Here is a 72,089-nt window from a genome sequence, read left to right on the forward strand (position 1 = left end):
GGATTCTCCCCCGCCACCCTCCCCCTGCTAAAGTAGATTTCACAGCAATGTATTTGCCACACAGAAAGGGCTATGTGGTATTTCATAATGCTGAAATGGCCAATCTACCAAGAGAACATGGTAATATTAAATGTGCATGCATCAAAACCAGAACTGAAAACTCCAAGAAAGCAAAATGGATAAGTTCACAATTGTTGTGTGAGTGTAGCACCTTTCTCTCAACAATAGGAAGAACAACTATAAAATAACCAGCTTAACAACACCATTTACCAACAGTACGTAACAAATACCTGTAGACTATTCATCCACAAAGAACAGAGTACATTCTCTCTAAATATGCACAGAACATACCTCCAAACACCATATCATGTGTTGTAAGACAAATCTCAAAAATTTATAATTGAAATAATACAGAGCAAGTTGTCAGACCCCAACAGAATCAAACTAGAATTTGATAACAGAGGAGAAAAATCACCAAATAGAAATTTTATGAGATATTTTTCATTAACGTATGGTCAAAGAAGTTTCAAGGTAAATAAAAAGTACCTTAAATTGAATTTTTGAAAAACACAGCATGTCATGTTGTACCCAAGCAAGGTGATACAGAGAAGCACCAAGCATTAATAAGATTTGAAAATCCTGGACCTGGTGTGATAGCCTAGTGGTTAAATCCTCATCTTGCATGCCCCAGGATCCCAAAAGAACACCAGTTTGTGTCTGGACTGTCCACTTCCCATCCAGCTCCTTGCCTGTGGCCTGGGAAAGCAGTAGAGGAAGGTCCCAAACCTAGGGACCCTTCACCCATTTGAGAGACCCAGAAGAAGCTCCTGCCTCCTGACTTGGGATCAGCTCAGCTCCTGCCATTGCAGCCACTTGGGGAGTGAACCAACAAACAGAAGATCTTTCTCTCTCCACTTGTCTCTGTAAATCTGCATTTCCAATAAAAATAAATAAATCTTAAAAAAAATTTAAATCCCTATTGCCAGTGGTGGATGGTGGGCTCATGCCTTAAAGACCACGATCCTGAATTACAGAACAGCTTCTTTATAAAAGCAGAAACCACAAACCAGGAGGGGTCCAGGGGACTGAGCTAACACACTGAGCTAATACAGAACCATCATCGTCACTGACTTTGAAAGCCTTTGTTGCTGTACCAGGTGAAACTCATTTTTCTCCTAGTCATTCTGGAACAGACTAGCCAAGGATTCGAGTGTTCTTGCCAAACAGGATGTGGTTTTCTCAGCAAGGTTACATTCTCATGGGTTGGTGGGGGCAGGGGTTATGTCACGTAAGATGGACCCCAACTCAACACGGGGTCCTTCATGTCAGGTCTATTATTTGAGTCACTATGTATGGCATACAGCTAAAATAATGCAGAGGTAGAATTCGGTAGCTATTACTTTTTTTCTACTAATAATTTACAAATTTATATGGTGAGAGTCAATAGAGTACTTACTGGTAATTGGAGTAATGAATAACAAATAATCCACTATAAGTAGCATAGAAATACCTATGATATAGCAATGAGTGGATATTTTCTGGCATTAAATTGATATCTTGGCTTTCAGTTAATACATATTAATTATCACTTGTAAATTTTCTTATAACTTTCTTTTGGTTTTTAAAATGCATTGATTTAGAAATACTAGGTGGAATTTTGAGGGTATGGTCTGTGTGTCTGTGCGTATTAGGCAAACACAATTGTCTTTCCATCATAATTTGACTTACATTCTGGTTTCATGTATTTTGTTTATCATAATATTTGTGAAAACAGTGATATCTGTATCTGTATATGATGTCTTTGTATCTCAAAAACTTACAAACACTAAAAGCCTGAACAAAGGAGTTGAGATTCACTCTGAGAACCATTTTAACAGTGAAACAGTGAAACTAAAGGTGGTTTTTGGTTCATTAAATGAAGGGATGAGTAATTTAGAAGCTAATCCAGTTTAGAAGCTATAACAACTTGATGAATATTGACAGCAGATAATGGACACAGAACACTTAGACCAAATACATCATTTGTCTTATGAATTCTGTCCTTCAAGGCCCGTTCCATGGGAGTCTTACTTTCTGTGCTGTTGATGTCAACTGGCCATGGACCCCGCTTTAGCCACTGGACTGTAAGCAGAAACATGGTGTTTCACTTCCCAGGAGTTCTGTAAATGCAGCCCTGTCTGTTTTCTTTAACCCGAGTCTTTGGATCCTAGGCAGGAATGATGCCTTCTGCCTGCATCTCAAAGAGTCACAGAGTAGAATTGCCGTCAACACTAAGAAATGCAGAAGTAGAACTTGACTTTCCAATGATGTTATGATTTGGGAGCATTTTTTTTTTGTACTGTAGCATAATGTGGATTCTGTTTACTGCTAAATGCTGATAACTCTTTGTGTTAACCCTTTGTTAGTTTTTGCTACTATTTCTTCTAAACTCAAGCCTTGCATGGAAACTGTGACATAACTGTACTGAGGAAATAGGCTTTAGATATTTGAAATTCAGAATACCTAGGAAATGCTGGCTACTTGTCATATTCACCTAGAGGGTATTGGTATATGTATATTTATAATATATTGATATTATTATTTATTACAACAAAAATATTCCCATGTGTATTTATGCAGATAAAAATAATATTTGTATCAAAGGGTTTCATTTATGCCATGTCTTAACAATTATTTTTAGCTACAATTATTTCCTCCCAGTGCTTGCAAGGTTCCCGTTCTTCCCTCCAAAATGAGCTAGTTCCTTATTTCAAAATATAAACATACGTATTTGGAGAGAGAAAAAAAGAAAAAAACAATCCTCTGAGGATTGTTCTAATCTTTCAAAATGCATTTATTATTTATTATGGTTTATTTATCTATTTGAAAGGCAGAGAGCGAGATCATGCACCTGCTCTTCAGTCCACAAACGACCCACACAGTTACAGCTGGGCCAGGCCACAGCCAGCAGCCAGTGTTAGGTATTCGTGCGTGTGGACCATCATCTGTTTCCTGTGTGAAACACAGGGAGCAGGACTGGAAGAAGAGCGGCTGGGACCAGAGCAGGGTCTCTGATACGGAATGTAGGCTCTCTGAGCTGCAGTGTAACCCACTGCACAACACTGCTCCCAGTGTTCACGATATTTACTCCTTAAACTCTGCAGTTGTCACAGATTTTTTTCAAGACTTGTCTACTTCTTATTTGAAAGTTAGAGCTACAGAGAGAGAGGTGGGGGGGATTTCCATCCACTGGTTCACTCCCCAAATAGCCACAACGGCTGGAGTTGGAATGATCCGAAGTCAGGAATGAGGAACTTCCTCCAGGTCTCCCACATGGTGCAGGTGTCCAAGGCTTTGGGTATCCTCCATTGCTTTATCCAGAGCATTATCAGAAAGCTGAATTGAGACTGGAACAAGCAGGACATGAACTGGCACCTTATGAAGTGCTGGTGTTTACCCACTATACTGTAATACCCTCTCTGACTGACATAATCTTAACTAAGCCAACCATTGTGCCAATATTGGGAAAACAGAGAAAGAAAATTATTTTCTATCCAAATAAGAAGCCTGACACTGATAATTAAAGACTTAAATTTCTTTTTTTCCTTTTAAGATTTATTTATTTTATTGCAAAGTCAGATATACATAGAGGAGGAGAGACAGAGAGGAAGATTTTCCGTCTGATGATTCACTCCCCAAGCAGGCACAATGGCCGGTGCTGCGCCAATCCGAAGCCAGGAAACAGGAACCTCTTCTGGGTCTCCCACGCGGGTGCAGGGTCCCAAGGCATTGGGCCGTCCTTGACTGCCTTCCCAGGCCACAAGCAGGGAGCTGGATGGGAAGTGGAACTGCCAGGATTAGAACCGGCACCCATATGGAATCCTGGGGCATTCAAGGTAAGGACTTTAGCCGCTAGGCCACGCCGCAGGACCCAAGACTAAGATTTCTAAAGCAATTACTCATATTAAACTCTTTCTCCCCAGTCTTTCCATTATATACATATATTTGTAGTTAAACATTAGTGAGTCTGCATATAGGAGCTAGGGAATTAAACAGAAAATAGGAAAGAATCTATCCCTCATAGTAGAATTACACTGGCTTAGATAGCACATATTCCTTTCTCATCTAAACAACACCTAACATTTTCAGCAAGTGTCAGTCTTCACTACTTGGAATATAGTATGGCTGGTTCCTAACTAAAGATCTGTGTGACACCACTGAGAAAGGAAGGCTGTTAGTCTTATTTTCCAGTGTGTGTTTAACAAAAGGAGACATCTCCTTTATGGACAGGATTATAAGCTATTTTCTGTGTCTTACTGAATTGAGGTGGTGGAAAAACCATTATTTAAGTGGAAGGCAAAGTTATATACTTGAGAAAATAGTAGGCTTGTAGAGACACAGCATGAGGGATCAGTGCAAGCCAGATAGCCAAGGGCAAGAAGCCCAGGGTTGAAGTTTCTGCATAGATACCAGCTCTGTTGTCTCATAAAATTAATAGGAGAATCAAATAAACTCAGACAATACACTCTACAAATAGCACTTACTCTACTTACCTTTATTGTTTTCTTTTGTTCTTACTTCTTGCGAGTCTTACTCCATGAAAAGAAATATAAATCCAGTCTGGCTCCTCCTAGAACACGCAATTACACTATAGCATTAGATCAGCCGTATAAATAGATATTAAGTGATATCATTATATTAACAAATGTAACATTCCATTAAGTTATATAAATAGGTATTAAGTAACATCAATCACTAATTTATTCATTCAGCAAGTATTTATTTAAACATGTGTTACAGTTAGTTCTCTGTACCCATGAGTCTGCAGATTTAACCAACAAAAGAATTGCATCTGTACTGAACATGTATAGACTTCTCATCTTGTCATTACTCTCTTAACCATAGAGTGTAACAACTATTTATACAGCATTTAAATTGTATTCAGTCCTGTAAATAAACTAGAGATGACTTAAAGTTTGTGGAAGGCTGAGCATACACTGTATGTACATATTGTGCAGTTGTAGATGAGGGGTTTGAGCATTTGCAGACCTTGGGACCCCCTGGAGGTCCTGAATTAATGCCCATGAATATCAAGGGACAATTGTTTCTTCGTGAACATATCAGGTACCTTAAATATAAAACAGTAAAAGGATACCTTTCACTTTGGCATTACAGGAAGTCAAACTTTAAGAATAAACCTCTAGGTGATAATTGTACATTACTGGAGTGATTTTGAGGAACATTTCATAGTTTTATAATAAACAAAAGTAGCAAAATAAACTGTTAGTCAAGAAAGATTTGGCTAATATACTAATATACTAACCTAACTTCTTGTTATGCAATCATAAATACAACTGAACAGTAGAGAGCAGACTATTTGAATGAAGAGAAGTTACTAAAAATAAATGTTGCCATGTCAAACTTCTGTATATCAATTCATGAGTCCATATGAAAACAATTGCCAAACTAGGACTATTATCATAGAGTTGAATAGATATGAATTTAACAGGCCTGATGTTCAACATTTCATAATCAAAGTTAACATGGAATATAGAAATGTAACTATAAAGGCTACTCAGGGTTAAATATGATGTGAGGATTAGGTTGTCACCTTAGCTCCGGCACTGGCAGCCAGCCACATGTCTCCTTGGCAGAGCCTGCTTCTGCCCTGCCGCCTCTCTGCTCTGTTTTCGTCACAGCCTTCTTCCATGGATCATGTTGGAGTGGCATCCCCTGAGCCAGGGCTGGCAGCAACCTTTGGCTCCAGCAAGTGTCCATGGGCCACACCTCAAAATACAATGTCCTGTTCTTTGGCTGAGCAAACAGTTGGCTAAAGAATTGAAGTTGGAAGAAGAAGCTGCTGCTTTTCCTGAAGTTGTTGCTGCTAATGGGAGATTTGTCTTTGGAGAAAATGTTGACACCTCCAGTGATCGAATGCTGGCCCAGATGCAACAGATGGAATTTGACAGAAAATATGACGCACAGCTGAGGCATGAAGAAAAGAAATTCAATGGAGACAGCAAAGTTTCTATTTCTTTTGAAAACTGTCGAAAAGTGCATCGTTATGAAGTGCAACCTCTGAAGACAAGATTTACTGGCAGGACACGCGTGATGATCCCTACAGACCAGCAAAATCAGTTCCCACTCCCAAAAGGGCTTTATTGGAAAAGCAAGACTTCACCACCAAACATGATGAGGTTGTGTGTGGGGGAAAGAACACAGTGAGAATAGTTCATAACCAGAACTCTGCCCTTGGCGGCCATCTTGTTGACCACAGTGACCTTGACTGTTAGTAGCCATCTCGTTGAATCAGTGACCCATTAGCCCTTGAGCCCCACATTGGCCAAGAGTACCATTGGAGCAAGGGAGGGAGAGATGAGTGAGAACACTAGGATTCTAGAGATGGACAAGGAATAGTTTAGAAAAAAAAGGTTAAATAGAATGGGATCAAATTTTACAGTCCAAGGCTAGATCAGATGAAGGAATTGGACTTTTCGTGAACTGACAATGGGAAATGAAGTGATGTTAGTTGGAAAGATAGAATGACATACTTACAGCACAATGGAATCAATTTTGCCTTACATGGAAGGCCTCACGTGACACCTAGCCATGCCTCACTTAGAATCACCATAAAGGCTACTCATTTTTGAGTCAACCTGAGTTTCTTACCAAGGTCTGGAAGGTAAGGGTCCAAAGAAAGGGGCGATTGTGCTTACCTAAGAACTGTATGTGAGCTTCAATGTGCAAACAACTTTGCAAGGCTGCTCACATTATGGGATGTAGCCAGAGGCAGGGGAGAAAAGGATGGGTTAAGAACCAGAGGCAAGAAGCTGGGATGAGGGGGATGATAGCTGGAAGGCCCTTGCCTTGCCCTGCTGTTCTGGCAAGAAATGCTGAGGTGTCTGAGAGATTCAAAATTTGAAAGTGGCCCTGTGAGTTTTTCTTCATGGTAGGAAAAATGAAGTTTCACAAAACACCAAAAGTGATTCTTGTGGCACAGCTAGTTAAGTTGCTTCTCAGACAGCTGCCTCTCTTATCAGACTGCTGGTTTGAGGTCCTGGTTACTCTGTACTTTTGGTGCAGCTTCTCAATGATGTGCCTTGGTGTCAGTGGATGATGACCAGAACTGTCTGGGGGGAGAACCAGATGGAGTCCCCGGATTCTGGCTTTTGCCTGGCCTAGGGCTGGTTTTCATGGACATTTAGATGGAAGATTCTCTCTCTCTGTCCCTTCCTCTCTCTGTGTCTCTCAGTTTTTCAAATTACAAGTAAATAAATCTTTTAAAATGACTGTACAGCTCAACTTATAAGCAGTAGGTATATAGGATTTATGACATGTAAGCCCCTGTTACTACCTTTATGGTTCTGAACCTTGCAAATGTTAATGTCAGGATGTGTACCTGGCCCCTTGCGGATAATCAATAAACTCCTGGTGAATTAATATGCAGCCACAGTCAATGTGACAATTGCAAATGAGACAAGGTTGCAGAAAGTGGATAAAACTGGTCAGAATTTAAGTGGTAAAAACTTCTGCGATGATTTTACTTTAAAACTCATTTATTTTAAAGACAGTTTAGAACCCACATTTCAGCTATATTTATAAGTACCTTTCACTGTATTTAGAAATGTAAGTTCTTAAGACATGCATACAGATAGCCTTTCTCTTCACTCTAAAAGCAGAGGTGTAAAGATTTATTTTCAGTTAACCACCGTTTATTCTTGGACAGCCCTAGGAACTTACCAGAAGCCCAGAAATGAATGCCCTTGAACTCATCTGTTCAGAATCACTGACTCATTGTTTGTGACCTGGGCAAGACATTTGACTTGCCCTTCAGCTTACTCTGCTGGAAACCTAGGGTGAACCAGCAATGTGCTGCAACCTGGTTCTTTATCTAAACAAGTTTCCACGGGGGATACACTATGGAAGAGTAAATAGCATTCAGATCTGTGTCAGTCCATTTGTAGCTCCTCTAACAGAATACTACACCCTGGGTAATGCATAATAGCAGGAGCTTATGCGGTTCACAGCCCTGGAAGGTGATAATTGAAGAGCAGGAGGCCAGAATTTTGTATTGGTCTTACTGAGTCCTTATCCCGTGGTGGAAGGGCAAGTCAGCAAATACGAGGCAGGAGAAAAACTGAGCAATGCACATCATCTTTATTAGGTGCTTTCTTCCTTGGCAACACACCCATTCTTATCACAAGCACTTTAATCCATCCTGGAACACTCATGAGCAAACCACCTCTGACAGGTCCTGTCTCTTGAGGTAGACATTCGGCACAGCAGTAAAGATACTCATTATCATGTCCATATCCTATACAGCAGGATCTGGCTTGAGTGTTGGTTTTGCTTCTGCCTTCAGCTTCCTGCTAATGTGCTTTATGGGATGATGCAGGGAACGGCTCCGCTGCCACCAGTGTGGGAGACCCTGACTGAGTTCCCATGTCTGAACTTCAGTTTGGCCTACCTCTGGCCTTGCAGGCATCTGGCAGAGGAGGCAGTGGACAGGAAATGTAATTCTCAAAAAAAAAATTAATAGTTCTCATACCTTTAATACTGTTACAATGGTAATGGAATTTTAACATTCGTCTTGTAGAAGATATTCAAAACTTCATGAACCCTTCTAGGCAGTATTTATCATTTACTGGAGAAGGAGAGCTAGAGGTAGAAGAAGTCATTTCTAACTACTGTGTTACTCCCCAAATGGCCAGCACCAGGCCAGCACTGGGAGCTGGGGAATCAGACCCAGGTACCACAAAGTGAATTGTAGGCACCTTAACCAGTGTCTTAATTACAAAACTAAACTCCCACCACAGGCGTGTTTTAAACAGATTTCAAGCCTTTTCAAATGTGAAGGTCCTATAACTCAGGTGGACTGGAGGAACATACACATAGCAAATTCTTCCTGAACTTTACACTACTCATGCTGAGTTTGTATTTCAAAGGGATTTTCAAATAGATATATTTGAAATATGTATTTCCTAAATTTTCATGAATATTAGACCAGTTTCCTTATGTTTTTTTTCAATTCTGAACATAGTCTACAAATGCATAGTAGCAAGAAGACTTCTAGAAAAGGTGGGGGGATTGTACATCTCTGTTGTAACCTAGGAGCAAGTCCTTGAAATAACAGCATTTATCATCTTCAAACTCAGTGTCTTCTACAATACTGATAATTATTAGTTAACAGTTACTTCATGACTACCAAAAATTTAAAATGGTAATTTTACTTGCTACAGAAACTTCCAAGGTAGGATATTATTTCCACTTTCATTTTCTATAGAGAGAAACTGAGGCTTAGCAAAGAACAAGAACATATGGTATATAACTGTTTGCGAGTACTGGGGGTGGAGCAGGAGGGAAGGACCCCAAGCACAAAGATCTAACCTAGATCTTTGACTTTTAGACTTCCTTTACCTGTGATAAGAAATCAATAATGTGCCAGGAGATTACATAAATCTCAAGACATACGATTATTACATAATTACAAAGGATAGTTTCATTTTTTTGTTATCAAAGCAGTGTTAAGGCAAAAATATAATTCTGAAGAGTCAAGTATAAAAAAGTTCAGAAATTCATTTTTTTTCAGCTACAAAAATTTCTTGAAGAAGTTGTTAATTTCAGCTAATAACCACACCAGACAAGCATATTCCCAGGACCACCACTAAAACTTCTGATGACGACTCAGAGCTGGGGCAGGAACATGGAGTCTGTATTATTTCTTCTTTATTAATTGAAATAGAGCAAAAGTTCCTGCCTGCTAGTTCTCTTCTCCGTGCCCACTACAAAGCTAGGATGCAGGAACTCTAACTGGGTGGTGGGGCCTAAGGACCTGAGCCATCACCCACTGCTTCCTACAGATTCTATTGACAGGAAGCTGGAGTTCTGAACAGAGCCAGGACTCATTTAACATAGAATTATATGAAATGACTATTCAGAAATCTATATTTTTTTCACAGTTTTTGGGAAGTAACGGTATTTTTTTTTCCACCTCTGATTCTTAAAGCCACCAGGTTTTCAGACCAAATGATGGAGCTACCTATTAAGGCAGATGACAGATTTGGGGTGAAAAACAGGAAGACATGTCTGCAAGATATGAATTAGAAACCAAATTAAGCAGGACACACTTCTCTGAAGCATGACACGCAGATGGAACAACTACACGCCAAGTTCTCAGACAGTGATTTGGGGTAAACTTTGAAACTTTAAGTCCTGGAAAGAAAATGCTATGGGAAAGAACATTTCTATAACTCGGGACTGTAGTTTCTTTAGTAAGTGTCACAATGCAAATTACCCTGCTAGGGCTGAGGATACGGAGGGTGTGACTGATGCTTGAAGTCACACCAAATGGTATGTCTACTACAGACAACTGCTACTTACCCTCAAGTGCTGTTGAAATACTATTCCTATTAACTGGAACTTGCAGCTAACAGTTCTCTACAATAAATGGGGGTGGGGGGGGCGACTCCACTTCACTTTCCTGTAATGGACCAGCCTCCCAGCTCCTATCTTCTCTGGTCTGCCACCAGAATTTGAGAGCAGACATTTTAACCTGAAAGTTTGGAGCAAATTCAAATGGCTAATAGACATATGAACAAATGCTCAGCATCCCTAGAAATTAGGTAAATGCAAATAAAAACCACTTTGAGGTCCCAGAAGAGTTCACATTCAGAAATCTACTAATAAAACCTTCTGGCATGGATATAGGGTAAAAGGTACCCTACTTCCTTGATGGTGGGATTGCAGATTTGTGCCACCACTGATAAAGTCAGGATGGGGAGTGCTTAGACAACTGAAAATTAATCTACCATATGGCCCAGCTACCCCACTTCTTTGAATATATTCAAAATGAATTAAAATTTGCATATGAGAAAAATGACCTGCATCTCTATATTGATAGCAGCACAATTGCCAAGATGTAACAACAACCCAAATGGCTACTGAAAGGGGACTGGAAAAAGAAACTGTGGTATATCTACTACAACGAATGCTACAGAGCCGTTAAAAAGAATGAAATTCTATTTGTAACAAAGTGGTCCTAAAATGGAGACCATTATGCTCAGTGAAGTAAGCCAGTTCCCAAAGGACAAACAGCATACACACTTGCTGATATAAGGCAACACTCATGCAAAGTATAAAACAAGTAGATATCCAAGTAAACTAGTGTGTACATATATTCTCATAAATGAACTGTATAATGGAGACTAGCATATTGGAACGTGAAGATACATTGCAGTATGCACCTCCTGAGTCAAAGGAGGACTCCCAATGACATTGTTAAATACACCCAGACAGTAGGAACCTGGATTTCCTACCAATGCCTATGCCTATAGTGTCATCATATACTTAAACAGCAGAACGCTGGGACCATTGCTGAAAGCCTATACTACTGTAATAATATGGGAGAAAATGGTGAGGGAGGAAAGAGGGGAAAGGAGAATGGGAGCGAGAAAACTTAGCATGGAGGGGCAAATTTCCATGCCTACCAAACTGTGTGATGGAAAATAATAATAACAATAAAAAATGAGTAAGATGGACAATGGCAGAGAGCCCAGCATCCTATTGTCAAGACATATATAACGGTTTCTTTGGGAGTTCATCTTTGATTTGGAAGTAGAGATACATACTTCATTGCATCTTCACAACTGGTTGTGATATGTTCTGTTACCCAGAGTCTATGAAACTGCATTATATAATAATATTGATTTTTAAAAAGAATAATATAGAATGCCACAGAATTTCCAAGGAATATTTTTAACTTGTTTCCTTATGGTATACTGACAAATCACAGCTGTATATAGTTATGAGTTACAAAGTGATGTTGTATTGTTTCTAACAGTGAGGCATGACCAACTCCAACCAACCTACATATCCATCAACTCAAATACTTGACATCTTACCTGAGATAAACATAGGAGATTCACCCTCCTGGTGACCCAGAGATATAAAGTATCAACTGACCTTACTGGCCATAGGGATGAGCACTACATTCCGTAGCTACTTGTTCTGTTTTAGGTGCAACATTATTAGCACTTTCATCTGGACAAACCAGGCATTTCAAAAAAATCCCTTTCCTTTACAATTAAGACCACCAAAATATAGAAGAAAAATTCAATTATGGACCTCCCTCTTGAGTGTCAAATCCCATTCTTGTGATTTATCAGATAAGTAAGTACAAAATTCTGTATGCAGATGTTGGCTACATGAAATCAACAACAATTTTACCTTTCCTGTGCTCTGCACCCAAAAATATGAGCAAATATGTCATTTAGACTATGTGAAACAGTCTAAACATGAAACACACATCAATCCGGAGATAATCCATAGCATCAAGACAATGCAGTAATTTGAAAGTAAATCTGCAAGCTTATCCAGTGACTTGAGGTAAATTTCCAAAATGTAAATTTTATTTTTGAAAATAAAAGGCTTACATTGAAAATTCAGTATTTTTTACAAAACGATTTATCTATTTTCATTTGAAAGGTAGAGTTTTATAGAGATAGAAGGAGATTCAAAGACCTCTCTCAGAGGTCTTTAATCCACTGGTTCACTTCCTTAATGGCTCCGATAGTCAAAACTAAGCCAATTAGAAGCCAGGAGTCAGAAGCTTTTCCCAAGTCCTTCACTGCTCTCCCAGGTCATGGGCAGGATGCTGGACTCAAAGTGGAGCAGCCAGGACTCAAACCAGTGCCCATATTGGATGCCAGCACTGCAGGCAGAGGATTTGCCAACTATGCCACTGTGCTGCCCTATTTGGTGATTTTTTAAAGCTAATTTCTTCATCTGTTGAAAAGGCCATTGAGATATGATTAGAAAGAACATCTAATGGCTCTTAAATTCTAGTGCTCTTCTCTTTCGTTTTTGTGATTCTTAAAGTTCAACTAATATACTACTTACATATGGTAAAATTATAAAAAACAATGATGAGAAACTTATCCTCCTATCAGTGAATCAATTAGGATTTGGTCTCTTCTTGGCTTTTGAAGGCGCCATCCATACCTTAGTTCTGGTTAGCCTCAGAAACATGGATATGCCTCCTTCGTCTTTTCCTCTGAATGCGTCGAGCTCCATAGAGGTAGAGTCTTGAAAGTAACACTGAAAGTGAAGTAGTTCAATTTCTGTGTGATGGCAGAAATTCATTTGCAACACCCAAACTGCAATTTAGAAAATTACATTTTCTAGGTCAATTCTTTTCTTGTTACAGGGTTCAGACTCTATCATTTGAGGTTCTAAAATATGTGTCTTAATTCCCTGAAGTACAGCCTTAGCATCATAGATAATAAGTTGAATCTCACATATAAATCGAAGATAATGCCTGTCAAACTCTCTGAATCCTGTGTGTCACATTATCCGTCTTATTTCTTATAGCCATGTTGAATATGACTAGGCTGTATGAAAGGAACTTCAAACCAGAACAGATGAAGGCTTACCAGAAATTCCTAGGCCAGTAGAAAAGAATTGTCATGGAACCTGTCAAGTAAGACTCTGGACTCTCTGCCATTGTCCATGTCCACAATGATGGACATATGACTGTATATGAATAACTATACTGTAGTAATGGTATAGGGGAACTCAGTGAGGGGGGAGGAAATTGGGGAGGGGATAAGGGAAATACCAGGGCCTATGGAAATGTATCATAAAAAGATAATAATTAACAAAAGTACAATTAAGACAAAAACACTTTACTTAAAAAAAAAAGACTCTAAAGGACTGGTTAATTCTTGCTGACTAACTGCAAGTCATAAAAATAAACTAACTGTATGCTTCCTAAAAGCTTAAGTTATGCAAATGTTCCCCCATATTGCTATTTCTCTAGGGAAGTGTATAATGAAGTAAGCATTTGCTGTGCTTATTGATCAAGCAGTTTGTAATTCCTGCCTGTTCCTGACTTCACCTGGACGTTCAAACTGTTCCAACTGACCATCCTCCTGTGGCTTGAATCAACCTCTTTGTTATTCTATCCTCAGTGTCTCAGGTCGACAATTGCTGTTGATCTTCCCCTTCTTATTTGTAGATTTCTTCTCACTATACAACAGTTTGTCTATATTTTGTATCAAACTAGAAACAACCGGAATTTGTACCACTGGGTGTCCTTGTTTAACATCAACTGGGGAGATGGGGCTGAGGCTTCCTTAATGCGGTCTCTGCTCGACTTCTTCAAGACTCAAAACCCCAGTGCTGTGATTCCTCCTTGCTTACCTCAAACCATCTCAGATCCATTTTTAAACAACAGGGTCTAGCCATAGAAATCAGGTAATTGAATCACTGAAGCTTCCTGTACAGGCAGCACCGTAAACCCACTTCAGTTACAGACAGATCAGTTAAATCAAACTTGCGTTTAAGGATTAGAACTCATCGCTGATACCAGGAACCAAAGTTGTGTTCTCTCACTGCCATGGAACCAGAAATTGGAGAACAAATGGAAACTGAAGAGTAGGGCAGCACTAGGGGAAAACAAAAAGATCCAAAGAGTACATCTACCAACTGAAGTTTTGTTTATACCGATGCAGCTGTGGAACCCACCAGTCAATGTCCCTGTTGACATGTCCGTATCCTGACATCAGCCCATGGCTTTCTTGGCCTCCCCACGACCTATGAGGGCGTCGTATTCAAGTATTGCTGTGCTAACCCATGCAATGGCTGCTATATTATACACTTTCTATTAGGACCATGGCCGCTGTGTTTGGCTTAATGTGTACAGATAAATGGACTCTTGGTTCTGGAAAAACAGCATGTTCCAACTTTGGTTACACAGATTCCCAGGCTTTGGGAAATGGCGGGCCATTGGGAAATGAACCAGTGGGTGGAAAAATGGAAGACGTGTGTGTGTGTGTGTGTGTTTCGCTCTCATTCTGCCTTTCATAAAACAAAGTTAGTTTCGAAAAAGAAACTCATATTTGCATAACCAAGTCAGTATTATTCCATAATCGGAGAGCATGTCACTTACACACACAACAGCATACTTTTATTCTTTCATTAAAAACCCAGTATTACTAAACGCTTTCTAAATAAGAACGGACACACAAAGTCATAACATTCCCAGAAGCTTGGAGCTGGAATCTGCAAAGCACCTGGCATCTCATAATTTCCACCCCTGCTCCTACATTGTATGTCACGGTACAGAAGTTAAAACGCGTATGAAAACCAGTGAAAAACAGAAAATCTGGAAACTTGGTGTGATGGAGATGAAATTTAAGCCTCTGTCTCTCCAAGGCAGAACTGCCTAAGGCAGAGTTCAAACAAAGGCTGAAGCCAAGACAGTTTGGGGGGGAAATGAGGAGGGTCTCTCCCAAGCAGCTTGAGAGCATCAGGCCAAAGCAGTGCCTCCAGTCGGGGTGGCATTGCGCAGCTGTGCAGGGTGGAGCACTGGAACTCCTAGGACTTTGCACAGCAGTCCCCCGGGGGCACGGGTGGATCACCAATTCAGACTACTTTATCTACTACTTTATCTCTAATCACCTTCCTCATCTCCACATCCGGTGGAGGGTGGGGGGCGGGGGAAGCATCACCCTGGGCTTACTCGGGATTCTGCTGTTTCGCTATTGCGCAGATATGACTAGGGGCCAATAACCCAGGTGCTAAGCTGTGGTTAAGACATAAGCAAGTCCACACCTCGAAGGACCTTTGGAAAGGAAGGGAAAAGTCAAGTCTTTCACCCTGTAACAAATTTCATGCAATTCTCCCAAGTTGTGTTTGCACTCACACTCTCATTTTTTCATAAACAGTGCCACCTACTGTCCATTGTTAGTCTTCAGCAGGCTGCTCCTCCAGGGTCTAAGAGGTAGGCTGGGGGGAGGGAGAAAATGAAACTACCTAGCCTTGTGGTATTGAAGGAAGACAAAACAAACAAACAAACAAAAAAACAAGACAGTTTGGAAGCAAGAATAAATATTTTAATGCGTTATCTTGGTAGAAAGCTCATAGGAAGCATAAGGCCTTTAAGGCATTTCTTTAGAGAAAGCTTTTTTAAAACTCTAAGTCTTTCCTAAAATAGTGTACTTTATTTTTAACGTGCCCTGCTTGCCCAATGTTTCATGTTAGGGGACCAGGTTAAGAAAAAAAGAAAGAAATCACACAATGATTTATCTGGTTGTCCGCTCACCCACGTCTGATTGAAGGGGGCTTAGGGATTCACCCTCAGCTGCAGATTCTGGCTGAAGAGGGGGTTGAAAAGTGTTTGAGGCCAAACATGGGCTTTGTAGAATTCTGGAAGGCTTTAGCAGGCTCCAGGTACACACACATAAATGTACACCACATAAGTGGAGATTCTGGGTTCATACACACAGGCTCCAGCCACACAATGAGAAACCAGAGTGCGTTCTCTCTCTCTCTCTCTCTCTCTCTCTCTCTCTCTCTCTCACACACACACACACACACACACGTTTTAAGTCCATATACAGATATCTCATACTAGTCCCAGGTACACACACATACACACTGGCTCCAGGATCCAGGTGCACAAGCACATCCTTGTCCAAGTTCCAGATTTGCATGCAAATGTACACACATTCACCCACTCCAGTTGCATAATGCATAAACACATACCTCCACACAAACTTTGGGTACACACACATCCCACACTAGCTCCAGGTACAGGGCTACACACACAGAAACACATACGTATATACCTTATACCACATCACCATTTCCAGGCAGAAACACACACACCACACACCGTACATTCACAGACACACACACACACAGGATCTAGTTACACACAGAAACAAACACATCCCACAAGACTCCAGGTACACACACATCCTGCACCAGCTCCAGGTACGCACACATCCCACAAGACTCCAGGTACACACACATCCTGCACCAGCTCCAGGTATAGTGCTACATAAACACAGAGACATATGCACACACCTTATACCACATCACCATCTTCAAGTACACACACACCCTACAAGGCTCCAGGCACACATACATGCAGTCAGTCCAAGTACACAGAAATACACACACTCCAGGTGTACATGCACACTCGCGCACACACACACAACACACTACCCTAACTGTGCCTCCCCACCCTCCCCAGGGCCATGACTGAACTTGGGGCACCGTTTGGCCCTTAAACAAATGACTTAAACACACCAGGGAGCTGCTGGCAGAACGTGCAGCCTTGCAAACCGGGCAGGAGGTGAGGAGAGCTACAAAGCGCCCAGCCCCTGGCCCCGCCACAGGAGACAGCGGGGAATCAGGTGGTGGCCAGCCTGTGCGCGCGGCGTTTCTCCGCACACGTTAACAATCAAGTTAATTGAATTCATTGGAGTTGAGAGCCGGCCTCCCGCTCAGAGAGGGCTTTGAATGGCCAGTGCCTCCCTCCTTCTCCCCCTCCCGCCGGCCGGCCGCCCGCCCTCCCAGATCCCTCCCCTCCGGGTTCCCCAGTCCACACCTCCCTCTCCACCCCCTCGGCCCCCACTCCCTCAGCCTATTAAAATACCCCCAGCTCACTCGTTAAGACCCCCGAAAGTTGGAGGAGGCAGGAAGGCAGCAACAGCGGGGAAGGAGAAGTCAAGACGTCTGGAACGAATTACCCCATCCTGGCTTCGAGCAGCCCATTGAGCCAGGGACCCAAACCAGCCCCACCACACTCTTCTCTCGATTCTACGCTTCCTGGCTTCTGCCGACCCTTCGCCCGGCTTTTTAATTTTTTTTAATACAAAAACCCGGAGATTTTCCGTTATCTGGAGGAAAGGGATTGAAACAGCAGCAACCAAAAAAAAAATTATTTTTAAAGCAGGGGTCATTTTCTTTTTGAAAGAATTAGAAGACTGCAGTGCCACGAAAGATAATAAATATTGGTGAAATTCTCCCTCTCCGGTGGGGAAGCACCCAGTCGTTAAGTCTCCTCCATCGTTTTTAAATGTTGTTTTTAGCTTTCTTGTTTTTTCTGGCCGGGCGCCTTAAATTCATCTGATCTTTTTTTATTACCTCAATTTTGGACGCTGTCTGCCCCCACCGACCCTCCGGGACCACACAGACAGGCTGAGGACGAATTTATGACCGAAAGCTGAACAAGGTACGTTGTCTCCCAGGCGCGCGGTCCCGAACAGGGAAGGTCCTAAGGCCACAGAGCGCGAAGAACGCAGGATTCACCTAAGTGCTCGCAAAATTAAGTCGCCTCCGACCGGAAAGTTGGAGGTCTGAAAATGTTCCAGAGTGGCCCTGGGGACTTCTTTCAGACTCCTATACGGCTGAGCGGCGCCTCGCCTGCCGCCTGTCCCGGCCCATCCCCGCGGCTCTCGCCAGAAACCCGCCGCTTTGCGGGGACCAGGTGCCCGCTAGGCAAGGAAGGAGCGGCGCGTCCCGAGGTGTACTTTTCCATTCTGCATCTTTCGGAGCGCCACGGGGGCTACCGAGTTAGGAAACAAGGATGGCCCTGTGAAAGGTTAATCCGTTCTACACAGACAACCTCTTTCCCCTTCTTCCCACCCCTCTTCCCTCTGTTCCTACTCCTCCCCCGCCCCAACGCCCACTGGAAGGGGAGGCAAACCCCGGGACAGCCCAGCTGATTTTACTTTTCCGTGAGAAGCTTGCTTCTTGCGTGGACTTCAAAGGGTTAAGCGATCTGGTCGTCTGAGCTCCGAGGGTCCTCCACCACCGTTGTGCAGCTACCAGCCTCGCTCAGCCACTCCCCCCTCTCCGGGCCTCCCCCTCTCCTTGGCACTCCCCGCACCCAGTTAAAGTGTCAGGCTGTCTCTGTCTGGGCTCAGCTCGGCTCCGCGCGAGCCTTCAAGCCTTCACTCATGCCAGGGGTGCCTACAGCCCCGCGGTGGCACTGGAGGGCTGAGCGCGCATCCCTGGGCTGGGGCGCCCTGGGGCAGGGCGTGCGTGGGGACCGCGCGGCGCGCTCGGGCGGCCGAGCTGCCCCGGAGCCAGTTCCAACGTGGCACAGCGCACGCTGGCGCGGCTCCCCCCAGGGCGGCGAGGCCACCGTCTGGTGGAGAGTAGGGGGCTCCATCTTAATTGCGCAGCCTAGGGCGAGGGCGAAGGGCCCGCGGGAGCCGGGGCTTCGGGAGGAGGAGAGAGGTCAGGGGCTGAGGAGGGCTGCATCTTCCACACATTGGGCGGAATTGGTCTGTCTGGTTCCCGCCCAGGGCGCGCGCCAGGGCTCCGACCTGGGTCCCTGCAAACGGGCGGGCGGGTCTGAAAGGAGCGTCTGTGTGAGGGTGAGAACCGGGAGGTGTTTTTTTTTCTTAGCCCTGGAAATGCAGCTGAGGGGAAAAGGTGCTGAAAAGATAATTAAGGCTGGAAAGGGGATGTGAGCAGAGAGAGGCGGTGTCTGGGCAGGAGGGCTTATAAGACCCGGGTCCGGTTACACAGCCTCGGGTGCCAGTTTCCACCAGTGCCACTCCTTCACCCGGCCAAACACTGGCGCTAGCACCTGGACTCCGGATACAGCACGCCTCTGGGCGGGCCAGCTAGCCAGCCGCGCTCCCCAGGGATGGGAAAAGGCCCGGCCAGCTCCTCCCTGCCCAGTCCCCACCCATCAGGACCGTTGCTGCAGGCTGGCTCTCAGACTGGGACAGCTGTGGGGCTGCGATTGTGATCTTGCAAACCACGTGGTGTGCCCGGGCTGGGCTTGCTTTTGACGCAACAGACAGGGGGAGGCATGATGCAATAGATCGGAAAACCCTGATTGGCTGCGTGGGGCTTCTCCTAATTGGAGGCCTGATAATATACCGACCTGGAGCTCAGTGTTAGAGTAAAGCGAGGGAAGTGCCTAGATCTGCTTTGCTGGAGGAGCAAGAAGGCTGGTGAGAGGCGGCGGGACTTCACTGCCTTGGCTAGATTTCTCTCTGCGATGCAGCCAGGTGATCGTGGAATTCTGTAGGTGTTGAATCAGTCTATGATTTTTGTAAAAAAAAAAAATCATTTTAAGAAGTTTTCAATGGTTAACACATTCAAATGAATGATAGCAAGTTTGAAATTTAAATGAGTTGTTTCTATCAATTTGGGTCTGAGATAAATACCCATTGCTACCAACCTATTTGTAGATGAAGTTTTAAGTTGTGCTGCAGAATTGGGTTTTTAAAAAAGCTCTTAAATTGAAAAATTTTTCTTCTTTCCTTCCGGTACGTGAAGGCTGACTCATTCCTTAGTTTACTTGTACAGTGGAGGTGTCCTCTTCTGAGTCCCCATCATACTCCACCGAAAGTTGTCCTTGTAGCTTGGCGACTGCTTTGCATTTTCCATGAAAGTTGAATACTGTATATACCTCCCGTGATGTGTGCATTATCTTATGCGTGCCTCTGTGGCGCTCAGACGATCAAGGGAAGCTGAAAGCATTCATGGAAAATGCATATTAAAAATAATGCATGGAGTTTTTTAAAATTCCAATATAATGAACTTATTTAAACTGTTGTTTATTTATTTCTTATTTATTTATGAGGGAGAGAAAGAACATATTAGCTGACATCCACTGGTTCATCTGTGGGTTCAGATGCCTCCTGTAGCTGGGGCTGGAGTGAGGCAACGAGGCCGATTTTCCCAGAGCCAGGAGCTGGAAACGCAATCTGGGTGTTCTCTGTGGGTGGCGAGAGATCAGTCACTGGACCCCATCATTCCCACTGGCTCCCAGGGATTCTGAGTTGGGCTGAAAGCGTCTTAAATTTCAGCTTGCCAAGCAGGCCCTATCTTCACCCTTAGCTCCGTTTTCCTTAAACCTTGTAAAGTCTCGTGGATCTCTGAATACCAGCTGGACATTTCTGCGTTAACACATTGAAAGTAGACTTTCATCCTTCCTATTCTCCTTTTGCTGTGTATTGCTTGATTCAGATGTATGAAAAAATGTAGAGAGGTTTTGAAAGAAGCATTCTGAGTTCCATATGGTGTACATAGGACTTAATTCTTACATTGCCAAAAAAAAAAAACACCTCTACAGCTTATAAACATGCATTGATTACTAGAATGAAATTTAAGTGTCACTCTCCACAAAGGAAGGATGATAGGGGCCTTTCTGGAAAGTAACAATAATGTAAGAATTGAGGAAGAAACTATTACCAGTGAGCAAGTTAGCTTGGAGCTAACCATTCTGGCTAGGTCTGTTGAATAGAGCACTATGATATTGAACACTGTAAGCATTTTTACACACAAGGTGGAAAGGATTCATTTTACAGTATTTTCTTGAGTATTTAAGCATATATATTTTGCTGATGCAATCATTTCATGTTACTTGTACTGTGGGAGAAAGCCCTTTGTCCATGCATTGAAGTGGCCACCCTGGTCGGCAAAGTTATGTAACACGGTTAACATTTGAAATTTAAGATCAAGTGCTTTATTACATTATTAACTTCCCAAGTGGTATGAAATGCAAACAATGAGTTCACATAATGAGAGAACAGAACATAAATCTCACGTTGTCACCTGGACTTTTTTTAAACTATGCACAGCTGGCTCTCTTCCTCCAGTAGGTTACAAAGACAGCCCTGATACAGCTGGCATGTCAACTGGCATGTCACAGCTCCCTCTATAGAAGAGCCACTTATTTCACTGCAACTTGTTTTTTAAATATTAAATTTATTTATCCTATTATTTTATGATACAGTTCCATAGGCTCTGGGCTTTTTCCCTGTCCCTTCCCCTTCCCCCCACCCACTGATTTCCGCTATGTAGTTACAATAGTCTAGTCCTTTTGTTTAATCCCTTCCCCTGTAACTGGAATTGATGGATAACAAATATCATCCAAATTAATTATTGTACCTTTTGGGTTATATATGTGAAGCTTACATATATACTGCTTTGTCTACAATCTAGGGATATGCTAGTGATATTTGAGTCAAATAAATAAGGTCACCCTGTTACATATTTTATTTAAAGTTCATTAATGAATGCCTGATAACTGAATACATCGCTATTGCATCTAACTAATGGATTTAGCTAAAAATCTACTCAAGGAATGTCTAAATGATGATATGTGAGAAATGGTAAGTATTGTTTCCAACATCTCTCGTTTTTTTCCTGGCACCAATCAAGACACATTACATACACTGCATCTATTCCTCGATAGCAGAGAAAGTTTTACAAAGAAAACTCAGAAAAACTAAGTCAGGGTCAGTAAAAGCTGTTGATGGAATTTAAATAATTCTTGGATATTGCACCTCTGGGAAAGATAAAAATAATTTCATGATGTGATTTGCCGTTCTTGCTGTATTTGGCTACACAGAACTTTGATCTCTGTAGATCGTTCCTAACAGCCAGTGCAGTTATGTCCAGATCTAGCATCCTACGTCCAGTCCTTTTGTAATTTAATCCTTCCCTGTAAACTAAGTTTGAGATGGTGATGTTCAGGAATTAGAAGAGCAGTTGGAAAAATTGACACCCAAGGAGTTACTGGTTAATAGTGATGAAAAACGGAAGAGAAATTTGAAACCTACAACTCGGGATCCAGACACCACTTGTATGGTAAGGCTTTTAAAAGTCTCCTGTCCTAATCTTACCAGCTTGGTTCCAAGACCCTCCTAGGATGACTGCCATGGGGCTTAGCAGGAGAAGGGCAGAGTTCAAAGCCAGAAAGGGAGAATAGGGTGGGTTCTGTGTTTATGTGCACTGATGTGATGACTCCTAGGTGATTTAAAGTGGGCACTTCTACTTCAGATTTCTAACTGAGGACAGTAGCAGAGGAAATATATATAAGAAAGTGTAGCAATGCAGTTGAGGTAACAGGATGTTAAGCCAGTGGTTGCTAGGCTTTGTTGCATTAAACTAGATTAGAATCTCCAGAGGAAATTTTAAAACTTGCAATGCCTTGGCCACACACACTGTCAGTGAACTCAGTGTGTTATGGGAGTCACAGTCAGTATTTTTCAGATTCAATAGTAACTGGTATATACAACAAAGTTTTGGAATCATTAATTTTCAACTTTTCGCTCAAAATGCCTTCCTAGTTCATCATTACTGGGCAGATAGCTGTAACCTTGGAGTGTCTTGTCAGATGCAATCCAGTACCTACAATCCTTGAGAGCATGGCCGGTTTGCATTAATATTGTCAGTTCTCTTCTACATATCACAATGTGAGTTACAAGTAAAGAAAGTCTATATTCAAAAACCAGGCCTGCTGTTTGTTCTATCTGACCCTGGGTTGCTGTCTTTAAGTATCTCCTATCATTCTTTGTGTTTTTCTGTGTTTAAATATTGGCTAAAGAAGATGACAGGGAAAAGAAACAAGTGTGCTTTCTATCTTAAATTATTCTTCCTTTGGGATAAAATACTATCTGGCAACATGACAATGACAACAACTACTGATTACGCACATGTATCATTTTGTTTGCTGGGTCATATATGCACATATACTTTCCTTTCAAGTCGCAGTAACCATGCAAAAATGTATGGTTCTCATGTTGCAAATGAGGAATCGAGAATGTGCTCTCATCTGCGACTATGATGAAAAGCCTTGGCAATGGAACATGTCATCAAACACACGCTCATGCCTCTCATAGATACTCAAGTATGAGTGCATGAACATTAAAGTTATTAAAAGTCATAATTTTACACCTGAAGTTCTTAAAGTTCAAAGATATTTGTTAATTATACTGCCCATGGACAAATGACTTAATTATAACATTCACAAGTGATTATTTGATCTCAGCTAATATAAAGCAGAGTTTGGAGTAGAATCCATAACTCTGATTCCTACCTCACTATAGTTTCTACTTGCTAATTTAGGAACAAGGAGTTAAAAGAAAGGAGACTCAGGTTAATTAATTATTAGCAGAAAGCTGACATAATTGAAATCTAATTGCTGATCATTTCTTTTTAGATACTTAAATGAGTTTCTTCTTATAATCTAGTACTTTGTTCTGTGAGTCTATATGATGAGTCCCAACCTCATAATGATGAAATTGATGGCAAGTGTTACGTCCTATCATTAAAAGAAAGATGAAGATGTTGTCCCAAATCAGTCTGATTCTGAGGCTGAGTTCTCTGGAGTAGATAGCAAATGATAGATTACAATTTTAAGGGTAGTTTGTCTGACTTTTACTAATCTGGTTGGTACCACAGTTTCTCCCATTGAAGAAACAGGACACATGCACACGTACACAAATCTTTAGACCCCAAATGCAAAGTACTACATGTATTAACGGAAAATCTGTGCTTGCAGAGCACTATAGTTCAGATTGGTAAGAATAATCTCTTTATCCTTCAGGTCCAACATTTGACCTCTGAATCATAAAATTGCCCAGATTGTAATTCACAATTGCTGCAGATGTCCTTGGGGATGAGCTGCCTTTCCCCCTATCCAAAGGTCTCCTAGAGCTGGCCTGGAAATTCTCACAGATGTAAGTTTTAGACATCTGAGCAAGAAATTTGCAACTGGTTCAGTAAAAGAAAAAGAAAGGAGAGAGCTGTTGGATTGGTAGTTGCTTGCTTGGCTCTCAACATACTTTTACTGTCCTTGCTGTTGAGAATAGGGGTGGGGCATATGTTGATCAGTCTGCGTGAGTGCCCAGGTCTGAATAGATTTGTGAATAACTTAACCTATAGTGAGTGTCTGTTATAACCCAAGCCCTGTTTTGGGTACAGGGCACAAGTCATTGAGATACAAAATTCCTATGGCAAGATAGTGAACTGAAATGCTACTTAAAAAATCAAGAAAGGGAAGGGAAGAATTGTGTGATGGGGTAAAGAGAGGAAAGAGGGGAATAGCTACTTTAGAAAGAAGTGGATGCTCAGACCTCTAAGAAAAGACCATCTCACCTCTTATGTAGCTTCTCCCAGATATAACATAAAAGAACCACTTTATGAAAACAATGACCACTGAGTTTTCACCACTGCTGTAGGGCAGAGAGAAAAGCTGTTATTCACCAATGTTTTCCTGTCTGTTTAATAGGAGATCAAGGGGAAGAACAGGCTCTGGTGCACAATTAATGACCTAGAGTCCCATGCCTGATGGAGAGCAGACAGCAAGACTGGATTTCTGCACATGAAGTAGTGGTGCATTTCCTATGTTGAAAGTGGATTTTTGCATGTTGGCATTAAAATGAAAATTACCATTGCATGGGCAGAACCACTAAGTACTTAACTTCTGATATCTGATAGGCAGTACCTACCTAAGATGGTATATGAGCCAGAAATCTCTGCGAATTGGCTGCCCACCTGAGTGAGAGCCACTTCCCATTTTTCATACTCACGGAGACATTATTTCAAAGTTCCTTCCAGATCTTATCTCATGTAATACAGTTTTATTATCCAGAGACAAAAGGACGCTATCCATTTGTCATGAGGATGAAAACTATTCAGCAAATCTCTCACTCTGCTTTCCAAGTAGATGAAAATAGTAAATTCATAAACACTTATTGAGAATAATTACTTGTTCTTTGGCTGTGTGGGTCATACTCCCAATTTTATGGCTTTGGATGAATTATCTAAGTGTGCAAATTCCAAACACTTAGATTCTTGGCACATGCATAAGTTATGAGACTTATAATACATTTATCAACCAAAGTTATTAAGATTCCATAAGATCTTGATATTTTAAAAGATGTATTTATTTACTTGAAAAGAGAGAGATAGAGAGAGAGAGAGAGAGAGAGATCTTCCATTTTCTGGTCCACTCTCTAAATAGCTGCCAGAGCTGGGGTTGGGTCAGGCCAAAGTCAGGAAGTTGGAGTTACCCCCACGTCTCCCATGTGGTTGGCAGGAACCTAAGCACTTAATCCATTCTTATTTCATTCTGCCATTCTTAGGTCATTGACAGGGAACTGCATGACAGTTGGGACGTGAACTGGCATCCGGCATCCATTTGGTACAGCAGCATTTCAGGTAGTAGCTTTACTAGCTACACCACAGCGCCAGCTTCATGCTATTGAACCAAACAAACTGACTTCACTAACTGAAACTTCACAAATGATCAATGATTTACTAATCTGGTTGGTACCACAGTATGGTAAAGTGGTTGATACCATAAAATATCACTGATTATTAGACAACTGTGAAGATGATGAATAAATTTACATTCATTTGTTTGGTCAGCAAATATTTACTAAATAACAATGATGACCCAGGTAATATTTTATGGCCTGAGTCACACTGGTGGGAGTAGATTAAAAATACACTTTACGTGTGTGTGTGTGTGTGTATGTATATAATCAATAGCTATCTATTGACTTTGTGGAGACTAAATTGTAGACTATTAAACCATCCCTTAACACTTGGCCTGACCTAGAATTCTGTGGAGAGTAGCAATAAATACTTGATAGCAAGCCCAAAAACTGGGCTGATTTCTGTCACTGGGCAAAGTGAATTCAAATTTTATGTTTTAAATATTTATACAGTGTAGATTTTAAAATCATTTTTCTAACTGGTAGTAAACCAAAATTCACCAATCTTCTTTTCTAATTTCTCCATAAAGCCTTGTGTCTGACAAGGAGTATGCTTACGCAATAGTTTTTGAATTGGGGATTGTTTCTGAGAACCTAACGCATATGGTGCCCATATCTGTGAAACCGCCCAGGGGAAATTATACAGAACACATCCTGTGTGTCACTCCCTGAGATCAGCATATTCCCTCTGCAGAGCTGGCTCCAAAATGTGCCTTTTGCCCTTTAGCCTCTGCTGAGACATGGCATGTGACGCTGGGCAACTTATCTTGCAGAACATAAAGGCTCCGTTCTAGCCATGTTGTAGCAGTTTGCTAGTAACCTTTCCCAGGCTTGAAAAGGACATTCTGTAGACTCCTATGATGTAAGAGGGTGTTCCCACTTCAGCTGTGGCCAGCAGATGCTATGTGAACACTCTGTGTGTCCATGTGTGCTGATAAAAGCAAGGAAAATGTGAATAATGGAAAAGAATAGTGGGCTTTTTTTCTTCTGGCTTTGGTGATTTTTAAATACAGGCTAACCACACACTTTAGCTTTTCCCTACAAAGTGTTTTAGTCCCCTTGAAATCTTTCACTCTTGTGAGAATGACTCATATTTTGGAAATGGCAAGTTCCAAGTCTGGTGCTCCAAGCACCTTATGGCATTGGTTAATGTACCCGGTGGGGATTTTTAGCATCCCGTCAGCTGTGTTCATTAACAGGACTTGATGTGATTGTTTGCCTTTTGCTTAAAACACACCATTTCACTATTTCACAGAAGTTGATTTTTCTATGTGTGTTATAGTTACTTGTATCAAGCTCCCATGTTACTTCTATGCAATCCTATATTGCTGCTAAAAAGAGGGTGCACATTTTTTTCAGCTACGTATTTAGCTGATATTGAATGCCACAAAAGCACTTCCACAATGTTAATTCACTATTCTCACCATCTCAAAGTTTTTTGATAGGTGTGACAATCTCCATTCAATAAAACAAAATAACATTCCTAGGATGGAATTTTGGTTTTCAGACTGCTTTTCATCACTGCTGTCATATTTGTCTAGAGAACTTAGATGAACACCATGTCAAACAAGCAAAAATTCAGAAAGCGCTTCCTGTTAAAATAAGAATCTAAGACAAATAATTATGATTATTGAGTTGCTCTCTTCTGTAGGGTAGTTGAAGGACAACCTTCCCTCTCTCTTGGGGTACTATAATCCCCTAGAAACTTGTTGCTATCTAGGGCAAGCCTGTGAAGGAGCGAGATTATCGTGTCATCCCTTTCGACTTCAAAGACCCTACAGGAAGTACTGGGATACAGGCTTTCCAAGGCTTCTATGCCTTGGCTGTCCCATGTAATCCATGCTCAGAAAAGAGCAGTCACAGTAAGGTTGCCTACAAGTTCATTGTGCAGTTGCTCAGGCCTACCACCATGGCTGGCTACAGGGATTGGAAGGTGTACGTGTGAACAATGCCTCCTGGAGCTCAGCAACTGGCCCCTGTGACCCTCCCATCCCCTTAACCACCATGATAATAGGTTCTATGTGAACATTCAGTTCTAAGTTTTGATGTGGTTAGGAAAATACAAACAGAACATCAAGCAAGATGTTTTGCAGAGTTGATTGGTTAACCAAAGTTTCCATTTAGGTTAAAACTATTGAGTTCTCAAAATTAGTTGGATTAAGAAAGGATGGAATACAAATTATATATAAATATAACAATATTTCCAAGTTGAGACAAATGGCCATAGATAGGGAAACAGTGTGCTTATGCCAATTATGTCCCTTATGCTATTTTGTTCTTGAAAGAGGAGAAAAATAAAACTTCAAGGAAAAATAAAATAAAAAAAAAAAATGATTACCAGGTGGCCTTTCAATTCTCAGCACTGGAAATGCCTTGAGAAAAACAGAAACAAATTTTGTTTTTAATTTGTTCAAAACCTTACTCCAGAGATAGCAGAAAAATTTGGATGTGAGTTCAAAATTGATCAAGAGTTAAAAGCTCTTTCAGCTCAAATGTTGTCAGTAGCATGCCAAAATTCAATGTGTTGTGACTTTTTAACTGATTACATCCAAAGAAATTATTATGTGATTACTATGTTCCGAAAGGGTTCCTAGTTCCCAGGATCTATACCTGTGGAGATGAAGGATAAAGAAGACAGATGTCTGAACACAGGAGTGTAATTCAGAAATACAAGGGCTTTGATTTTTACCTGTACTCATGTGTAGAGGATTTTGACTATCAAAGGGGACTTTGTACTCCTCACCATGGTGTTGAGGATTTTCCTGCACACCCCCGCCCCCCCAAAAATGTTCTGCACCTTAAATGTTGACAAATATCTTGTTAGAGTTACAAGCCAGTCTAGATTATCCCAAAATCTGCCAAGATCAACAAAATTATACTTCAACACAACAAATGGCTAAATACTAAAATGAAATAGACACGAGACAGCTGAATGGTACCCTATAGCCTTTTCAAGGTATATAGTAGCCGGTCCAGTCCTGTATATAAACTAAAATTGAGATGTCAATGAGCTAATCATAGGTTGTGGTTAGGACTTGTTTTTTTTTTATTTGTTTGTTTGTGTTTGTTTGTTTGTTTTTTAACATACTGGTTACTCAAAACCATGTCAATTCCATAATATTGCAAATTGCTGTTGATGTTATATTGAGACTCTTAATTGACAGTGAGGATATTATACCAGCTCTGACTTCGGACCAGAAATGGTCTCCCCAAGAAACTGTTCAACCCATCTGGACAATAAGTAGCTGGACTCCATGCTTAGTATATGTTTGCAAGGAAAGAATCTTGATTGAATTTGAACTGTAATGCTGCATCAAGGTGGAGGAATCCACCAGGGGGGGGGGGAGGGGGAGGGGTGGGGGGATTCCCAGAGCCTATGAAACTGTCACATAATGCTAAATATTAATAAAAAATTTAAAAAGGGGGACTTTGATTATCGAATATAATCAGGCCTCAGATTCTCTTATTTAACAGATTAAGAAAAAAGCAATTAAGCCTCAGAAAAGTAAGTTCATTCACTGAATGTCACACAGCTAGTTGATGAGCTAGTTCTATAGCTGATTCTCCTGAAATCCATCACCAGTCATCTACATGGTAAGGGTCTAAATGGAAGGATTGGCAGTGGAGATGAGTTGAAATTGCATGCAAGAAACTTAGTAGAATCTCCTGTGGATTTTTCACAGGTCAGTAGTGAGACTTACAGGAAAAATGTTGTGGGAGAGGGAAGATTACTGTGGGTTTTTGGAACTGTAGACTCTATACCTGTCTATGACCCTGTACAGAGTGCAGCCTTAGACAACTAACCCATCATTCTGACAGCAGTACATCTAGGTTTTTAAAAGTAAGCTGTGGACTTCAGCAGTACCTTGCACTGGCATATGTGTCTCGAATGAGCCTGTGTGAACTCTACCAGAAGAAATGTGCATTTATGCTTTATAAATAAAGAAATGAATATTAACAGCTTCCCCTATGTGTGTAGCCATAAGCCCTCTCTAGAAAACCATGTAGATAACCAATGTGGTTAACCAGGAGTATTGTTTGATTCTGTTACAGATGCATTGTGAGAGGTTTATATGCATCCTGAGAATAATTGGAACCACACTTTTTGGAGTCTCTCTCCTTTTGGGAATCACAGCTGCTTATATTGTTGGCTACCAGTTTATCCAAACGGATAATTATTATTTCTCCTTTGGACTGTATGGTGCCTTTTTAGCATCCCACCTCATCATCCAAAGCCTGTTTGCCTTTTTGGAGCATCGAAAAATGAAAAAATCCCTAGAAACCCCCATTAAGCTGAACAAAACAGTTGCTCTTTGCATCGCTGCCTATCAAGAAGACCCAGACTACTTAAGGAAATGTTTACAATCTGTGAAAAGGCTGACCTACCCTGGGATTAAGGTTGTCATGGTCATTGATGGGAACTCCGAAGATGATGTTTACATGATGGACATCTTCAGTGAAATCATGGGCAGGGAAACATCAGCCACTTACATCTGGAAGAACAACTTCCACGAAAAGGGGCCTGGGGAGACGGATGAGTCACATAAAGAAAGCTCTCAACATGTAACCCAGTTGGTCCTGTCCAACAAAAGTGTGTGCATCATGCAGAAGTGGGGTGGAAAAAGAGAAGTCATGTATACAGCCTTCAGAGCATTGGGACGAAGTGTGGATTATGTGCAGGTACGTCTCCAAATTCCTGCCAGGGCAAACATACGTTGACATAAAGCAGCTTTTATATCTCTCCAGTCATATTCTATAGCCCATCCTTGTCCCTTCTGAACACACTACTTCTTTCAGTTCATCTGAAAACAGCATGACTGTTGAAAGGATATTTTGAAAGAGAGAGAGAAAAAAAATCTTGTAAAACTGTTCAATCTATGAAAATGCTGTACTTGTGTAATTGGTTAGAGATCAAGATTATTTTAACAGGAGACCCCTTCCTTAACTTCTTCCCTACCCCCTCACCTTTTCTGCCCTTGTTGTTCTGCCAAATTAAATCCCACATCATTTTCCACCCTCTCAAAGTCTCCAGCTTTGTAAGAAAATAGTGTCTGCTTGAGCAGAAAGGTCTTGGGAAAATCCGAGGGAAAGGCTATAGCATGTTTTTTTTACAGGGGCTGGGCAAAATAGGAATGATGTGAAAGTTTCTGACTTTAAGGAGCAAGACATTAGATATTGAGAGAGGGAGAGAGAGAGAGGGAGAGAGAGAGAGAGAGAGAAATGAAAAGGAAAAAAAATGAGCAAAGCCAAAGTGATGTTTATTTCACTCTCCAAACAGAATTACCTCACTCACTACAACTTGACCTTTGAAAGCATTTGTGATGGTGTTTGCCTGCATGAAAATTAGACAGGCTGTGTCTCTCATTAGTTCAGTGACAGCTCACCATAGGGTTTTTCCTCTCCTAGTTCTCATGGAAGCAGCTTTTTTAAATTTTTTTCTGTAGAACATTGAAAGGGACTGTGTGAGTTTCCCAGCCGTGATTTTCTGCAGATAGTTTAGTTAACTTTTGGTCGTAATGATATCAGGAAAGGAGAACTTCATGGTTTAAGAAATCCATTGGGAAATTCTGCCTCTGACGAGTGTAATGTTGGTTTTCAGAAGACCCATCCTATTCTCTAGGGGCATTTATTGCCATGAAGTCATGCCTAGTGTGTCTTCTTGTAAGCAGATGGGAGTGGACATTGGTTCTTGAGTTAAATGAATAAGATTCTAATCACAGGAATTATTAGCTGGTTGGTCTGGAGCAAGACCATCTCCCTGAATCTCAGTTTTCTGAATAGAATAAGGCAATCTCACAAGCAACTTGAGATAATTATTTCAAATCACACATTCAACATTCAAAATGTTTAGCAAAGGTCATAGTGTTGTTGGGATGATTATAACTTTTGCTGTTAATATTATTTACTATGTGGCTACCGAATCCTCAGTCAAAAATTAAAACAGCTGTTAATTGCCACCGTTCGTTTCAATTACTCTTTGAAGAGTTTTGAGACATGTCTTCATTGGTCCCCATCTACATATTAACTTCACTTCAAGGGAGTGGATAGAATTTCTTTCTTAACTTTCTCCTAATTTTTCAATGGTAGAACTCTCACAGTTAAGGTTCTTTCAGTACTGTCTGGCCTGTGGGATTCCTATAGTAGTAATCTGGCCTGGACATTTTTAAAGGAAGAGATGCCTGGAGAACTTATAGATGATAGAAAGAGTGAAGCTCTTGATTTAACATAAGAAAACATCAAATTTGATATTTTGCCTTCAACTCTAGTTAAAACAGTGGCCACCTCTGTCATGTGTAATCAATATACCACCAAATGGCCTCCTCATCCTTCTTTTGTTTAACCTGCTCCTCAAATTTCCTTTTACTAAACTTCTTGTTTTGAGTTTTGTTTGTATCCTTGACAACTTTATGCAATGCTTCTCCAGGAAAAATAATGAAAACTGTGCAATCCTAGAGTAGCTTGCTGCTAGAGCCCTAACAAGACTAGAAAACTTCACTTTCTCAAGGCTGAAGTCAGCAGACAGAATGGGCCGAGCAGCAGGTATGAACTAGATCCTGAATGCTTCCACGAGTTGCAGCCAGTTCCAAGCATTCATACAAGGGTGAAAAGCTTTTTGCATCTTGAAACTGGTAGTTCCCTCCTGCAATATCCCCATTCTCTCATCTTCTATTCTACCTCAGCTAGGGTTCAAGAGCTTCAAAACAGTAGCCATAGAAAGTCAAGGATTCCACGAATGTGATGTGATGTGATGCGACTTGCAGGAGAGCCAGGGAAGGAAGACGCAGGGTCCAGGTGCTATACTCCAGAGGAAACAGCGAGAACATTGATGCTCTGTTCTCACACTTGCTGGAGAATATCGTTTAGTTTTACTGTGGTGAGAGATGGCCCGAAATACTGATTCCCAGTTGGATCTGAGTTCCCAATGCTCATCAGCACTTCTGTCCACCCCCTCTGGATCTTGAATGTCTTGCTTGCTGCTCTCATGACCTATTATTTCATATCATCTCCTCTTTCCCAGTAACATGTCCGGACTCCTCCCTGCTTAACTAGTAACAGATGACCTTGCCTCCTACTGAAGAAAATATTGAAATGCTGGTCCTGCATGCTATCAGCTTTGCTCTCATCTACTTGCACCATCTGAAGATTACCTAAGTTCGTTTTATTTCCTATAGAACAGGCTTGATGAGTTGCCATCTCCCCTCCATCTGTCTCAGTTTTCATTTCTCTTCCAACTCTGATCTTGGTTTGGTAACCATTCAAATGTGCTGATATGGACTCCTGAGTGAGGCCTCCATCTAAGGGAAAGCCAGGGTGGGAGCAAATGTGTCTAATGGTGCAGGTGGCTGCTGTTAGAAAGTATAGATGAGAGCAGAAAAGTGAAAGAGCAAGAAAGGAAGATGAAGGAAACGAAAAGCAAAGGTGGGGGGTAAAGAAGGATTTCCAAGGTTCAGTTTATTTTCTTCAGTTTGTTTTCTTTGGAAAAATAAAGGACATGATTCTCACCTAGCTAGGTCTGACTTACGATGGGGCAAATCTTTTACAGTGTTCAAATTGATATTTATGTTGGCTTTTTAATTTATGAAAGTGGTGTATATTTATAGAGGTATGTTTTCAAAATATGAAAGGCACATGAGCAAAATTAAAATGACCTGCAACAAACACATGATAGAAACATGAATGTCTTCTAAAGCACATGTTCTTTTTTTATTTTTAAAAGAATTTTGGATTATATTTTCTTTTATCATATCAGTTTATTTCTTTTTTTATATATATTTTTTTATTCATTGATTACATTGTATTATGTGATACAGTTTCGTTGGAACTGGGACTCACCCCACCCCTCCACCCCATATCAGTTTATTTCTACATGACACTGTCAGAAAGACAAAATGCCTTCTGATATCTGGGTTATATAATTGCTTGTTCAGATTTCTTTTCATTGAACATGCCTATGATGACTAAATAACCATCAGCCTCTGGGACAAAAGCAAAAATCACCCCCTGAAATGTGCACTACCCAAACAGAAAACGTACAATAAACATGGACATGTTTTCTGGAAAGGAAGATTATTGGAAGTCATTTTATTGCTAGTACAATATAGCAATATCTCAGGGATCTAGATTTTTGTTAAGTAGGGCACCAAAGGACATAGTCTTCATAATAATACAATAATACTGTTGTCCCTTGTTACTTAAGGATTCTGTATTTGTACACTTGGTTACTTAGTAACACTTGCCTGTTACCCACAAATCAATACTTGTTTTAAATTGGTGGCTGTTTGCATGCATATGTCCAAAAAAATGGTTAGTCATTCAATACACATGTTCCAGATGAGGTTGAACAAGGTGATGTTTTGCTTTCTTTTTAAAATTTTGACACCACAGGCAGTTGTCCTCTCATGGTCTAGTCAGTGCTGATTTCCACACTTTTGTGCCCTTTGCTGGTGATGTAGCTGCTCACAGTGGCTGCCAAGTTCAGTGCAGAAGTTCTGCTAGTGTCCCACAGCAAAACAAGGCTGTTTTCTGACTCACAGAGGAGAGCTGGCTTTAGGTGTGAGTGGCCTTGCGGTTTGGTGTGCGTCCCACATAGGTGGTTCAACAATGTATATCGAAACAGGCGCAGATGAGACAGGATTGATTCTGTATTGATCAGTAAATAACAATGTGGAGATCCGAAACTCAGAGGAACTTACGATTGTATTAGGCTAAGTGATTTTCAGTGTTCTGTAATTCAGCTGCAGCGATACATACCATAGCCCTTACCATGAAGGCATGTGCTATTTCACTAAGTCTTTTTCTCTACACAGGCAGAAAGCCTAAGTGACCAGGCTAGGATTGAGAAGAGCATGTTTCTTTCTATACTTCACATTGGAGGATGAGATTAAGCAGGCACTGAAATGAGGAAATCTAAATCCAAGACCCTGTCTCTTTGCCCTGGGCCTGATCAATTGAATCTTCAATGGAACTGATAAGAGAGATGATCCATCTCCAAGATGCCCCTGAGCTCTGGACTCATAGCCCAGTACTATTTTAATTCCTCTGATATAGTAATTCTTTCTTTCTGTTTTTTAAAGGTTTATTTTTATTTTTATTACAAAGTCAGATATACACAGAGGAGGAGAAACAGAGAGGAAGATCTTCCCTCTGATGATTCACTCCCCAAGTGGCCCCAGTGGCTGGAGTTGAGCCAATCTAAAGCCAGGAGCCAGGAGCATCTTCCAGGTCTCCCATGCAGGTGTAGGGTCCCAAGGGTTTGGGCTGTCCTCAACTGCCTTCGCAGTCCACAAACAGGGAGCTGGATGGGAAGCGGGTCTGCCAAGACATGAACTGGTGCCTATATGGGATGCCAGGGCCTGCAAGGGAGGACTTTACTCCTAGGTTACTGCGCCAGGCCCTATTCTTTCTAACAAAGTGCTGAAACTGGTGGAGTAAGATCCAAATCAAATAAAGAAATATCAGAATTTTCTTCTCATTTATCATTACTATCATGTTTCTCTTAGTCAGTTTTCATCTGCCCTTTTCCCTAAAATTGGATTTTTTACTCTAAGCCTTGATTTAAACGCCAACACTGTAAATTTCCTGATACTCATATAATTCCAAATACTGGGAATAAGGCTGTTTTGTGGCTTAGGCATTAAAGGCAACGTTTTGCTCCCCACTTATTCAGTTGGATTATCAACTTTGCAATGCACCTTCTAATTTTTTATTCATGTTCATGCTTACAGAGAAGTTCCAGTTATCCGGGCATCCAAACAGAAAATTCAGGATTTGTAAAAAGTAAAATATCACACAATCTTGACAAATTCCTAGGAATTATGTGTAATTGGTATTTACACATTGCAGACTTTTGGTTCTCTTTTTAGCTATATGAGACATGCTAAGTTGTGTGCGATATCCTAGCTGTGAAGGGGTGATGTTTCTGTCCTCATTTTTTTGGATTTCCTTATTTTCTGTATGAATTTAGTTCCACAAAAATTACCAGTGATCTGCACTCCTTTTTTTTAACAATGCAATACTTTGTGTCTAGATTTAAAAACAAAATTTGTCATTTACATGTATATATTTGCAAAACGAAAGATTATGTTTCTGTTTTAACTAATCACACATTCAGCAACTTCTATGCTAACTAAGTTGTTCAGTCAAGATGCAAAGGATGTTTCAGTGTCTGCAGTGGGTGCAGCGTCCCACGCTTTGCTGCGTGATGAGCTTTTACATATTGTGCCACAACGGCATCTTCTAGGTCACAGATGAATCATTGTCAGCTGGAAGATATTCTCTATTTACTTCTTTTCCTTTCCTTATTTAATAATCTACTACTCCTGAGACTTCTGAATTGTTGGTTCAAGAATTCGATTTGTTTGATTTAAATTTGTTCAACATTGGATGAGGCATTGGTTTCCCTCTTCCAGAGTGAGTCATAGCTTATTTAAGGTAATTGTGAAGCAGACTGTTTCCCTTGGGACTAGCATCCTAAATTTGTGCCTCTGGTTTTCATTTATTATTTCTTAGTATATGTGACTTTTCCATATGGAGCATTTAGTGTGAAGTATCTATGAGTGAGGGCTTTACATATATTATCTCATTAACTAACCATTACAATAGACTTATGTGATGGATATCATTATCTGTAATTTTCGCCTGTGAAATGTGAGTTTAGGGAGATGAATAAGGACTCCTAGGCAGCTAATCTAAGGGTGTAGTCCAAGTTTACATAACTGGTAACTGGTGGGTTGAAATGCAGCTCAGTTTGTGTTCAAAGCATAATGCAACTTGTTGTTTTACATCCAGGAGTATGTCTTCTCTAGTATTAATGCTGTTTGAATTTCAGAAAGAACAATTCATCTTTTGTTTCCTGGTAAATAACTATTTGCACATTTTCGTTGTTATTCTGGCCCTTACCACTTTTATTTAAAGAGAAATCGGTGGTAGGTGTGTGAGATTTCCATTTACTTTGTGCTTAAGTTGTGGCAGGGACCAAAAGCCAATTCCATACTTTAAAAATAAATAGTGTTGGGCCTGGAGTGGTAGCCTAGTGGGTAAAATCCTCGCCTTGTATGTTCCAAGATTCCATGTGGATGCTGGTTTGTATCCTGGCTACCCCACTTCCCTTCTAGCTCCATGTTTGTGGCTTGGGAAAGCAGTTGATGGCCCAAAGCCTTGGGAGCTTGCACCTGCGTGGGAGACCCAGAAGATGCACCTAGCTCCTGGCTTTGGATTGGTTCGGCTCCGGCCATTGTGGCCATTTGGAGAGTGAACCAGTGGACAAAAGTACGTTCTTTTTATCCTCCTCTCTGTACCTCTGCCTTTCAAAAAAAAAGTCATCAGGTCCAAATTAAAATGAAAAACCAAGGTTAAGGTGACTTGTGAAGGTTAAAATTTGAGCCTCATAGACAGAAGACAGGTGATGACAACAAGAGTTCTGACTTGTTAGCAATCTGTTTCCTTAGCACAGGGAATGAGAACAGTTAAGATTTATTCTTACTATATAAGAGATGAATTCCTTTAGATAGTCCAGGAGGCCTGATGAGTATCCACCAATCAATCTGAAGAAAATAGCACACATAAATAGAATATTGAAGCTTGACATTTGAGACATGGATCTTAAATTTGAAGGCAATTAGAAGAACAAATAAATTAACTTTGCCCTCACTGAGACAATTTGGAATGAATATGCATGCTTTCAGTTTTTTCTCTGTTGAGCCATCTATTTATGGTAATGTTTGCCATGATAGTGCAAGAATAGATTAACTTACAGAGTATAAAAATGTTCAGGATTACTACGTTGTACTAATGGTACACTTCTCCGCAGGATGTGTCACTAATGTGTCCTGGTGAAGCTAAATGACCTGTTCAAGGTTATGGGCGCTCTTACAGATCTGAAAACTGTACAACTTTCTTGATTCTGTGGGCACTTGTTCTTAAAACAGGCAGACTCTGATTGAAGAAAATCTGGTATATTATATTCTGCTCTTTTTGCAATAATCCTATGAAGATGAAGTAAATTAAAATGATAGAATTAAAATCAGGGATTTCAAGCACACTTTGCCTCAAATTTGCTCTTACTTTATGATATCTGAACCCTGCTCCAATAATGAATTATTCTGAATCCAGAGAACGCAAACTTTTGAAGGCAACTGGAAGTGTGCCAGATAGTAAATACTGTTTTGTGGGCCAGGCAGTTTTGCAACCTTGCTGTTGGAGTGGGGAAGAAGCCATAGATAATTTGTAAATGAACAGAGTCCACATTCCAATATGGCCACATTCTAATTCTTCATGGAACTGGAAGCAGTAACTGTCCTGAGGTGGTTATTGCCCCCTGCATACCTGAATCCAAACATCACATTGTGCTCAGGAATGAGTATAAATAATCTGTGCCAATCAAAAAATAAATAAAATAAATACAATTTGAATTTCATATAATTTTATAAATTATATAGGAAGTTTCTTTAGATTTTTTAATTATATTTGAAAATATAAAATCAGTCTTAGAGTATTTTCCTAAGCCAAGTGAGAGACTGTAGGCTTTAGTTTGCCAATTCTGTTTTATTTTTATTTATTATTTTTTAAATTAAACTTTTTTTTAAAGATTTATTTTATTTTTATTGGAAAGTCAGATATACAGAGAGGAGGAGAGACAGAAAGATCTTCCATCTGATGATTCATTCCCCAAGTGAGCGCAGTGGCCAGTGTTGTGCCGATCTGAAGCCAGGATCTAGGAACTTCTTCCAGGTCTCCCACACAGGTGCAGAATTCCCAGGCCACAAGCAGGGAGGTGGATGGGAAGTGGAGCTGCCAGGATTAGAACCAGCGTCCATGTGGGATCCTGGCACGTTCAAGGCGAGGACTTTAGCCGCTAGGCCACTGTGCCAGGCCCGCCAACCCTGTTTTAGATGGGAAGAAAAACGTGGATGTTAGTTCTTGGCTGGAAGAGTGAAGCCTGTCTTATGCCTGTTAGTTGATGATTTTGTGGTTAAGGCTGAAGTGGCTGGTCTCTCCCAACAATGTCTTTTTGTCTTGCCATTTCCACTCATTTTCTTCAAAATTTGGTGGCCTTGCTTCATTTTCATATATCCTAGTGATACATTATTAGCTGGTGGTCATATGGTTTCTTCAAAATAGAGTGATATTCTTTGTGTCCATAAAGATGTTTCGATTTGTTCTGTTTCCTGCATGGAAATCATTTCCAGTAATTTTTCCTCATGTGAGGTTCAGCTCTGCATAAACTGTTGTCTGTCTCGCAGACTCTAGCATAATGCTAAATGGCTAACGTTCATGGAATTGCACAGTTGTTACTCGGCGAGGAGACCACTGAGAATCTGCTCCCACTGCCGAGATTTTAAGCAGAGCTATTTTGCCTTTATGCCGTGAGAAATGACTGTTACTGCTGTTTGCGAATACGCATGCTTTTGTATGCTGGCAAACACGATAGCTTTCCACTCATTTTCCTACCACCAAACAACATCCAGAAGCTGCTTTAAAAGTCTTACATTTCTTTACCAAAAACATCCTCCCAAGAGATTTCTGAGCCTGTCCCCTGTGACACATCTTAACTCCCATGTGAACAATCTGTGTCTGTCTTCTGGTAGCTGCTCCTTGGAAACAGGGAGGGGCAGGACCCAATTTAAATACGCAGAACCTCTGAAGTCTGGCTCAAGTTACTTCAAAGAGACAGCTCCCCTGGCTTTGCTTGTGCTCACAAGCAGGCTGGAGTTATTTGACTACTAATTCTGGATTGCTCCCTTCCTGTTGTTTTAGGGTTTTTTTTTTTTTTAAGCTTTCTGGTTTTGCCATTCCCAGCTTGAGTCAATAGAAGTAGGTGTGACCATAAACTCAGGATGTTGGAGTCTAAAGATGGGTTGGACTCTGCCTTCACCTTTCTCTACCCTCATTACATGTCATGACAGGTCTCCTGCCCAAGGTAGCCTTGTACAAACCAAAGACAGAGAAGTATTAAGAAAGGCAAAACATCATTTTCATGCCAAGTTGTCTAAATTCCTGAGCAAAGGATGCTTGGATTCAACCACAAGCATCAGTAAAATCTTGCTTTCTGCTAGGAAGTAGTAAAGTCTACCTTCCATTCTCATCCTCTTTCCTTAAATTAGAAGAGGCTGTATTGAAATGCATGGAGTTCCAAAAATAAACTCCAAGTTGATATTTATTTGAAAATGTACATTTCTAAGTAAATAATAAAATAAAAAAAAAAAACAAAGTTACCTGTCCGCCAAATTTTTGTTAAATCAGTGGAGGGGAGAATGGTTGATATAAATCCATCTTCTATCACAGGATGTTCCATCAATTTTCTAGGTTATAAGGTCCAGTAGTACATTACTATTTACATCATAAGTGCTATTTACATCAGCATTTTTTATTAACAGAAATCCTCATTAAAAAAATAAACTGTTAGTGAAACTGAGACAAATACTCCAACGTCTGAGATTTCCTAGGTAATAATGCAAGATCATTTTATGCAAACCTGAAGTACACTTCAACTATGAGATTTTACGTTTTTACGGATTGACTAGCTTCTGTTTGTTTTTTCATTCAACACTGGCCAGTCACATTCTGACTATTGTATAGAGCATTTTGGAGTACTGCTAAGGTAGTTACATTTGAGATAAATCATCTGCCTCTTTGATTCAACTAGCAGAGAGGGACTTGATGACAGAATCATGGAAACTACAATGAATAGTCTGTGCCAGTCATATTAAGTAGAGGAGGATGTCAAACTGGTTCATCATGTGTCAATTCTGATCCCATTTTGTCTGTTCTGTTCTTGCTGCATTCAGCAGAAAAGAATAGTACATCTCATGGGGATAGGCATTTGTCCTACTTTGTTAAGTAGCATATAACATATGCAGAAGAAGGTTGGCTCCACTTGGATGCTGTCTGGGACTAAGTATATCATGTAATCCTGGGAGGGATAATTGTGAAGCCTGGTTCTTGAGATATAGCTCTATACTCTTTAACAGCTTCATTAATTATCCATATGATATTTTGGCTTTTTTCATTTGTTTTAGTCTATCATTAATTCCATGCAATCATATGTCAGGCTGGAATGAACAGTGTTATTTAACATTCTACCCCATTTGGCCTCCATTAGAGATGTCTGTCAGGGATATTCAGGCATAGACCAATTTTAATAATTTTGGTCTGACTGATGAATGTATTTGTTGGTCTACATGTAGGTTGTTTTTAAGAATGGCAATTGGCATTCCTGGAATAGCTTAAAGGGATTTACAATTGCTCTTAAAGCTGAAGGGTTACATGAACACTTGGTACTCCCCAAATGACAGCTCGTGTCAGAACCATCGATCGCCAGGAAGAGAATTGATCATCTGCCTTTCGTTAACCATGTTGAAATGGTGGTGGGGTGATCACTGTTCAAGTTTTCCTGTTATTCACATCTGAGGTATAAGTTGTTTAACATCCTTATTAAGAGCAAAGCAGTAGGAAAAGATAGACATGTCATTCTCCTAGGACTGAGGTGTTACCTAAGCCCTGAGACTTCCCTTGACAAAACTGAGCACACGGATGGCAAACTGAGACAAGCTGACATCCTACAAGATGCACCTAGCACACCCTTTTAGCTATTCTACCCACCCAGCAATGTCACCAAGTTTAAACAAAGGTCTTGCTGTTTGTAATCAGCTGTGATCTCCCAAGCTTTTGGGACACTCTTTGGGACACTGTGACACTTACTTCATGAGGACCTGAGAAGAGCTGAATGGTATCCAGTAGTATCCCCAGTTGACTACATGCAGTGTGCTTATGGTTCTTGCTTTTCTTTAAATAATTTCTTCTGGTTTTCCACTCAGGTTTGTGATTCAGATACCATGCTTGACCCTGCTTCTTCTGTGGAGATGGTCAAAGTTTTGGAAGAAGATCCCATGGTTGGAGGTGTTGGGGGAGATGTCCAGGTATCTATTTTTTTAATGCGTAAGACAAATTGAATAGTACTTTTACTCATGATTATGTATTGACACACACCAACTGTATGCTGAATATTTTTATGGGTGCAAGAGATACATTAAATATGAAAGTATACCTCTTCTCCCATCTTCAATGAGAAAATTTAGGATCAGGTAGCTTTGTCCTGGGATATAGTCCATGTCTATATTAGCTGATGAGCTATAGATAACGTAAAACTTAAGAGTAAAGAACTGGGTAGCTTAGTAGCTACAGTCCTCACCTTGCACATGCTGCGATTCCATATAGGTGCTGGTTCTAAGTCCAGCAGCCCAGCTTCCCATCCAGCTCCCTGTTTGTGGTCTGGGAAGGCAGTTGAGGACAGCCCAAACCCTTGGGACCCTGCACCTGCCTGGGGGACCTTGAAGAGGCTCCAGGATCATGGCTTTGGACTGGCTCAGCTCCAGCCATTGCGGCCCTTTGGGGAGTGCATCATCAGATGGAAGATCTTCTTCTGTGTCTCTCCTGCTCTCTCTCTGTATCTGACTTTGTAATAAAAATAAATACATCTTTAAAAAAAGAGTAAAGAACTAGAGTACAGATCACACATCTTACTCTCTTCCCTCTCTCTACATATAAATAAATACACATAAAGTATATATAATTATATATGGAATTTTAGTGATTTGAAAAGCCAAGTTTTAGGGAGAGCGGGAGACAGAGAAAAAAAGATCTTCCCATTCACTGGTTCACTACAGAGGGCTGTAATGACATGGCTGAACCTGGCTGAAGCCAGGAGCCAGCAGCCAGCTAGCCCGTATAGGTTCCAGGTGCAAGTGGTCAGGCTGTTCTCAACTGCTCTCTCAGGCAAATTAGCAGAGAGTTGGATCAGGAGTAGAGAAGTGGTGTCTCAAACCAGTGTTCATATGGGATAGGCTTAACCCATTATGTCACAGCGCTGGCCCCTACTATGTATTTAAAAATTGCTCAATATGTAATTGATGAGAAAGTCCCAACTGGAAAACAACAGAAAAAAAAAGATAATGGCAACTCAAATTTGTACTGGGGAGAAAGGCAAAGGTTAAGTGGGCTTTCAAATGTGAATAATCCCATTGTTTTCATTTAATCAGTGGAGAAATAGTTTAATGAAGCAAATGATGAAAATCATTCAATGTTCATGGGATGGAAAAGTGAGCATGTGAAAATGTGTAAATTCCATCAAAACATGAGGCTAGATTTTAGCAAAAAGTGAGAAATACACAGAAAGTTAGCTTCAAAGTTCAGATGTAGAATTGCAATATATCCAATTTTGTGTATGCATATTGATAATGAAGGCGATTAAATTGCACTGTACAGGACAAAGAAATAGCCTTGCAATGAAAGATGGCCTGAAAATTTCAGGTGAAAATGGAACAAAAGCGAGACAGTAGGAATCATATAGTGACATTTGCAAAAAAAGTGTGCAATTTTCAGCAATCTGTATAAAGCATTATTCTAGGATTTAGATTTTGCAAGTTTGCTAGAGCAAGTTCTTTATCACTGGCATTGCCAAAATGAGTGCACAGGGGAAGAAGGAAAATTAACATATAAGGACTGGACAAATTGGTACTTAACCATAGCAGAAAGGACTTGAACTCAAAATCCGTATTACATGAAAAGAGTACCTAGGTAAGGATTAATGGAGTAAAGACTAAAGCCTAAAGATGCCATCTCAATATTATAGCATAAAAACCAGAACAAGAAAGAAAGAAAGAAAGAAAGAAAGAAAGAAAGAAAGAAAGAAAGAAAGAAAGAAAAGAAAAGAAAGAAAAAAGAGGGAATGATAAACTAATAAAAAATACATACAATCCCAACCACACATATACACCTAGCTTACCAATTGCATCTAGTAATATAGAGCCAGAGAAAACAAAATATAATGATGACAAAAGCAAACAATTCAAAATATGGAGACACAATAACAAATTTTGCACCAGGTAGGTAATTGAGGCTTATGTTTTCCTGGTACTTTTAGGTAAAGCTTACATTTTCTTTTTGAATTTTTCGTCTTTTGCAGATTTTAAACAAGTATGATTCCTGGATCTCCTTCCTCAGCAGTGTGAGATACTGGATGGCTTTTAATATAGAAAGGGCTTGTCAGTCTTATTTTGGGTGTGTTCAGTGCATTAGTGGACCTCTGGGAATGTACAGGAACTCCTTACTGCATGAGTTTGTGGAAGACTGGTACAATCAGGAATTTATGGGCAACCAGTGTAGCTTTGGCGATGACAGGCATCTGACAAACCGGGTGCTGAGTCTGGGCTATGCAACAAAATACACAGCTCGATCCAAGTGCCTTACTGAAACGCCTATAGAATATCTCAGATGGTTGAACCAGCAGACCCGTTGGAGCAAGTCCTACTTCCGAGAGTGGCTGTATAATGCAATGTGGTTTCATAAACATCACTTGTGGATGACCTATGAAGCAGTTATCACTGGATTCTTCCCATTCTTTCTAATTGCCACAGTAATCCAGCTCTTCTACCGTGGTAAAATTTGGAACATCCTCCTCTTCTTGTTAACTGTCCAGCTAGTCGGTCTCATAAAATCATCTTTTGCCAGTTGCCTTAGAGGAAATATCGTCATGGTCTTCATGTCCCTCTACTCAGTGTTATACATGTCAAGTTTACTTCCCGCCAAGATGTTTGCAATTGCCACAATAAACAAAGCTGGGTGGGGCACATCTGGAAGGAAAACCATTGTTGTTAATTTCATAGGACTCATTCCAGTATCAGTTTGGTTTACAATTCTCCTGGGTGGTGTGATTTTCACCATTTATAAGGAATCTAAAAAGCCATTTTCAGAATCCAAACAGACAGTTTTGATTGTTGGAACGTTGGTCTATGCATGCTATTGGGTCATGCTCTTGACGCTGTATGTGGTTCTCATCAATAAGTGTGGTCGGCGGAAGAAGGGACAACAGTATGACATGGTGCTTGACGTATGATCTTGCATTGATGGATATTTGCAATCACAAGCGCAGACACACACAACACCTTAGTTCCTCAAGGGGCTGAACAATTCGGTGGCATTAGATGATGCCACCAAAGGAGACGTATCAGTGCTGCTGGGACTTGAACAAAGACATTTCTATGGGTTTATTTTGATTCTGCCAAAGTAAAATGAGACAACGAGAGGAAGAAACTCAGATTTAACCTGTTATTTCTATGAAAATGGGAGGAATTGTTTGTTTATGCACTTTTTCCCTACGGTGCATCCACCTGACAGTGTTTTGCTCTATATACCTCACTAGCCATGCTTTAGGTGGGTTATCATGGAAGAAAAGGATTTTGGAAACTCAAGGAAATGTTCTTTCAACCTATACAGCCTAACTTATGAACAGTTATGATTGCTAATATTTTAGGAAGTGTTTTCTCTTTTAACTCTACCAAATGAAATGCCAAAGGAAATTACAAAGGCTGTTGGCTGTGCTGTATTTTGATATGATAGTACTGTGTTTTAAATTTTTGTATACCAATTTTTAAAACAAATTTTGCATATTCTATATTTTACTTCTCTTCCAAAATACACCTGATCTTCATTTTTTAATAAAATAGATTCTGAAAAAAAATCATACTTAAAAAAACCTGCCCAAAATGTGAAGCTTGGTTGACTGATTTTCATAATAGAAAGAATAAAATGTTTCTCTCTCTCTACCTTTTAAAATGGAATAGTTTATTTCTGTGAAAAAGTATTTAAACTTCCAATATTTTTGACTTTTGATTTTTCAGTTCTTTTTGAAAAGGACCATGTACCTGTCACAATTTGGGAGTGAAAATACACACTTGCATGTGTGCAAAACAATGTCATTGAAAATCAAGGCCAAAGGGGTAGAAGAGTGCAATTTTTTCCTAAGTTGGAAACACAGGAATGCTAGTCCCCAAGAGACAATGCTGGACATGCAGCACTGGGGAATCCTTGGATAATCTGTGAAGATTCTGGCAGTGATTTTCCAAAGGGAAATGGAAGTCGAAAACTTATCTGTATAGTTTGGACAAACACAGTGTAGGTCATTATAAGTTTCATTCTCTGGCCTGAATTCACTGAATCCCATCATATATTGAACATGTTTCACCTGTTTTTTTTTTTTTCTGTTGTTCTTCAACTTGATTGTTTACATGTTTATGTGTTATTTACATGAATGAATTAGATACCTTATAATATAAAGATAAAACACAGCTTCAAAATGGTCAGTTTCAAGCTCCAAATGTTCTCTTTTACTTTCAAGGAGTTTTACATCCAAAATTATACAGATAATTTTTCATTATTCTTGGCCTCCACAAAAATGTCTACACACTAGAAAAATATCAAAGCTAAGCAAACATGTCAAGAAAATGAACAAATCAGATACTCTGAATATTAAATCATCATCCAGCATGACTTTGTAAATGTTTGCTCTTGTAGCTGGTGTTGTGTAGACCTGTGTTGCAAGCAACCATCCCAGTGCATGGATAGTTCCAAAGCATTGCTCTGAAGCAGAGACACATGTTGCAATGTTCAACTGTGGGTTTCCTTCCGTCTGCTTCCTTCCCATGTAGACATCTGTGTTACAACCATCCTGCCTAAGAAAAAGCTGCACATTCTACCTTCAGAGAACACCCAGGGTACATAGGATCCTTAGACTCACAGAATGGAGAGCTTGTGGGAAACAAACATACCATGCCAATAAGACTAAAACTTGACTTTGACTTTTTAACTATTTATGTTCTAAGTTAAGCTTTGATAACATTCAAATGTCAAAATCTCTCATTCTTATAAAATTGAATTAATTGCCTGTATTTATTTTAGCAATTATTCAATGTACTTCCAGTATAGGATGTATAGTATGATTGATTTTTTTGTAAATAAAATATTTTTGATAAGATTATTGCCTTTTTTTCTAAGGGAAGGGGGCATTTTGTTTTTTTTTTTTTTTGCTTGTAATGGTTATTGTTTAGGGTTGGACATATATGAGATAGATGTTCATGGTTGGTGAAAGATAAATGCACTGTTACTTTATGTAATAATCTTCAAAATTGTTGTGGAAAGCCACAGAGGAAGGGAGAGACTAGGAGCGAGGTGGAGAAGAGAAAAAGAGAGCCCTGTTCAGCATTATCTTTTTCTGTGATCTTGTCTTTCTTACATTTCCCTTACAAGCAGTTCAAATTTAGATAAAAGTTTTATTATCAAATGTCTTATCATAGTGGGAAGAAAAATCACAGATATGCAGAAAAATCTCAAATGACTTTGTTTTAATTATAGTATTATTTATCAGCCATTAGCAAACATAAAGATAGCCTAAAATAAATAATGAGGGAAATAATTAAATTATGGCATATTTAAGGAATTTAGAAATGTCACATTTTGTACAGCAGAATTCTGATTTTGTTAAAACAACTAAACATGGTTATCTAACACTGGTAATATGACCAACTTATATTCTGTATCCATTTTTGTATTTTCCAAATACCATAAACATGTATTGGTTTATAAACAGAAAAAAAGAAAATAAATAGTTTGTAAAGTGGGTTGGTATATTTAATAGCATTTTCTGATTTGAGGGTCTTGGATAGCAATTATCCTATTTTACTTCTTCTCCTTCAAATTCGTCTTATTTCCCAATGCTTTCTATCTTTATATTTCCATGGATCCTCCATTATTTTGTCGCAATTACATTATTAAGTAATTACCACTGAACATTACTGTCAAAGTAAACAACAGAAACACTGCTATTGGCTGAATGTGCATATGATAAACTCATACTCTTCTCCCAGGTATTTGATTCTATTCACCAATTCCTCCCAATCTGCCTCTAGTTTCTTTAGTTAAAAAAAAAAAAGCACCATTTGTTAGCTTCCCATGCGTTCTTTTCAGCTGTAAGCAGCTGGTTACTACAGCCATTTGACTTCACTTTTGCCATGACCATCAAATTCAACTCTCATTCTTGTTAAGATGGTATCTCATTTCTGTTTTAACCATTGGGTTCTGGCTATTTCTACAAAATTGTGCCTCCTATAATATCTGTCTCCTTGATTAGAGATGAGCTTTATGGTGGAAAGCACTGTGTGATAATCTCTTCATTGTGTCCTTTGATCTTGGTATGCGGATTGTCACTGGGAACTCCATATAAATCCATGGAATGAATAAACAGTTGAGGGAACAAGACTTTCGGGATAGTTTAGGAAATGATCATGGAATCTGAGTTACAAGTCAAACTGACTTTCTTGTAAATAAAGCCTTCCCCACCTTTAAATGGATGTACATGGATTTATATCAATGTATATTTTTTGTGATATGAAGAATAAATGTAGACAGTGAAGTTCTCGTTAGTGCAGTGTGGGTAGGAGGATGCTTTGTTCACTGTAAGAAAGGGTAAGTAATGAAACTCATTGGAATTGTTCCACTGAGGATGCACAGATATCTCTGTCTCATGCTCTACCGACTGAGCTAGCCAGGCACCTACACAGATATCTCTAAATTATATATATATATATATATAAGATCTAGCAATTTCAACTTTAAATGCCACATTTCTTATTTTGGTTTCTGGTTTACGTTTTGCATGAGTGTAATTTTGGAGAAATCTTGTTGATACATTTATCCTCTCATGAAGCAAAGGCATTTCTAGCATATGTGGATTTTGCTATTTTGCTTGCATAGAGGCATTAGAGATAGAGACAAGTACCACATACAGAGTTTCTGTTCACCGATTCACTCCTCAAATGCCTGCAATGGCCCCAACAAGGAACTTGGAACTCAATCCAGATTTTCCATGTTCCTGGCTACTGCCTTACCTATTTTTTCCACGTCTTAAATTTCATTGCCATCACCTTGTTAAAGAGTTTCGAACAGCTGTCACAAGGCCTCTCGAGCAGGGAATCAGTAAGTATGGGTAAGGGGATGTTAAAGGTGAACCGTGCAGGAAAAATTGTTACACTGTAAGTCTCTGCATTTAATTGTGTGTGTGAATACATATATATTTACTTCATGTGATTGTATTCATTTGTATATTTATTTAGTCTTTAATGTTTTTTTAAAAGATTGATTTTAAAAGCATAATGAAAGAAAATGTGTGTGCGTGTGTGAGAGAGAGAGAGCGAGTGAGAAAGAGAGAGATTCTGTTCACTGATGTGCTCCTCAAAACATTCCAGTGGCCAAGCCAAAGCCAACAGCCTCCATCCTAGTCTCCCATAGGAGTGGCACAGATACAACTACATTGTCCATCTTCTTCTGCCTCCCCAGGCACATAAATAGTAAGTTGAATGGGCAGCAGAGTAGCCAGGACTTGAATTGGCACTCTGAAGTGAGATTTTGGCATTATAGTCGGTGATCTAACCTTCTGTGCCACGACACTGGCTCCTCAACAAATCTTTCTGAGTTGTCTATTGCCTTTCAGGCTCTGTGCTGGTAAAGAAACTCTTACCACTACAATGAGAACTCCAGGTTGTTAAATGATCATCTGGGAAACAGCAAGGCTTCTCTGGATGCTCAGGCATGTTAGGAAACACTGAGTTTGTCAAGTTGCTGCACTGCAGTAATTCCCGGAAAACTTGAAAGTGTTGATAAGATTTATGGACCTGTAAGAAAGACCTGCCACATGTAGAAATTCCCACACTTAAATGCCTATGATACCATTTCCACAGGGATGTCTATGAACACCTAGGTTAACATAATTATTCTGCAGAATACCATTTAGGCACTACTGGCATATAATTCTGGACATCATAAGTTGTATTTGTTTTCACTCAAGATCTGAAAACACCACTGGGGGTTTAACTTCCTTATTACTTGAGTAATCATTTCCAGGTGTGAAGACCGCAGATGTAAGAGAGAGAGGCCTTTGAGTTCATTTGGCTTAACCTATGACCTATAGTAAACAGGCACTTTTGTGTCAAGAAAGTCCTCCACATAATAGCTTAGGAAAACTAAATGACTTGTACCAGCTCTGCTACTCAGGGCAACAAGAATTTTAAAAGTGATGTTTTGGGAAAACACACAGTTCGTGATTTAGCATTTATTGGACATGATTTCGATGATGTATGAGAGCACTGATTGAATAAGAGCACAATTGCTTTATAAACTAAGGGACAGACTCTCTCTCTCTCTCTCTTTCTCTCTCCCTCTCTCCCTCTCCCTCTTGCATTGAGTTTACTGCTGAGTCACAGAATCAAGAAAGTCATTTTTTCAAAAATTAGGTCAGGATAGAATCACAAAATACCTGTTTCCTCTCAGAAAGAGCAGAGGCACTGCTATATTAAACATGTCCATCTCCTACCTCTATAGCCAACCCTGGACGTGCCTCAATTCAAAGTCAAAGTTTAAAAACCTAAGTATTCTAGAGGAATAATCGTTGTCAGCCAAAGATGAATGCAGCCATTTGAGAAGTTATTAGTGGAATCACTCTTAGGAGACTTCTAGTTTACTTAATCCATCTCAAATGTCTCTGATCTTTGTAAGAATAAGAAAAGACCAAAAGGCAGCACAGGAAAATGCACTAGGTGAGGGTTTTAGCTCCTCGCTCCAAAGTTTTCCAGCTAGTTTATAAGCCCAAGCATTAGAATTTGGGTCTGTTTTTTCCAGATAATTATATTTGGGTATTATTTATAATGTAGCAATTTGTAATTTTGGGGCAGTTTCCCTTCTTTGAAACCTAATATACTAAGATTATATAGATATTCAGCCCCCTTGAAATGATTTGAAAATTATAGGGCTTATGAATCTTCAATATTTTGCTCTTAAATTCAAAATCACCCCTAACAGCCTGAAAATGTTGGCTCCATGAAAAAATATCATGACATATCAAAAACAGAGATATGGGCAAGTGTGATAGCCTAATGGTTAAATCCTTGCCTTGCATTTGCTGGGGTCCTATACAGGGAAAGCTTTGGGACCTGTACCCATGTGGAAGATCTGGAAGAGGCTCCTGGGTGCTGGCTTCAGATCAGCTCAGCTCTGGCCACTGCTGCCAAATGGGGAGTGAATCAGTGGAGGGAACATCTTTGTCTCTCCTTCTCTCTTTGTATCTGCCTTTCCAATAAAAATAAAAAATTTTATAAGAAGATATAAATGATTTTGCTCCACCTAAAATCATTGTCATACTTCCCAGTTTGGATGTGTCTACTGGATCATGGAGTAATCTCATACTTGGGCTTTGGCCGCCAAGTGAGTGCATCCAAACTCTTGCTCTACCACTTTTCAGCTGAGCAAATAAAAATTACACCACTTCTTTGAACTGTATTTTTCCCATCCAAATTATAAAGAGAAAGATGCTCCTCTCTCAGAGTTATTATGTGCTTAAACTATGTTACGAAAAACACTTAAGGAAAAATCTCACTGCACAACAGAAATTGACTAGAAGTTTTCTTTCATCGTTCCTCTCTCATAAATAAATTTGTCTTCTTCCTAAGATTTTTGTACTCGGCTAAACGTTGCACTGAGCATGGAGATTTGTAACTCAAACACCAAGCAATTTTACCTTGTAAAAATGCATTTTCATTTACCCATTTGCTGACTTGTCTATAACCTCAAGATTTTCTTTAAGGATTCTGTAAGAATCACCTTTAGAGACATAGCTAGTAAAATCTTAAACTGTGTAGTGTGTGCTTTTGTCTAAAGGAAGATTTGATACAGACAACATTTTATAAAGTTACAAATTTATTTTTAAAAATTATTTGAATGAGTTATATGTATATGTATGGAGAGACAGAGAATGTTCCATACTGGTTCACTTCTCAGACGGTTCCAATGATCGGGGCAATCCAAACCAAGACAGAATCCAGGAGCTTCATCAGGTCTCCTGCATGGGTGCAGGAGCCAAAACACTTGAGCTATCGTCCACAGGTTTCTCATGCCTCTGGGAGGGAACTGAGTTAGAACTGGCGCAGCCAGGACATCAATCAGCATCCATGTAAGATGCTGGTGTCACAGGTAGCATTTCCACCTGCAATTCTACAAAGCTGGCCCCAATATGGACACTTTCGCATCTGACAAAACAAATGTCTTGTGATGTCTAGAATACAGTAGGTAGGCAAGCAGGAAGAGCATGATGTCAGATGGATTTGAGTCCTGGCTTCACCGTTCTCCGGCTGAGTTTCAGTAGATGACCTTCACATCTTCATCTGTAAGGCACAACTCCCCTGTTGCAATTTTAGAGGTATGTTATAATATTGAAAATCACAGTAGAAAGCAAAGACCATGAAGAATTCGGAAAAGCTCTGCATGTGTGATTTTCTGCTTGTTCTGAGCATCAAGGGGGAACACTGAAGTATGAAATACGACAGTGGTCAGACCACAAGTTTGAGCCCTAGTCAATGCTCTCTTCATGGTACTGCAGCCACCTGGGCTGAGCTGCTGACTCTTGTCCCTGCTGCCGTGTCCGGGCTTCCCATGTTCCTGTTACTCTATTACTCCACTGAGGTCAGGTTGCTTACCTGCTTAGAAGCTTTTATGTATCTTCTTATCTCAGGGTTCCATGTTTGACTAGGCTGACATAATCTGCCTCTGTTGCCATGACCTCCTGCTTTCTCTTCTTTGTAACATTCCATGTTGCCATTATTTCTGTTCTTCAACCAAGACGAATTGATTTCTCCTTCAGGACCTTTAATGATTGCCATTGATTTTCCCCAAAGCACACTTTTTGTCCAAGAATAACATGGTTGATTTCTTTTTCTCATTGAAGTCACTTCCTCAGTGAATCTTCCCTTGATCCTGTCATTTATAGTGACATTTTGTCTCCCAATTATTGAGACTCGATGTATTGATTGATTTGTTTACTTGAATACTGTTTCTTTCGGCACTTACAGTATACTGTTCAGGGACCAGAGAACCTAGAGATCTGCTTAGCATATAGAAAGTATTAAATGACAGTGGGTAAGTGCCTAATACATAGAACGTGGTAAGTGAAAATTGGATGAACATGTACAATGATAAAACAGTAGCGACCAGTGGCCCATTTTTGGAAATATGAAAACTGCTCCTCCTAAATTGAAACATAAGGAAGGAGTCAAATGAAAAATGAGTGGCTAATTTGTTATTCCAATAGGGAGAAAAAATAATCTTCCTCATGCTTCTTTACTATTTATTCCCATGCGTTAAGAATGTATCACTATAAGCTGCAGCTAAGGAAGTACTTTAGAAATTTAGAGCTTAGTTATGTATAAATTGTAGAGCTAGAACTTTGTTTCCATTAAAAATCAGTTGTATTCAATATTGCATGAATGTGTGCTCAAGCTTGCAGGCCAGAGTTTTACTTATTTTTTTTAGCTGTTTTAGATATGTGGTAATATTTTTCATTTTTGAAGCAAAATATAAGGAAGAAAAATTCGTTAATTCTGCACACGTTGAAACCCACAGCTATTGCTCATCTTATTTTTTGTACCACCAAGGAAAAATTCCCACCCTATCTTGCTAATAATCTAGGGATTGGATGTTGATTTCTGGCCAGCAATAATTTCTCTAGTACAGTGTTGGCAGGAGACACACAGCTAGAGATTAGGGAATAGAGAAAGCAAGAACTTGCACTGAGCTTCAGGTTCATAACTGAGTCTGCCCAGTGCTGGGATCCCACTAGGCAGCTGACTTCCACACCAGTTAGAACATTCCTCCCTGGGCATAGAGAAGATAGCTCACTGTGTGACTAGAAGCCCAACCTAGGCAATGTCTCCTTAAAGAATCTCTATGGGAATGATACTCTCTAGCAAGTGAAAGATCCAGTGATGCCTTAGGTATTTTCCATCCTTTCCATACTTGAGTCATTTCCTTCCCGGACAGAACTACAACTGTGTGAGAATCCATGTGTAGAGGTTAGAATATTTCTTCAGAATTAATCTAATATAGCTAAGCTTCTGGAGTCAGATAAATGTGAGCTTTCACAACTATGTCTCTCTTACTCTTTCTACAATTGTGAGAAAACATAGATCACTAATTTTTTAGTCACTGTGGAATAACAGAATTGACAAATGTGAGTGGTAAAGGGGAGAAGGCTTACTTTTGAAATAAACACTACTTAGAAAAAGCTCACTGTAACTCAACTAGTTTCTACTCATGTGATTTTGGTTTATCGTTTAAACTTCACTTTACCTCATTTTGCTCTCAGGCTCATGAAAGGTACCAACCTACTCTGGGAAGCATTCGTGAAAATCCTGAAAGAAATGACAGGACACAATCCCTTATTTATTTCCAAGGAACAAGTTATTTTCCACTAATAATGCATTTGACAGTTTTAATTATTGAAAAGTTTCTTTCCCTCAAAGGGGAAATCTGTCTGCACTGTGGTATAGAGGGTGAAGCCTCAGGCTGTGACACTGGTACCCCATTTGGGTGCTGATTCTAGTCCTGGCTGCTCCGCTTTGATCCCGTGCCCTGTTGCGGTGCCTAAGAAAGCGATAGAAGTTGGCTTAAGTGCTTGGGTCGTTACAGCCTTGGGAAAAGCTGGGTGAAGCTCCTGGCCTGTGGCCTCAGCCTGGCCCTAGCTGTTGTCTCCATCTGGGGAGTGAACGAGAGGATGGAAGATCTTTGTGTCTTTCTCTGTAACACTACCTTTCAGAGAAACAAAAGCAGATTTAAAACGTAGGAAATCCATTTTCCCCATCGTTGTGTACATATTTTGGCCACACAAAAAGCTTATTGATTGAGTGAAGGCGTCATCTGGCTGAGTAAAAAAGTGATCTTGTCATTTTTAAGGGCTTTTTTAAAAAATAAGGAATTTTTACTTAGGTCAATATGAGGTAAATACTATTTGAATGCTTACCAAATCACAGAAAATGTTTTGAGTATACGGTGTCAATTAACCCCAAATATGATTTTGATAAGTACATTCTACAGATAAAGGAACTGACATTCAAAAATTTTAGGTGTTTTCACAGCCCATTAACATGTCAAGGCAGAATTCAAAACAAACGATTATATTCAAGTCTGATGCTCCTTTCAATCTTCAGTGACTACTTTTACAAATATTTTCTCACATAAATGGTACTGCATCAATATGTCATATCTCTGAGACATTGTTGAAGTATTTTAAAATAATGGAACTCGCTCTTCATGTTGCTTTCTTATTTTAAACAACATAGAATCTAATAGTATTAAGCTTAGAGAATTTAACATCCTGGCAATTCAAGATTAAAGTGGTTAAGATTTTAGGCTTGGGCTTGATATGGGCGTTAAAATCCCAGATGCAATTTATAGGAGGAGCAAGCCTGAGCAGACATTACAGATTCAATGAGATTAATTTCCCATATATATATATTTGATAATACAACAGAACAAATAAGGATAAGTAAAATAGAGAAGGAAAGTTACTAATGGGCACACCCAAGAAAGCCAGGCAAGGAAAATTGCAGTAACACAGGAGTTATAAGTAAAGAAGCATGCTTGCTCCTGTGTTTGTCTATTTTCCCAGTGAGTGAACTTGCCAGGTTTACATTTTTGTGCTGTTCTGTGCTCAAGATTCAAGTTCCCACAGGGAGATTGTGAATGAACGGCCTAGCTTAGCTCACTTATCAAACATTCGCCTGAGGAAGAGCAGGGTTTTTCAATGGCCATTGCCATCAAGCCTATAAACAGTAAGGAGGATAAAATTCTCTAAAACATAACAGCCTGTTGCTTCTCCCCCCAAAAAGAATAAGCCACGTCTCCCCAAATGTGAGTCCTTCAATTAGTAAATATTAAGTTGCTCACAATTCTGCAAGCTCTGGAAGTTTCTCCCTGGGTTAGTTCGGGGATCAAATGTTTTTAAAATTTGTACTGTGGTGCTGGGTTTTTTAGTAAACATTTGCGACTATCTTACCTTTTTTTATATATACAGTTATCAACCTAATCATCTTTCTGTTAGACAAATAACCTTGGGTACTTAGTTGAGACACAATACCCAGATTTGCAACTCAGTTTCTCTACCTATCTCCTCTCCAATCACCAATAAGTTAAGCAACCTGTTAGGTTCTCCTGCACCATTTGTAAAAAGGTATTATGAAAGTATTAATCTCAAAGATTACAAAAGTTAGTTCTGTAATAAAGGTTGCAACTAATGGCTTATAATAATAAGACTTTATTGCTTCTCACAGCTGTAAGTTTAAGGATGGGCTGTGTTTGGGTGGAATTTTGGATTAACATGATGTCTCCTAGGGCTGGGTGGTTCCACATGGCTTCTTTACTCACGCCCCTCATCTCAGCTGTGACGTCTGGAAGAAATAAAATCACGTCTTTGATCACAGTAGTTTCTTAGCCAGGCAGAAACATTGCTGATTTTCTCTCCTCTCTTTGTGTGTGCTGTCCAGTGAGAGAGCCAAATCCCTTTACAAAAAAAAAAAAAAAAAATCAATCCCTGGGCTTAGAAAGAGGGGTGGGAATTTTTAACAGGAATCGTCACAGGGCGATTATCAAAACTTCTGCTCTCATCACACTAGCTGATAATGTCTGATTGGCCAAATCAATTCACATAATCAAGTAAAGAATCAATGTGGAAGGAATAATGTATGGACGAGCATTGGTAGGTCATGAATTCATGTTAGGTCATGAATTCTTTATTTTGCAAAAGAGCAAAATGCAAAGATTCATTGTCATTTTTAGACATTTCAAGCAAAATTCCAACCAGATATGAATTATAATGATTTTTCAACTGTGTTGTACTATTTAATGATACAATTGCCATATTCTGTCTTGTTGGGTAAGAAAAAATCCATATGTTTTAAATACTGGAAATGTATAAGACAAAATTCATAAAAACTTTTTACTTCAATAATTTATTTTCATGAGAAAGCAAGCTGCAGGAGTTCCCGTAGGATCAAAAGTTTTCTCCATTTTACATGCTTTATATCTGTTCAAAGACTTAAACGACTACTAGACGAATACTCAAGGCTTCACTTTACAGATAACAAAAAAGATGCTTTGAGTCTGAAAAATATTAAGAGCAGGTGTTTACAATCATTCATTTGGATCATGAAGCAACTGCCTTGGAAAATGTTGAAGTGAAGATGGCAAGTCTGGAAAGTTCACTCCCCTGTTGAGTGAATTAGGGCTGGGGTTACTTAGTTTGATCCATTTACCACATTTTCCAAATGTGATTATTTTTAACATCAGCTATCTTGCTATGATTTTAGGCTGTCATTAGAAATTTCAGTCTGTCAGTGCCAGTCAGACAGTAGCATTCTGTGAATGTCATGTTCTATATTTCTAACAAAATTTAGACTCAGATTTTCAATGGTTTCCAATTAGACGAAACAAAGCATAAGTAGACTAAATCAGCGAGAAATTTGTGTTAAAGACTTTAAGAAAATGTATTTGACCTACTTAGTTCAAAGTTCCTCCGCTTCAGAGCAGATGCAATCCCTGCTGCAGAGATGGCCTCTTTCCCATACGAGCAGAGAGATCAGAATCCTGGAGGCACATTTTCCCAAGACTCTTTACATAAACTTGCATGTGAATAAAAGCAAACACAGCCTAAGCGTGACTGTCTTGTCCTGACACTCATTCTTACAGCATTCCTATTCCTCTTGGATGTTTCTGCCCAAACGTCTTCCTTCCATGAGGGCAGGATGCTACCTCTTGGGCGGTTACCCTTGGATCATCTGTGGTGCTGTGCTCCTGCGCTACTCAAGCTGCCAGTTTCACTTTCTTTCTCTGCTGATGCTTCCTGTAATGGCACTGAACTGCCACACGCACAGTTGGTCTCTTACAGCTTCCTTTGAATAAATCAAGAATATAGGTGGAAACCTAAGAAAATTCAAAGTGCCTTTTACACTCTTGTCCAGAAATCAAGCTTCTTGGCACTTGCTAATAAGACTGAATATTTACAGCATATTTTACATTCAGTTCTCCAGAAAACAGACCCGGAGAGGAACGTGTGTGTGTGTGTGTGTGTGTGTGTTGCTTGTTTACTTTAAAGTGCTTTTAGGAAAAGCACCTGTAAGGTAATGAGAGGAGTGGAAAGAGGCAAAGGAGAAGTTGAGGTGAGACGTCTTGACAACCGAGGCCCAAACCCTCCGAGGTTTTAGAGATGGCGTCACCTTCCTGAACTGTCCTGAGGAGGACACAGGGGCTGTGTCTTTGCACCTTGCCTTCACATCAGTTAGTAACTTCCTGGGAACTACTCTGGGTTGATCAACAGAGCAATCGAGAGCCTTGAGCGAGGCAGCCGCCTTTAACCTAGGGAACATTGCTTAGAAGGTAACTCAGTTGTCAGTCAAACACAGTCAGCGGGTGGGAGCTGAGGAAAGAGGACCTCTCCTAAGGTAACTGTTGCACGTGCTCATGATCCTGCTGATTCTCTGGTCTTTGGGGGTTTCCTGGTTAGCAGACCCAGAGACACCTCAGAATTCCGTGCATCTTCAAAATTAGTCCAGGAAGTTCTTACACAGTTTTTTTCTTTTGATCTTTTCTATATTTTGGTAAAACATTACTTCAGAAAGGAGAAAAGCCATCTGTTTACTTATTTTCACCCTTTTCTGTTTCTCCATTCTCAAAAATTTCCTGTTCATCGGCAGATTTGCTTTTTGCAAAATCTCCTAGGCTCTCTCTGTGAAACTAAAACTTTCCCTAACTTTCGAGTGTTCATACATGCAAGGAACACTTTATGGTTTTCCAAATTTCTTCTCACTCGTAATTTTCTCCATTTTTTCTCAGTTGGTTATACTGTAATATCAGTTTTTAAATTCTCCATGAGCCTAGTACTCCTTTATCTCTAATAAAATATGATGCTTTGTAACCAAGATTTGGGAAGAAAAGTCTGGACCATTTTGAGGTTCTTCCCCCAAAACTCTTAGTTACAATTTAATGGACATTTGGGATGAGGGGAGGTCCCTTCCCTGGTCTATAAAAATTTGCTCCAAGACTGAAAATTAAAGCCTGGTGTTTGCTTTTTTTTAAAACTAAAATATGGAGGACTATTTATTCCCACCAAGGATATTTCCAAGCAGGGAAATCCATAGTCATTTTAGAAGCAGGGGAGTTGAGAAGGGTTGTCTTCTTAAATTTTGCAAGTTCATACAAAGATTCTGAATACGTTTGCTTTGAATAAGAGTCCACAGAAAGTTTGTGCCATGGACATGAATTCAGGTTTTCTGAGTATTAATCCAAACTCCTTTTTACTAAGCTAGGTAGGAACAAACAAGGATAGCTCAGTAGTGTAACAACAAGCTGTGTACATACTTACTCATTGGAGGTGGGAAAATCATTTGTGGAATAAAATGAATCAATCGGTTCATTTTAATCAATCGGCAAGCACTTAGTACAGAAGAGAAGTTAGATATTCCTTTTTTAAAGATTTTACTTACTTATTTATATTTCAGTTTTGAGACAGAGAGAGAGAGAGAGAGAGGGAGCTTCCATCTTCTGATTCACTCCTGATATGGCTGCAATAGCAATGCTGGGCCAGGTGAATCCAGTAACTAGGAGTTTCATCCAGATCCTCCATGTGGGTGGGTGACAGGGACCCAAGCATGTAGGCCATCTTCTGCTGCTTTTCTAAAGCCATCAGAAGTGAGCTGGATCAGACATGTAGTAGGCAGGACGTGAATCGACACCTGTGTGGAATACTGATGTCACAGTCAGCGCTTTACCCACTATGTCAGAAAACTTGCCTAGTAAATTGTTTTTTTCTTAAGAGGACCAGATTCTAGAGCCAATAGCAGCAAGAAAAAAATGACCAACACCAGTCAACACAATTTTTTTAATTTAACATGCTTTGCAAATTCAACTTTTCCTTTTAATATAATTATAAATGTACATGAGCTTGTAAGAAAAAGAAAGATCCTACACATTTTATCTTAGTTGTCCTCATGCCTTCACTGGTAGAAATTTATGGAACTTTAGATCATAAACGTGAAACTGGCATTACTGAAATGTACTAATCCTGTTCAGATCTCAAAGTTTTATTTTGACTTACATGTGTCTGTGCACATGTATGTGCATGGAATTTTGGTGTGCAAGTGAATGTGTCTGTTGCCTTAGTCAAGGTACAGAATAGTTCAATGAGAATCCCTCTTCTGGAAAGGGTCTTAGTGAGTCACAGCAGTGTCTAACCACAAAAGTAAAAAAACATGCAAGGGGTGCAAACCAACTATTACCAAATAAATAAATAAATAAATAAAAGTGAACAAAAAACTGAATTTGAAGAGGATAGGCAAGAAATCAGTATCTATCACATTATTTTACTCAGCATAGTATCAAACACATGGTATTAGCACTATTGCAACTATATTGAAGGATAAGAACAAAAAGGATGCATAGTTGCGGAGGAAGGGAGAATCAAACAGAGAGGAATGTGACAACAGAAAGGAGAAGATTGATGCCTGGTAAGGAAAAGGGAAGTTCCTTTATTTCCAGGGTATCTCTTGATTCCTGATGTTAATGAGCATGATTCATGATAAAACTCCAGTCTTCTCTCCATATCTTACACATCACAGTTGTAACTCTTTCTATCATTTCTCGGGGGAGAATAATTGTTCTGATAATTTATCTTAAAAATGTCCCATGAGTTTGGTGATTACTTAGGAACCTGTGGGTAGAGCTTTGTTTGGCAGGCTATGTTTCTTTATGTTAATACTTATTTCATGAAGCTAAGGAAGCTCCATTGTAGAACAGAGTTACTAAAATATAAACGTAAGAGCATAATTCATTGTCAAAAGAAACATTGGAAATATTAAGCAAAACACCCACATATGGGAACACACACACACACACACACACACACACACACACACACACATCACCACCACCACCATCCTGAAGCTCAAGCAAAAAATAAGACTTGCAAAGGATATTTCGTAATCATAGGTCTTTATCAATTATGCATAGAACTTCAGAGAAAAAAAGAGCAAATGAATGATGTGACCTATGAAATCTGTTCTTTATACATGAGAGTTTTCTCAAATCAATTTTCCTTTGTGCCAGGCTGTTGTGTGGTCCTGAGGCATGGTTGGTGCAACTTGAGTCTGAGTTACCTGTCAGAGAAAAGACTAACAGCACAGTATGAAAAATCACTCTGAAATCATGTGTCTGAATGGCGAGTCCAATGGGCAAGTCACAGCTTGGGAATTGTGGAAAGAGCAGATGGACATGAATGAGGCAGGATCTGAGGGAGACACCAGGCTGCTCACTGCAACAGATAGGATTGTGATCTATCCAGAGATCAGTGCTTAGGTGGAAAGGGACTCATCAGATACTTGAATAACTGCTTTCATTTTTGGAATAAAAATACATCTGCAAATAAATTTGAAACCAAGAAGTCGTATTTAAGGTCCGTGACTTTCTAGAGGTTAAAGGAATTCTGGGACACCTAACTGAGTTCCTGGATTTCCTGGTTAAATAAAAAGAAGAAGAAGAAAGAAAGGAGGTTCTATGGCAACTTCCTTCAGTGCAAAGCTTGTGCTCGGGCTCAATGGCTTGTCATGGTGGTTTTCATTCAGATCCGCTTAGATCCCGCAAGCAGGAGTCCTGGAGATTGCATCTGATTCAATTCCATCATGCAAGACTCAAGGTACCAAGTTTGAGGACTAAGACAACAAAAACAAGCAATACTCCTGCAATTCAGAAAACTTTGGCTAAAGCTAAAGCAGTAGTAAAAAAAAAAAAAAAAAAAAAAAAAAACGAAGAAGCAGAAATAAAGTGTGCTTGTTCTCACAAAATACAGAGCTAGTGCTTTTATCTTTTATCAAACCTCAGGGCCAAAATTCATGCCTAGCTATGGCTCATGTAGCAGAGAGATATTGGAGAGATGAGTGCTCATGTTGGATTGTGCCGCTCACTGCTGTGCCTTGCTTGTCATGCTGCTGCCCAGGCTAATTACCCAGGCTAGGCAGCTCAGCCACTGGCTGGATTCAACAAGACAGACTGGATTCCATATACAGTTTAGAAAATTAAATACCCCCGAGTGTCCAACTTCTGCTCTTAACCCACACTCAGAACAGGATGTCCTCAAGTTCAGTCTACCAAACCCAAGAGGACAGAGAAGGCAAAGAAAAAAAATCTTTTGAAACTCCAGCTGAACCCAGGTTTCAAAAAGCAAACTGGAGATTCCCTTATCCCTGCTCTTGACCTCTGTAATTCAATCCCTGGGGTTTGAAGGGTTTTAAATCAGTGTATCTCCACCCTGTTTGGAGAGTGTCATGGAAATCTCCAAACAGAGTTGTATTTCATTTTTACGCCAGCCCACAGGGATGTCCTGTAAAGCCCTATCATTTGTGTCACTCTCCAGCTCTTAGATTTAGATGGCACAGGGCCAGCTCTCTTGACGGCTGACGGGTTTAGTGATTAAACTCCACTTAAGTGTGTAGTGTAGGGGTTTTGAATGCAGCTGCAGGATCAAATTGCCCATGATTAAATCTCAACTGCACTGATTAAACATTGTATAACCTCAATTTTGTCAACCAACTCCATTGAATGTGTTTTCTCATCTAAGGAGGGAGATTAAAGAACAAACACTTGTTGAATCCTTACTTTATGAAATAGGTTCAAAGTGCTATATCCTTTTATCTCATTCCTATGAAGATGTAATCTTATCACCATCATACAGAATAATAAAACACAGTGATGAAATAACATGCCCCCTCTGACACAGCTAGTACACAGTAGTATAAGGACTGAAAGTCAGTAATTTTAGATCTTTACTAAAGCACTATTTGTCTAGGGTCTAACTATTGTGTGCTTCTTACATTGCTGCTTCTACGTTGACAGGAAAGAACACCTAGGTCAAAGGATGATGGTAATGCGTATGTGGGCTCCCTGTAGCGTCTGGATCATAGAGAGTGTTTAATGAACTCTAGTTGTATATTATTGATGAGAATGATGGCCATGTGACAGTTATGAAGACGTGATGCTGGTACATAATGATATAGTGTCGGTATGTATTGAAATGATGATAGTAACGATGATGAAGTCTGACAAAATTTCCTACATCTTTCTAAAGGATATGCTACCATATAAGGGCAGAGATAAAGAACATGGTGGATATTTTTTTCTCTTTATTTTTGGCAATCTTTACATGGATGATTAGGGCACAAAGGGTTAAAGGCTACAGGAAAGTGGGTAGGACTATTGTTTTGACATTATTGCTTTTTTTCCCCTGGGGTAAAGGGGGAGATAAAGAAAGAAGCTCGACTCATTCTCCCACCCATCCCAGGTCCCCAATGTGGGGCATGCTCCGTGGGTCCTGCTCAAGTGGTTTTGATAATTCAACAGTTATGAATTGTTGCCAATCTTGCCATTCCAAGCATGATGAAATAGGTGCAGAGCCCACTGGTTGACATAGTCTACCTTAGAGTCTCTGTTTGCCCAGATTTTCACTGCCAACACTTGACTGGGACGGTTGATTGAATTGTTCTGTCCTCTGTCCTCTGTTGTAGTACATGGTAGCTATTTCATGGTTATTGAAAGACATTGAATATGGTGCTTACCTCTTTTAAGAAACAAAGCCTTGTTCAGGGACCAGTTGCTCCTGGGCGACAGTTTGAAAGGGAAGAAGAAAAAAAAAGCAAGAATTGACTTCAGAAAGCACCCCCGCCCTCAACAATTCAGTTGTTTTTTATTTTTAAAGGCAGATCAGATTTACAGAGAAAAGAGACAAATCTTTCATCTACTGGTTCGCTCCTCAAGTGGCTGCAATGGTGGTAACTAAGCCAATTAGGAGCCAGGAGCCAGGAGCTTCTTCTGGGTCCAAGGCTTTGGGACATCCTCTACTGCTTTGCCAGACCACAAGCAGGGAGCAGAAAGGGAAGTGGAGCAGGTGGGACATAAACCAGAGCCTGCATGGGATCCCAGTGCATGAAAGGTGAGGATTTGGCCAATAAGCCATCGTCCAGGCCTGAAAGCCTTTACTCTAATTCCCCAAACTAGAGCCAAATGTCATGTCCTATATCAGGGAAGTTCCACAACAAACTAACTGGATGGGTATTGTTTGAAAATTTTGCCAACTGAGAAACTGACTATTAAAAGGCTAACATAACTGTTGCAGTATCACTGCTGAAGGATTACTACGCCAGGGTTTAATGCAGGTGCATACTATCATACTACTGTGATAATGTTCAGAAATTGCTTGGGCCGGGTAAAACGGCTCAGTGGCTAAATCCTCATGTTGCACATGCTGAGAGCTCATATGAGCACCGGTTTATATCCCAGCTACTCCACTTCCTTCCAGCTCCCTTGCTGCGGCCTGCAGAAGCAGTAGAGGATGGCCCAATGCCTGGGATCCTAGAAGTCCCTGGCCCCTGGCTTTTGTAGCCACTTGGGGACTGAATCAGCAGATCGAAGATCTTTGTTTCTGTCTCTCCTTATCTCTGGAAATCTGTCTTTCCAATAAAAAAATCTTAAAAAAGTCAGAAATTGCTCATGAAAAATGCTGGAAGTAAATTGCAGGGAGTTCCCGAGGAATTTGTCTCCCTTGCCTCTCTACAGTATGCTTTTATTTGACAAACACTTGTTGAGCATCTCACAGGGTGAGTGGAAGAGGTGCCTGACAGCTTCCACAGTGCTGCAGAGAAGGCATGCGGTGAATGGTTAATGGGAAGCAGAACACCAGAGCTGATCCTGTGGGAGGCAGGTGTCTAGGAAAAGACACAAACTCCTAATTCCAAACAGTTGGGACCCTGTTGTTTTAAATATCATTCAGCTATTCTTCATTTCCCTGTAGGTAAAAATAGTTCAATTGCCAAGAAACCATTCAGTAATGATAAGCACTTTCCCACTAAACAGAGCAGAATTTGTTACCAAACTCTGAAAGTTTATTCTTCAAAGATTCACATTGTATTTGCATAATATGAGATGGGTCCATGTCAATACCATGAAATATGTTGTTATCCATAAATAATAACAATTAGAAGAAGAAAATATGGATCATGAGGTTCAGGAATTAAATTCTGTCCCTATCAATTCTGTCTTAAAGTTGTGGCATCCCACCATTTCAGAGTAGTTTTGTAGTTTACCAGAGACTGACAAAACTTTCTGGGTTGCAGAGGGTGGGGGGTCATCCACCAATAATATAAGTGTCCTAAATCCAATGCATACATTTTATATGCACAACTAACTTCAGAATCATAGGTTGTTGTGGGTTGACTCAGTTGCTCCAAAAAAATATACTGAACTGCTGAAACCTTTGCTCCCAGGACCTCAGAATGTGCATCTTCTTAGAGTAGGTGCTTTGAAATCGTGATCAAGATGATGTCATTCTCAGGTAAGGCCCTTAACCTACTCTACCAGGCCTACTCCTAAGGCACATGGGAAATGTGCAGTTGATTTTCTGAAGCATGGCACATCTGTATCAGGGATTATCACTCGGTAATAGAAGGATTGAACTAAGGATACTTATGCAAAACCTAGAAAAATATTTAGAGAATTGCTGAGTAGAAAAAAAGGTCAATTATTAAAGTGTCATATGCTGTATGATTCCACTTATATAACATCCACTAAATGACAAAATTGTAGAAATGACGGTCCTGGTTTCCAGGATTTAGAAATGTTGTGTGTTGGGGGAGTGGCTATGATTACCAAGGAGTAACTTGAGATCTTTGAAGACTGTAGTTATGGTTAAGTGTGTCTACACATGTGGCACATGTGACGCAGAACTGCGCGAACATATTGAATCCAAGACAATTTCCTCATTTTACAGTTTTACTGGGGTTATGTCAAATGTAACCATACGGAAAGTTGGATGAGGATACATAGAGTATTACTCTTTCATCCTCATGAATTTATATGAATCTACCTATGTTTCAAATCAAAAGTTAAAAATCAATCCAAACATAATGGCTATAGAGCCAGCACTGTGGCTCAGAGGGTTAAGCCATGGCTTGTGTTGCCAGAGTCCTATATGAGGGCCAATTGGAATGGCAACTGCTCTGCCTGCTAGCCAGCTTCTTGCTAACATGCCTGGGAAGGTAAGAGAAGATGGCAGAAGTACTTGACCTTTTGCCCTTACAGTGACCAGTGGTTCCTTATTGGTAGATGTGTCATTCCGCCTTCTGGGGACACAGAGCATTGGTTAGAACTGCTCTCCAGTTCCTAAGGTGCAGCTATGTCCGTGGATTCTCCCAGTGATGAGTGAGTCAGTGCTGGTGGAACTGACGCTCTTGCTTTACCTTGTATTCTGCTTTCAACTGGACTTGCTGTTGAGAAATTTCTTGCCAGTGATCTGTGTCTCTGGGCTGCATTCAATCACACTGCTTCCAAATGTGGAAGTTTTATTAGCTGCCTTTGCTGCCCTGGCTCAGCACCCGACACACCTGCATCATCACTCTAGGTGATAGAGAAGGACGTAATCATGTGAATGATGTAATTCCTAACAAGCTCTTGAGTGATGCTGATGGGGTCTGCTTTCAGTTTCACTGGAACCTTGTGGTCGGGTGAGTCTGAGAGTGGAGAAATAATGTATTTCATTAGCAGTGTGCTTTTTTGAGTCTTGCTTTCCAGAACTGTGAATTCATAAGGCTATTGTGAAAGAAATTAGGTATTTGTAGCTTATTAGTATTATTTTGTTCAGAATTTCACAATAGCACAGATAAGATCTGTTAGTGTGTTCCTGTTAATAAAAATATTAGTACATTCAAAATTCATGTCTGCATCTATAATGGTATCTTTCAGAAACAAACAAATAGCTTTTCATATTTTTGTCAGTATGCTTCAAGCACTAGTGGTGACGATAAGCAAAAGATTATTTGCTCAAGTGAATCAATGAATTTTCTGTTACATGGCCTAAGGGACAGTGTAGTTCTTTTTTGGGATTATTTCAGCTCCAAAATGAAGATTTATGGAGGGACCTGTGGCACAAAAAAACTGAGCTGAAGCTTCAGGGCAGAGAAGTAGCCCATGCCACTTACTTGGTAGATCCTTTCGACACAACAGGTGAACTTTGTTCACCTAAGAAGCATTTTTATTCCATGCAATTGAAATACATTATTTATAATCTTGGCAAATTCAGTGCTGCTATGACAACACTCATGAGCAAGAGCTCAGTAGCTTCTCATTAGATCGGCTTATTTTTAGGATATGATCTTGTCTCAAAAATCCTAAAGGGAGACATGAATCTGAGGGATTTCTCAGCATTTCTGTGCACATTGTGTGATATTATAGCTGCACATGCTGTTTACAAAAACAGTTTCCTAGTCTACACTCTTACAAGAGACCATGATCTGGAGACATGGGCTTTTCTAGTTCTGACTCTGCTATCAGAAGTCCCCATTTTACTTTCTGGTTCTCAATTATCCCATCTGCTAGAATAAGACATTTGACTAACTAATTTCTCTCTCTCTCTCTTTCTTCCTCCCTCCCTTCCTTCTTCCCTCCATCCCTCCCTTCCTTCCTTTCTTTTTTCATGTACTATTTCTTTTTAAGATTTATTTATTTATTTCATTAGAAAGTCAGATTTATGGAGAGAAGGAGATACAGAGAGAAAGATCTTCTGATCGTTGATTCATTCCTGGAGTGGACACAGACACTAAATCCAAAGCTGGGAGGCAGGAGCTTCTTTAGGGTCTCCCACACAGGTGCAGGCTCTGAAGCCTTTGGGCCATCCTCAACTGCTTTCCCAGGCCACAAGCAGGAAGCTGGATGGGAAGTGAAGCATCCAGGATATGAACAGGCACCTACATGGGATCCCCACGGATGCAAGGTGAGGACCTAAGCAACTAGGCTACCATGCCGGGCTGCATTGACTAGCTGATTTCTAAACACCCTGCTAATTTTAGGATTCTGAGTCTGATTTTATGAAGGAGACATGCAGAAGATCAGTTCTTCAAACTTTCCCAGTCTTTGCTTATTAATAACAGCAGGAAGGAATAAATGGAGAGAATGGATTTGGAAATTGACTCAGGCTCAAACTCTAGTTCTAGCAATTAATAGCACTGTAATCCTTTCCAACGGACACACTTGCAGTCAACTTTTGTTCTCTGTATAAAATGCATGTCATGATACATCTCACTTCTGCAACTATTATTAACTATTGCAATATTCAAGGATTACTTATTTATGGAGAGTAGATTCTTTGATGCACTTCTTATTTCGCACTCTCTGTCTTCCTTCCTTTTTTCCCCTACAGATTCACTTTCAAAAATCTTTTATATCTGGGAAGTAAATATACTTTCTGCATATTAAAAGCATGTTATACTCTTGAAACTCATCTTTTATTTAACATAAACCTGGAAAAATTTGGGATGTGAAGTATTCTGATAAGAACAATTTCCTATTTTCTCAAACCCCAACTCTTTGCTAAAACTGATCTTTAAATTTCTGTCTGAATTCTTTCTCCTCTTTGCTTAAGCATGGCATTGCAATTTATGAGCATCTGAAAAGCCAACTGTAAGTCACAAAGTTATTATGGTTTCAAAGCAACGTTATATCCATTATCTCATTTGATACTCCTATCAGCAATCCTCTGAATTCTTTTTTTTTTTTTTTTTTAATTATTTATTATTTAACTTCAGTAATTACATTGTATTATGTGACACAGTTACATAGATACTTGGGTTCTCCCCACCCCTCCCCAAACCCTCCCACCATGGTGGATTCCTCCACCTTATTGCATAACCACAGCTCAAGTTCAGTTGAGATTTCCCCATTGCAAGCGTATACCAAACATAGAGTCCAGCATCTTATTGTCCCGTCAAGTTCAACGGTTTCTTAGGTATACCCTCTCTGGTCTGATGACAGAGCCAGCAGAGTATCATCCCAGTCAATTGAAAGCTCCAACATACCATCAGCAAAAATTTACATCATTATGGAATTAGTTGACATAGTAATGAGTAACCAATATGTTAAAAGTAAATGCGGGTTCCCAGCCACCTTCTGTGACCACCTCACCTATACTTCAATTTTAGTTTATACACAACATATAACATTCAAAACATAACATGTTATACATAACATCATATCATCTTAAATTAAGGCAAACATGTGGTATTTAACCTTTTGGGATTGGCTCATTTCCCTTAGCATTATGGTTTCCAGTTTGGCCCATTTGGCCACAAAGAACTGCATTTTGTTTTTTTTAATAGCTGAGTAGTATTCCATGGAGTAGATGAACCATAGCTTTCTTATCCAATCCTCTTTTGATGGGCATTTTGGTTGTTTCCATGTTTTTGCAATTACTGATTGTGCTGCTATGAACATAGGAATACATGTTGGTTTCTCATAGAACAAGTGTTCTGGATATATTCCTAGGAGTGCTATTGCTGGATCATACGGTATGTTGAATTTGAGTTGTTTGAATATTCTCCATACTGATTTCCATAGAGGCTGTACCAGCCTGCAGCCCCACCAGCAGTGGAGTAGGGTTCCCTTTTCCCCGCAACCTCGCCAACAAGTGTCGTTGGTGCTTTTATTCATGTGGGCCAGTCTTACTGGCGTTAGGTGGTACCTCATTGATGTTTTAATTTGGATTTCCCTTATTGCCAGGGAACTTGAGCATTTTTTCATATGTTTATTTGCCATTTGGGTTTGTTCCTTTGTGAAGTGTCTGCCCATTTCCCGTGCCCATTTCTTGAGTGGCTTGTTTGTTTTGACATTTTGGTTGTTTTGTAGCTCTTTGTATATTCTGGATATTAGCCCTCTATCACCTATGTCGTGTGCGAAGATCTTCTCCCATTCTGTGGGTTGCCTTTTTACTTTGTTGATTGTTTCTCTAGCTGTACAGAAGCTTCTTAGTTTGATGAGGTCCCAATTGTTTATTTTGGTCTTGATTTCTACTGCATCTGGAGTCTTTTTTAGGAAGTGAGGGCCTACCCCTAAGTGTTCCAGTGTGTTTCCAACATTTTCTTCCAAAAGTTTGAAGGTTTCTGGATGTAGGTTTAGATCTGTTATCCATTTAGATCTGATCTTAGTGTATGGTGAGAGATGTGGATCTATTTTTTTGTTTCTGCAGGCTATCAACCAGTTGTCCCAGCAGCATTTATTGAACAGACCTTCCCATTTGCCTGGGTTGTCGTTTGTCTTTTTGTCAAAGATTATTTGGCTGTATCTGTGTGGGTTTCCTTCTGGCGTTTCTATTCTGCTCCATTGATCTTCCTCTCTATCTTTGTGCCAGTACCACGCTGTTTTGATAACCACTGCCCTATAGTATGTCCAGAGGTCCGGAACTGTGATTCCCCCTGCTAACTTCCTGTTCTTCAGGATAGTTCTAGCTATCCGTGGTTTTTTGTGCTTCCAGATGAACCTTTGGATCATTGTTTCCAGTTCCATGAAGAATATTTTGGGCAATTTGATTGGGATTGCGTTGAATGTATATATTGCTTTTGGCAGTATAGACATTTTAATGATATTGATTTTACCTATCCAGGAGCATGGGATATTACTCCATCTTTTGAGGTCTTGTTCAATTTCTTTTTTAAGCAGATTGTAGTTTTCTTCAAATAAGTCTTCTACATTTTTGGTTAGATTTATTCCCAGATATTTCATACTTTTCTCTGTTATTTTGAATGGTATCTTGCTGGTTAAGTCTTTTTCCATCTTGGGGCTGTTCGCATACACTATGGCTGTTGATTTTTGTTCATTAATTTTGTACCCTGCCACTCTACCAAACTCTCGTACAAGTTCTAGCAGTCTCTGTATTGAGTCTCTTGGCTCTTCCACATAAAGAATCATATCATCTGCGTATAGTGAGAGCTTGACTTCTTCGTTTCCCATTTGGATTCCTCTGATTTCTTTTTCTTGTCTTATGGCCTCAGCGAGTACCTCTAGGACTATGTTGAATAGTAGTGGAGAAAGTGGACATCCCTGTCTTGTTCCAGATCTCAGTGGGAAGGGTTCCAGCTTTTCTCCATTCAGTATGATGCTGGCGTTGGGTTTTTCATATATTGCTTTAATTATGTTGTGGATTTTTCCATCTATGCCTACCTTGGTTAGGGTTTTTAGTAGGAAGTGATGTTGGATTTTGTCGAAAGCTTTTTCCGCATCTATTGATACTATCATGTGATTCTTGTTTTTCAGTTTTTGGATGTGGTGTATCACATTTATAGATTTTCGAATGTTGAACCATCCCTGCATTCCAGGGATGAATCCTACTTGATCTGGATGAATGATCTGTCTGATGTGTTTTTGAATTCTGTTGGCTAGGATTTTGTTGAGAATCTTAGCATCAATGTTCATCAAAGAGATAGGTCTGTAGTTTTCCTTCTCTGTTAGTTCTCTGTCTGGTTTTGGGATTAAGGTAATGTTGGCTTCATAGAATGAGTTTGGAAGGGTTGCCTCTTTTTCTATTGTTTTGAAGAGTTTGTAGAGGATTGGGGTCAGCTCTGTTCGGAATGTTTTGTAGAATTCTGGAGTGAAGCCGTCTGGGCCTGGGCTTTTCCTTGTTGGGAGGTCTTTAATCACTGATTCAATCTCTACTTCAGTTATGGGTTTGTTCAGGTCGTTTGTTGCCTCTGGGCTAAGTTTTGGCAAGTGGTAGAAGTCTAAGAACTTTTCCATTTCTTGGTGATCTTCTGATTTGTTGGAGTACAGTGCTTTGTAGTAATTTCTGATTATGGCCTTAATGGATGCGGTGTCTGTTGTTATGTTGCCTTTTTCATCTTTGATGCTGTTAATTCTTGCCTTCTCTTGTTTTTTCTTTGTCAGTCGGGCCAGTGGAGTGTCTATCTTGTTTATCTTCTCAAAAAACCAGCTTTTTGATTCATTGATTTTGTGTATGGTTTTTTTTATTTCTATCTGGTTGATTTCCTCCCTTGTTTTGATGATTTCTTGTTTCCTATTGTGTGTGGGGCTCTTCTGCTGTTGTTTTTCCAGTTCCTGGAGGTGTGTGTTTAGTTCCTGTATTTGGCGCCTCTCTTGGGCCTTGACATGAGCTCCAATTGCGATGAGTTTACCCCGTAGCACTGCTTTGGCAGTGTCCCACAAATTTTGGAATGTTGTGTCAGAGTTTTCATTGGTTTCCATAAATTTTTTGATCTCATCTTTAATTTCTTCTCTGATCCATTGTTCGTTTAGTAGCATATTGTTCAGCCTCCAAGAGTTTCTGTATTTCCTGGGGCATTTTGAATTGCTGATTTCCAGCTTCATTCCGTGGTGGTCTGAGAGGGTACATGGTATGATTCCTATCTTTTTAAAGTTATTTAGGTTTGCTTTGTGTCCTATCATGTGGTCGATCCTGGAGAAGGTGCCATGTACTGCTGAAAAAAATGTATAATCTGTGGCCTTAGGGTAAAAAATTCTATAAATGTCAACCAAGTCCAGTTGTTCTATTGTTTGTATGAGTTCTGTTGTTTCTTTGTTGAGTTTTTGTTTTGTTGATCTGTCTATAGTTGTTAGTGGGGTGTTAAGATCACCCACTATTATTGTGTGCATATCTATGTCTCCCCTTAAGTCCGTGAGTAATTGCTTCACGTAGCTAGGTGCGTTTGAATTTGGTGCATATATGTTCACAATGGTAATTACTTCCTGATGGATCAGTCCCTT

The 72,089-nt window shown here is 40.0% G+C and overlaps 1 protein-coding gene across 2 annotated transcripts; it reads left to right on the plus strand.

Annotated features, from left to right (window-relative positions):
• Nucleotides 1–17,468: 17,468 nt before the first annotated feature.
• On the plus strand, nt 17,469–46,510 carry HAS2 (hyaluronan synthase 2). 2 transcript variants are annotated; one of them, XM_004580705.3, is made up of 4 exons: nt 17,469–18,001; nt 29,856–30,482; nt 41,618–41,719; nt 43,765–46,510. In XM_004580705.3, exons 2-4 carry the CDS (start codon nt 29,856–29,858, stop codon nt 44,692–44,694), a joined length of 1,659 nt encoding a protein of 552 aa, XP_004580762.1. In that variant the 5' UTR covers nt 17,469–18,001; the 3' UTR covers nt 44,695–46,510. The 2 variants fall into 2 exon arrangements, with proteins under 2 accessions (XP_004580762.1, XP_012781111.1); XM_012925657.2 differs by lacking the exon at nt 17,469–18,001 and adding an exon at nt 19,707–19,812.
• The last annotated feature ends 25,579 nt before the right edge of the window (nt 46,511–72,089 follow it).

The sequence above is a fragment of the Ochotona princeps genome, chromosome 9, assembly GCF_030435755.1.
Source record: "Ochotona princeps isolate mOchPri1 chromosome 9, mOchPri1.hap1, whole genome shotgun sequence".
Classification (NCBI taxonomy): domain Eukaryota; kingdom Metazoa; phylum Chordata; class Mammalia; order Lagomorpha; family Ochotonidae; genus Ochotona; species Ochotona princeps.

Coding starts and splice junctions, on each gene's coding strand:
- HAS2 (XM_004580705.3), top strand. CDS start 29,856: ATGCATTGTGAGAGGTTTATATGCATCCTGAGAATAATTGGAACCACA. Junction 30,483..41,617: donor GAAGTGTGGATTATGTGCAG/GTACGTCTCCAA, acceptor TTTTCCACTCAG/GTTTGTGATTCAGATACCAT. Junction 41,720..43,764: donor GTGTTGGGGGAGATGTCCAG/GTATCTATTTTT, acceptor CGTCTTTTGCAG/ATTTTAAACAAGTATGATTC.